The sequence below is a fragment of the Nerophis ophidion genome, linkage group LG23 (assembly GCF_033978795.1).
Source record: "Nerophis ophidion isolate RoL-2023_Sa linkage group LG23, RoL_Noph_v1.0, whole genome shotgun sequence".
NCBI lineage: Eukaryota > Metazoa > Chordata > Actinopteri > Syngnathiformes > Syngnathidae > Nerophis > Nerophis ophidion.
The window spans coordinates 5393940-5466028 of NC_084633.1; the positions used below are offsets into that span (position 1 = coordinate 5393940).

General features: G+C 38.3%; 2 protein-coding genes across 29 annotated transcripts; one reads left to right on the top strand and one right to left on the bottom strand.

The window, feature by feature from the left end:
* Positions 1-1058: 1058 nt before the first annotated feature.
* Positions 1059-25090, bottom strand: LOC133541847 (calcium-binding protein 5-like). Of its 26 annotated transcripts, none has more exons than XM_061885515.1 (10): positions 24976-25090; positions 24605-24728; positions 13344-13408; positions 10318-10383; positions 10165-10217; positions 6734-6761; positions 6504-6647; positions 5314-5423; positions 3887-4034; positions 1059-2918 (listed from the first exon to the last, which is right to left on the bottom strand). In XM_061885515.1, the coding sequence occupies exons 2-10, from the start codon at positions 24649-24651 to the stop codon at positions 2890-2892; spliced, it is 690 nt and encodes a 229-aa protein (XP_061741499.1). In that variant the 5' UTR covers positions 24652-24728; positions 24976-25090; the 3' UTR covers positions 1059-2889. The 26 variants fall into 26 exon arrangements, with proteins under 26 accessions (XP_061741499.1, XP_061741498.1, XP_061741504.1 ...); XM_061885514.1 differs by having other exon boundaries at positions 10165-10220; XM_061885520.1 differs by lacking the exon at positions 24605-24728 and adding an exon at positions 10514-10587 and having other exon boundaries at positions 10322-10383; positions 11509-13408; positions 24976-25074.
* LOC133541832 (immunoglobulin mu heavy chain-like) lies at positions 17120-53421 on the top strand. 3 transcript variants are annotated; one of them, XM_061885473.1, is made up of 15 exons: positions 17120-17182; positions 17253-17558; positions 37972-38022; positions 38755-39035; positions 43602-43610; positions 45928-45933; positions 47026-47338; positions 47415-47708; positions 48658-48969; positions 49035-49319; positions 50481-50807; positions 52329-52640; positions 52709-52996; positions 53063-53211; positions 53320-53421. In XM_061885473.1, exons 1-15 carry the CDS (start codon positions 17140-17142, stop codon positions 53326-53328), a joined length of 2985 nt encoding a protein of 994 aa, XP_061741457.1. In that variant the 5' UTR covers positions 17120-17139; the 3' UTR covers positions 53329-53421. The 3 variants fall into 3 exon arrangements, with proteins under 3 accessions (XP_061741457.1, XP_061741455.1, XP_061741456.1); XM_061885471.1 differs by lacking the exons at positions 17120-17182; positions 17253-17558; positions 37972-38022; positions 43602-43610; positions 45928-45933 and adding an exon at positions 37760-37883 and having other exon boundaries at positions 38755-39054; positions 47015-47338; XM_061885472.1 differs by lacking the exons at positions 17120-17182; positions 17253-17558; positions 43602-43610; positions 45928-45933 and having other exon boundaries at positions 37947-38022; positions 38755-39054; positions 47015-47338.
* The last annotated feature ends 18668 nt before the right edge of the window (positions 53422-72089 follow it).

Here is a 72089-nt window from a genome sequence, read left to right on the forward strand (position 1 = left end):
TTGTAACGTTAACTTTAAACATATTTGCCATTTTAGCTTCAGCTTTAAACATTTACATGTGCTTTAAACAACTTGCTTTTAACTGCTCAAACACGGTATGTCAGCAATGGTCAACGGTAAATGCAATGATGCAGTGCTTCAATTTCAACCCAGCAGTTCAAACAAACTAATGAAGAGAGTTCAGAAAGAAAATGAACAAGCTTGCAGGTACAAGTTAAGCATATTAAACAAAGCATTTCGATCGTCATTAAATGAAGAAGCATATTGACCGACCATTGGTGTGTTTGGAGAAACTTGTTGAGATGATCTTGCGGTTGTGGCTGCTTGCTGTTCTTTCTTCCATGGAAGTTGTTTGGGGAATGAATGCCTTCAATTAATAATTTGGCGGCCATTTTACCTTGGCATTCTGGGAATTGTAGTTTTTTATATGATTTTGACCATGTTGTTATGTTTTTGTTTTAAATAACACATCGTTGGATGTCTTGTAGAACTGTCTTTTAATAACGATAACATATAACCAACGCTTCTTCAACCCTCGTGCGAACAAGGTGTGTCTACCTCAAATGAGTCCTGCTAGACACATACTATAATTGGTTCCTAGTCATTTGTAGACTATTACTACCACCATGTGGTCAAACACTATCATTACATCCCCCTTTCTAAGCTAAGCACACATTGCTAAAAGAATGTCATGTATTAAACGAATAACTTAGTTAACTAAGTTAGTTTTATTTGCAGACGACACAACTGCTTTCTGTTCAGGAGAGAACACAGAAAATAATACAAATAATAACGGAAGAAATGAAAAAATTAAAAAAATGGTTTGATAAAAACAGACTAACTTTGAATCTCAGTAAAACTAAAATAATGCTATTTGGTAACAGTAGAAAAGAGCATCTGACACGAATACAAATAGACGGAGTAGATATTAAAAGGGTAAAAGAAACTAGATTTTTGGGAGTATTAATAGATGATTAAATGAACTGTAAATCTCATATACAAAACATACAACATAAGGTAGTAAAAACACATTTCAATAATGAATAAAGCAAAATACGTCCTGGGCCAAAAATCACTTTATATTCTTTACTGCTCGCTAGTGTTACCATATCTGAGTTATTGTGCAGAAATATGGGGAAACAACTACAAATGGGCGCTACATTCGTTAACTGTGTTACAAAAAAGATCAATTAGAAGAGTACATAATGTTGGATATAGAGGACATAAAAACCCTTTATTTATTGTGTCAAAAATATTAAAGTTTGGTGATTTGGTAAAATTGCAAACAGCTAAATTGATGTACGAAGCAAATTATAACCTGCTACCAAAGAATTTACAACAATTCTTCTCAACTAAAGAGGAGAAATATAACCTTAGAGGAAAATCTAATTTAAAACATTTGTATGCACCTACAACACTTAAAACCTTTAGCATATCAGTATGTGGAATTAAATTATGGAATTGATTAAGTGAAGAAGTTTATACATTGGACTGATATGATCCAGTTTAAGAGGCTGTTCAAATTAATAGTGCTTACAAAGTACAAAGAAGAGAATTATGAGAAACACTTTCAACCTTATTGAAAATAAGATATTCTTCATCTCAGTATGTTAATAATGACTGAACTAATTAAGTACATATAACAAAACTGTTGTGTTACTCATTCATGGATGTCATTTTGTGGTAAAGAAGGTCAGTGAATGAATGTATATATTTGTGGGCGCTCTGAAGTGGGAAAGGGGTAGGATTAAATAAGCTTTGCTTCTTCCTACTCCTTTTCGGACATGATGTATTGTGAATTGTGAAATGATGAAATTGCCTGATGTATAATGTTGTAGGTATGTCATGTTCGAAATAAACTAAGGAAAGAAAGAAAAGAAAAAAGAACTTGTTTTTCTTTCTTGACCACATGAATATGCAATCTTTTCAAAAATGATCCATGTCCAACAGTATTAGAAAACATTAACTCTTTTGCTTGTCAATCAGTTTGAAATTAAAAGAGTTCAATAATACACATAGTCATCATCCACAGGTTTCTTGATCTGCCTTGTGGATCTTCTCAACACAGGTTCAGGATCGTCAGTTACATCTTCATTCATGTGCTGCATTGGCATTGTTTCAAAATCAGTAGGTGTTGATGAAACCTCGGACTCAGCTGCTGCTTGGTTTGAAACAGTCTTTGGAACCTTCAGCAAACTGTGACGATTTCGATGTAGTATTTGTCCTTCTTCAGTCTTCCCAGTTTACGATCGTGGTGATGTTTCTTGGAGAACAGTAGCTTTTGTTTTCCAACCATCAGGACTTTCAATTCTCACTGTGTCCCTTGATGATAGTGGTGGGAGCGATTTGGCTGCTTTGTCATAAAACGACTTCTGCTTTAGCATTTGTTGCTTTAGCTTTCGTTGTACCTTTTGACTCTGCGTTGGTCTTGACATACCTGGTAGTGTTGTACGAAGCTTTCAGTTCATCAGTAGTTCAGAGGGTGACAAGCCACACTCAAGAGGTGTTGCTCTGTAACTAAGTAGTGCTAGGTATGGATCAGAGTTACTATCCACTGTTTCTTTCAAAAGTTGCTTGAGAATATGTACTCCTTTCTCAGCCTTTCCATTTGACTGTGCGTACAGACAAATAGTGAAGTGAAATTACTTTTATGAAGACGTATCTGAGGAGAGGATTGTCCGTGTTACCCATCATCATACAAAAACAAAACTCTGAAGGGATTCATGGAAAACTAGGTGACATGAAATTCAATTCTTGAGAAATATAACTGCATTAAATGTAGCGCATGCATTTGTAACAAAAATAATTGTTGCAGTAAAAATGACCGATCTGATGAGAGCAAAGGAAGCGTCAAGTTGATTCAAAGACATCCATAGTCCTTTGTTGCCCTCATTTTTGTGACTTCATTCTCACAAACTCTGCAAAGACATTGAGCACAATTTGAATTAGTCTTATTTGTTGCAAATTTCTGTCAATTTGTTTTCATATTATGTACAGTCGTCCCCCGTATACCACGATTAATTGGGACTGGACAATAAACAAGTGTACTCAAAGTAGGTTTGTTAATAATGAATCAAATATTTTCATTGTTGGAGCATAATGAACTGTTTACAACCTCCTAAATATTTATTTTAACATCATTAGAGCCTTCTAAACATGAAATAACATCAATATAGACATCTTTCACCAATCTACAAGCTTTGAGTGTGCTCTACTGTAGATTAATTATAATACTCATCCTCCAAGCGCCATTGTCGTCACCCGGCCACTACAACACAGCCACGGCATTAAAATACTTGGTCACATTCATCTAAGTTAGAACTTGGATTCCATCTGTTGAAACCACAGGTGAAAGTTTTTCTGCAAAATCTTGGGGCAACTTGACAGTCACAGCTATGATCATTAGCTGTGTTGTTAGCATTCCGTGTTATCAGCATTGCGTACGCTGCGTTGTCATTCTACACCGCTAAAGCCACAGCTGATGATAAAGTCTATCAAAAAGTTATTCTGCCAAAATTTGGTCAATTTGAGATGTTTGACTGATTGAATTGATTGAAACTTTTATTAGTAGATTTCATAGTATAGTACATATTCCGTACAATTGACCTCTAAATGGTAACACCCGAATAACTTTGTCAACTTGTTTAAGTCGGGGTCCACGTAAATCAATTCATGGTGACAATAGATTAGCGCCAAGATTAGCCAAAGTGTTGTTGGCATTATTTACCTTTAACCCGGAAACAAAAGTCCTGATTGGTGAATTGATCGCCGCAACATAATAGAACAAATTACATAAATAAAACATGGAGATTATGCTTTTTTTAAGTTTTAAAAAATGATGTAGCGAGGGACGACGGTATTTCTCATGTTGCTGTTTGTTTCTCACCCTCAAAGTCGACAGTTCCATCCCCATTGCGGTCAGCTTCCCTCACCACCGCGTCAATTTCCTTCTTGCTGGTTTGCGCGCCCAGCAACTTCACCATGGCGTGCCTCAGCTCATCGGAAGTGATGCAGCCATCGCCGTCAATGTCAAACTGCGAGACAGAAACCTACAGTTATTACAAAAACTCTGCCGCACAGGTGCTTTTGACGACGAGAGAGCGAGTGACCGCATCGCAACAATTTTTTAAAGTCACTGTATTGGCTCCTAGTCCGTTTCAGGGTGGCTTTTAATGTTTCGTTTGGTTTTTAAATGTCTTAATGGCGTTGTGTTTTCGTATCTATCTGACCAAGCCGTCAACATCCTGAGGACCTTTTATTTTTATCAACTACCAGAACAAAGACTCATCTGCGGAACACTGCTGGAGAGCTTCAGGACCGGGGCCAGGCTAAATTGGGGCCCTAAGCATCATTGGTCACACTTTCATTCATGTCAAACAGTTTTTATACGTTTTCAATGAAATTTCAATTGATTGCTTTGTACAGAAACATATTCACGGGAAATAAATTGTTCAATAATTTATGTTTTAGTGCAAAACAACACATAACAAAATGAAAACACGTGTTCTTTGGACAACCTTGACTGAGATTGGATCACTGTAAATTAAAATTAGCAGGCCAGCAATAATATTATGTGCCACAGGAGACAAAAAAGAACATCTGGAGAAATGTGCCATTTCATTCTTATCTATGACGAGACGGTAAAATTTGATAAGAAGCGCCCTGTTAGTCATTAATTGACATTTTACATGTACTTCTTCAGGCCCCCACAGATTGTGGGGCCCTATGCACAGCGCATGTTTTGTTTATAGGGATTGGTGGCCCTGCTCAGACTGTTGATACTTTTAGGTTAATGTGTAAGGCAAACCTTTTTATTTATTTTACTGATCTTTTAAAACTTTTTTGGTTCTTGATTTTTTTCCAATTGTTATTTTCCAATTAATCATCATATCTAGTGTTCTTACTATTACAATATTTTAATTTATATTTTTATTTATCTTTACATAACATTTTAAGATATTTTCCATATTTTTTCAATTAAAAATATATATATATTTTTAATTATCAAACCACGCAGCCTATCAGGAGGCTTCTAAATGTTGCTTTGTATCTAAACATGCTGCATAGCTTTTCCTATGCTTTTTGTGCACGTCGCTGCTGTACTGTTTTTTTTTTTGTGTTTTCCCTAATCAAGGGGTTTTTACCTGCACTTCGCTGGCTCTCTCTGCATCCTGGAGACCAGGTCAACACTGACCGTAACAGCTAAACAAATAATGTTTTGATTGAATGTAGACAGGGTAACGCTGCCACTCACGATCACAATCATTTAAACCGTTAATCACCAACAACAGGAAACGTGGAGACAAAGCTCACCTCTCTGAAAGCTTCTTTGAGTTCTTTTAGACCAATCATGCCTGCCGTTTCAGCCAAGAGTTTGGGGGTCATCAGTTCCAGAAAGTCCTCAAAGTCCACTCGTCCTCCCACTGTCATGATAAATGTTTAGGATGGATAAGTTACCAGCTAGTAATTAAAATACTCAGAAAATAATGTGAAAGATATTATGTTTGCTCGTAAAGCTCCATTTAACACCTCTATTGCAAATAACCAATCCCCAATTAGATTTGGATTAAACAGCTGTGGCTGTAGACAACCTCCTGGTGTAGTTTTTATTACCACTACGGGATGGAAGTATAGTAGCTGCATTAAAGTATGATGACTGTTCGACATCCATCAGCTTTATTTACCTCTTCATGCGGTTTAAAACTGTTACATTTGCCAAACTTTTGTTCACAATCAACTCATCAGCGCTGTTAATGCTAGCCAATAAAACATTGGTTCTGTTGTTGCTGCTGTAAAATATGAAAATGTGGTCAAGGCCTTCACTTTCCCTTGCAATCCAAATGTATTATTTGCGTAAAAATAATACATTGGTATTAACACCCGCTCTTCACTTGTTGCCTGCTTCCAAAAGCCAATTACAGCATTTATGTTGGGTACTCTTGTTATGTCAGTTGGTGGCAACATACAGAAGAAAAAAAAAAAAATCACAATATAAGCTTTTCCTAATCACGTTACTTCTGTATATTATGAACAGTTATTAGGAACTTCAAAAATATTATTGTATTTCAGTATATGATCGCAAAATGTAAAATAAGTCAATCATAAAACCTTAATCTTTGGTTATGCCTGACAATATTAAATCAAATATAAAGTATTTATTCCTTTATACCGACAATTTTCAGCACTGTTTCACATACAAATATTGTCTCACTCCGACAAAAAGCAATTTATAATCTAATCTTTTTTTGTGCGTAACGGATGAGCGATCATATGCAAACGAGAGCATCAAAACGTGTAAAACACACTTCCTGCAAACATCACTTTACATAAACTTAGTTTTAGTCATGCATCCATTTTTAGTTATATGTCATCAGAAAAAAAATAAGTTTTTTCCTACTACACCCATAAAACATAAGTAAATATTCCAACATTTAACAAAATAATACACAAGTAATGATATTAGCAATTGCATTAGATGTATTACTCCAGTCGACATTACTTACAGTTCATGTTGATGTTTTGGCTGAGTTGTATCAGTTCCATTTCGGTTGGCATGTAACCCATGGTCCTCATCAGGTTACCCAAGTCTTTACAGGTTATGAAGCCATCTTTGTCTTTATCAAACTCCACAAATGCCTCACGTAACTCTAGAGGGCATGCAGACATAAGGCCAGAGTATAAAAACTGCCCATTTTTCTTAATCATGGGAGACAGCAAATGAAAAATGGATTACCTTCTACCTCCTCGTGGGTGAGGGTTCTCTGCAAAACATTAAAGGTGGATGTTGAAAATGAAAAGCAAGGTTTAAGGCGTTTTCATAGTAAAGGTAAACTTTTAAATAGTTCAGGACATGACTTAAAAGCGTTATGAAACATTATTGAACAGGAAATGATTAAACTTAAGAGATAGTTTGATGTCAATAAATTATCATTAAATGTAAAAAAATAATAAATTAATGATTTTTTTTTATAAGAGGAAAAGGGAGGAAGCGATCAAACTGTCAGTAGATGGAATTGCTATTGAAAATGTTTCTGTACTTAGATTTTTAGGAGTGATACTGGATCAAGGTCTGATATGGAAATCTCATATTGCACATGTACGGAAAAAGATGTCTAAAATTATTTTTATATTAAATAAGGTAAAATATGTGTTAGATAATAGGACAATGTGTATATTGTATTGTGCACTTATATTGCCAAATATCAGCTACTGTGTGGAAGTGTGGGGGAACACATAAGAGTAACATAAAGGCATTGTATCAACTACAGAAAAGAGCTATAAGGATTATTCAAAAATGTGATTATCTAAAACACACTAACATATTTATTAATTCTACTGTATTGAAACTACAGGAGCTAGTAAAGTTACAGACATTATGTGTTATGTTTAAGGCTAAAAGTAAAACATTACCAGCAAATTTACAAAAAATGTTTGTCATCACTTCTGAGAATGAAGAGCATAGAAAAAAAGGTCATTTCAAACATCAGTATTCAAGGACAACTTTAAAACAAATGTGTAAATCAGTGGTGGGGGTTCAACTATGGAATTCTCTTTACAATGAGATAAAAGACCATAAAAACGTATTCCAATTGAAAAAAATATATAAAGACAGAACAATAAGATCATATGGACAGCCATAAGTGTTTACATTTTGCTTTTTATTTAATATTTCAGTTATTTTTTTGTCTGGTTTTGTATCATCCTGTGAGGTGTATATTACTTTTTTTTGTTCCGTTTGTAGTCCATGAAGTTTTGCAGTTGTGTTTTTTTGTGTGTTTTGTTTGTTTTCATCATATTTGGATGTATTTGCTTGGTTTTCATGCAATCCATTAAGTAAGACTACGTATTATGTTGAAGGGGGCAGGAAAATATAAGATTTTCTTCATCCTGTTCCTTCTCAGGCATTGGTGTGTAAATGTGTGTTTAGTTCCTGAGGTTTAATGGTCTATTGATCAAAGATGCACATGATGAATGGCCTTCCCAAAGTCATGACTTAAACATGTGGGCAATGCTGAAGAAACAAGTCCATGTCAGAAAACCAACAAATTTAGCTGAACTGCACCAATTTTGTTAAGAGGAGTGGTAAAAAATTCAACCAGACGCTTGTGGATGGCTGCCAAAAGCGCCTTATTGCAACTTGCCAAGGGACATACCAAAGACTATGAAAATGGGACCAATTACCCCCCTGCTTTGCACTCGGCTTCAAGGGTTGGAATTGGGGTTTAAATCACCAAAATGATTACTGAGCGCGGCGCACGCTGCTGCTCACTGCTCTCCTTACCTCCCAGGGGGTGAAAATGGGGATGAGTCTAATGCAAATTTCACCACACCTCGTGTGTGTGACAATCATTGGAACTTTAACTTTATATCGTTGTCTTGTCAGGTGCCGCCCCGCATGGCTTTGTTAGCCGTGGGAGCCCTCTTTTTTTTTTGAGAAGAAACACACTTCAAATGTAAATTATTGAATGACAAGGCGCTTCACATTAAATTATACCCTGAAGCACTGTCACTGATTAGAACATGAAGACAAATTTTGCCTCATAACTCTTGGTGGCACGTGTCATTAGGACTAAAGCTACAGAGTAGAGACCTTGTGTTCAATTCCATGTCAAGGTATAAATGATGTTAAGTTTTCAAATTGATATTTTAATGATGTTTAAACTGTTTATTCCATTAAATGACAGCTTAGGAATTAAAAAAAGTGGATTGTTAATTGTGTTGCTCAAGGTAATATTGTTTATATGCTGCTGTATACCCATGATTTCAGCCTTTCAAAAGCTCCTCTTGGACCACCACATTTTTGACCTCAGTATTTGTCAAATCCTGGTTACGGCCCTGCACTAGACTAGTGATTGTCAAACTTTTTTCATCGAGTACCACCCCAGAAAAAACTTGACTCTGCAAGTACCACCATGACAATTGACACTGAACTACAGTAGCGTAGTAGGCCTACATATTCATTAAAAACAATACAGAGGCTTTTTTTAACAGGTATTTTTGGTCACTGTAACATTACACAGTTTGAACAGTAACACTGTTTAAAAATAAAAACAAAAAACACTGCACTTCAATCCAGTGTTTCTTTGGCGCACCACTGATGGAGCCCGTGTACCACTACTGGAACATGTACCACAGTTCACGAGAGTGCTGTCGGAAATGATCTTTGACTAGCTTTTTTGTGGTAGTTCTTTAAAAACAGCAGAGCACTCGTGTAACTCTGACAAACTAAATAGACCAAAATGTCTACTGTAGAGGATGTTAGTTCTCTGGAAAATACAAAATAAGAATAATACTGGATGGGCGGGTTCGGCTTTCTGGAAATGTGGCCCCAAAATCAATCTAGTTTGTCTATTCCTGCTGTACAGTATGTACCAACATATTATTTCTGGACACTTCTTGGTAAATGTTATATAAAACAGTACTGTATTGACATTTTGTTAAAAAAAAAATATATATATATTTATATATCTGTTGTATGGCCCTGCGATGAGGTGGCGACTTGTCCAGGGTGTACCCTGCCTTCCGCCCGATTGTAGCTGAGATAGGCGCCAGCGCCCCCCGCCACCCCGAAAGGGAATAAGCGGTAGAAAATGGATGGATGGATCTGTTGTATGATTAATAACAACGTATAACAACTCCTTATATCTGCGAGCTAACATCAATATGTAAGAAGAATCCACTATCATTTTTCTGTTCAACACTTCTGGATAATTTCAAAATTAGAAAAATAAATAACAAATACAAACAAACAAAAAAAAAATATATATATATATACACACACATATAAGTATACATATACACACAAGCATGTATATACATATGTTTCATAAATTAGATTTTTTTTTATCATGCCCCCATTTTCATATGCAAGTCTACCATTTGACTAATGTCAATACAGGTGAACAAGTAAATTGTACAGTAAGCCTACAGTATAAACAATTAGGGGTAACGGTGTCTGCATAAGATTACAATATACAAGTCATTTTTTTAATGTAATGTATGTGCATACCTAAAATAGCAATCCCAATTAACATTTGATATTATCAATATTGCACAAATTTAGCCATAAACACAACCCCACATTTCTGGCAAAAATGTATTAATTTGATCTTTCAGCTTGTCTCTTTGAATATTTTGCTTGGAATTCTTTGAAATATAACTTACTTGTCTCCTCGACGCCCCTTTGAGGAAGATGCAGGCTTGTTTCTGGCTCATGTCTGCTTTTGTAAAGAAAAATATATTTGAAAAAGCATGTATTTTATGTATGTATGTATGTCTTTATTGAGTGTGCGTATGTTGAGTGTCAAATGTGATCACTTGCTGATGTGTGTATGTCAGAGAGGAGGGATGAAGTCTCTGGTGGATTATCTCTGCAGCTTTGGTCTGGAAAATAAACATGGGCTTAATGATGTACATATACACATTTGCAATGTTGTGTGTATGATGCACATTCAGATAGGGACTTCATTTGACGTAAATCCAAGGAAAATGGGAATGGGATTGAACAACTTACATTGAAAATGGATTTTTGTTGTTGAAAGTTAAAGAAGCTGTTTGCAGCTTGCTCAAAGTTCAATTTTGTTAGGCCTAAAACGAGAACCAGAACAGAACATATGTATTTTTCAATATTTTTCATAAGTACTTATTACATTGAATAAAAGAAATGCGTGTTGGCCTGAGAAAATTGTCTGCTGTTCAGGCTTGTTACTCAAGAGACACAACTACTGCGATGAGGTGGCGACTTGTCCAGGGTGTACGCCGCCTTCCGCCCAATTGTAGCTGGGATAGGCACCACCTACTTCTAAATCACTAATCCTTGTCTCCATGGCAACAAATAAAGTATGTTTCTTACAAGTATCAAATATGTTTAATCTACCCGTAGATTGTTTGTTAAAATAAAGCAAATAATATATATATATTTTTTAATGCCATGATTTTACGGTCCAGGGCACAGATAATCCTCCATGCGGCCCCTGAGCTCAAATGAGTTGGACACCCCTGCATAAATGCATTAACATTGACATCTCTAAATATGACGCTTTTTCTAGCCGTATTTCATTTGGAGCTTCACCCCCATTAATATTTTTCCAACACAGAAGGTGATCAGAACGCCATTTGTTTACACCCGAATGGAATGCTTACGTGGGGGATTCGAACTATGCTAACAAGTGGAAATTGCTGTTTTGCATGGAAACAGTTTTTCTCACTATGATGGAGCGAAACTATCCTTGGTCAGGCACGCCCTTGTCGTTTTGAGTATAAATATTTGGGGTTTTGGCACTAGACTGGACTAGATCTGACCAAACTAAGTCTATGTGTGATGGACCCGAGTGGTAAACATATTAAAATCTAATACAGTTGTTGCTTAAAACCAATACAAATTGTTAATATAAATATTAAGAACCCAATGTAATGAGAGCAGCTGTCCAAAATAAGGAAAGATGATTAACAGGTTCACAATTTATTAAAATACAATAAAAACAGTCACGTTGTTGATGCGGGCTTCACCGTGGAAGAGGGGTTAGTGCGTCTGCCTCACAATACGAAGGTCCTGCAGTCCTGGGTTCAAATCCAGGCTCGGGATCTTTCTGTGTGGAGTTTGCATGTTCTCCCCGTGAATGCGTGGGTTCCCTCCGGGTACTCCGGCTTCCTCCCACTTCCAAAGACATGCACCTGGGGATAGGTTGATTGGCAACACTAAATTGACCCTAGTGTGTGAATGTGAGTGTGAATGTTGTCTGTCTATTTGTGTTGGCCCTGCGATGAGGTGGCGACTTGTCCAGGGTGTACTCCGCCTTCCGCCCGATTGTAGCTGAGATAGGCACCAGCACCCCCCGCGACCCCAAAAGGGAATAAGCGGTAGGACATGGATGGATGGACATTTTTGATGCTAAAATACCAGAGGTTGTTTTTTTGTTTTTTTTCAAGATGGCGCTGCTGTAGTGGCTGCTGTAGGCAGGAGCTCTGTGCTCTTGTAATAATAATAATAATGGATTAGATTTATATCGCGCTTCTCCTATTGTTAGATACTCAAAGCGCTCACAGAGTGGGAACCCATCATTCATTCACACCTGGTGGTGGTAAGCTACATTTGTAGCCACAGCTGCCCTGGGGTAGACTGACGGAAGCGTAGCTGCCAGTTTGCGCCTACGGCCCCTCCGACCACCACCAAACATTCACCGGTGTGAGCGGCACCGGGGGCAAGGGTGAAGTGTCCTGCCCAAGGACACAACGGCAGCGATTTTGGATGTTAATAGGTGGGAAGCGAACCTGCAACCCTCAGGTTTCTGGCACGGCCCCTCTACCCACTACGCCATGCCGCCCCTTGTGTCATCCTTTTGTGTTTCCCTCTTGTTTTCATGTGTCATATTTTTTTGCATTTTGGTCCAGGACCCTTTGGGACTGTGTGACAAGGGGTGGCACTTTCATGACCTCTGTGGTGCTTTTTTTGTGGACTTCTGGATCTACCTCCCGGGAGCCTTTTGGCCATGGAGACCAGCTGCTGGGTCTCTGCTACACCAGAGTCTGTTTGGAGGGACTGGAGGAGATGCGGATGAGGGGACAGGACTGCGGAGCTAGCACTGAGCGCTGGGACAGAGAGGTTTCGCGGTGTCTCGACTGGGTGAGCAGGTGTCGGACACCTCAGTCACCTTGGACGTATCCTCGCTCATCCATGCGGACTGGACATTGGCCGAGAGTGGAGTCGGCTCTCTAGGTTGCTTTGTTGGGTCTGCTTGTCTCTGGCCATGCTCCCTCCTCCCCAGCGGACAATGGCGTGGAACACCGCAGAGGCCACCACAGTGTATATGTTTATTTTACTTTTTATTCATAGCTGTATGTAGAAGTGTCTGGTTGTATCTGCTGCTTTAATGTCTTTAATGTCCTTTGTGTTCTTTGATGTTTCCCTCTTACACACATGTAAGAGGGATGTGTACTATGGCTATGAGTTGTTGTTTTTTTCTCCCTTGGCCTCAGTCTGCACCCCCACTCCAGGGCCCAGGCTAAGACCGATTTTTTATTTTTTTTATTTTATTTTAATCTTCTATTCTTTTCTCCCATCCAAAACATGCAATTAAACAAGACAAATTCTAAAATGTACAAACATGCAATTAAAAATTCAATCAACTTCTAAAATGTTAAAATGTGCAATTCAAAATACAATCAAATTCTAAAATATAAAAACATACAGTTCAAAATATAATCAAATCCTAAAATATAAAAGCATGCAATTTAAAATCCACAGCAATAAAACACTATAAAACTTGCATGGCAATGAAACAAACAAAAAATAAAATCCCCTACTTGTGTCCCATCACATATGTGCATGAACTGATGAAGCCTACTTGGATGAGAGGCGAAAAGTCTTCTCAGACAAACCAAACAGTCCAGTTGCAATCGATTGAACAACCTGAGATACAAAATACATGATAAACAGGGCCTTGATTAAAAAATAAAGAAACATTCTGTATCAATTCAATCTTTGGCAATTTTTTGTTTTCTGCAGGACTCCCCCTATTGTTGAAAAATATGAATTTATTTGATATTATTTTAATTATTTATTTATTCAAGTGTTCTATCTAAAACATATCAAAGCAAGAATACATATTTGGTAGGTCCTGTATATTAGACTTATAAACTATGTTATACAAACTTCATGTGACCTTCCAATTAGCCCACGTACAGTACGCAGAGAGCTTCATGGAATGGGTTTCCATGGCCAAGTAGCTTTATCTAAGCCATAAATCACCAAGTCCAAAGCTAAGCATCGGATGCAGTGGTGTAAAGCACGTCACCACTGGACTTTAGAGCAGTGGAAACGCGTTCTCCAGAGTGATGAATCACGCTTTTCCATCTGGCAATCTGATGGACCAGTCTGAGTTTGGAGGCTGCCAGGAGTACGCTTCATTTCGGACTGCATTGTGCCGAGTGTGAAATTTGGTAGAGGAAGAATTAAGGTGTGGGGTTGGTTTTTCAGGAGTTGGGCTTAGCCCCTTAGTTCCAGTGAAATTAACTTTAAAAGCTCCAGGAAACCAAAACATTTTGGACAATTCCATGGGATGGCACTTCAAGTTCATATGTGAGTAATATAGTATGTGAGTCATCTAGTAATATAATGTACCTAAATACAATTGGTCTTTACTTAGTTGAGCCGTTGCTTTTTTATTTTAAAAAAATAATAAAAATGGTGATTTAATGATTCAAAACCATAAGAGGTGTGAATGTATGCATAAAAAATATGTGGCAAATAAAATCGGTTGCAAAAAACACAAGGAAAAATATAGATGCATTGTTTTTACCAACATGAATATTTGAATATATATAAAGTATATATGTATATATATATATATATAAATATACATATATATACATATATATATATGGATACAAATAAAGTATATATACATATATATTTTTTTGCCCTTTAAGTGAAGATATATGCAAAAAAAAAAAAAAAACTAACAAAAAAAACTGTCGAACCAAAAAAAAAAAGTTCTGATCTGTTAAGCTCTTTCAGTTTCCAAACACATCCTGTGGCTGCACCCCTGGGACACCACCTGCTGCTTTGAAACTGGACCCATAAAAACATATTCTCAATTCTCGCCCTGTTTTCCACACAAAAATAATTTGCGTGTTGAATAAATATTGTGAAAGTGTACTATAGATGTGCAGAAAGGTAGTAGGAATGTAAAATGAGCATCTCTTAGAAACAAGGTGACCATCTGTTGTTGGACCAACCATGCTTGACACCGCTGTTTTGCATTTGGACTGAGAGAGTTAAGATGACTGACAGAAAAAAAAAAAAAAGATTCTCGGTTTTACTTTAGGTAAAACCAAGACTCACCTAACATTTGTGAGTGCAGAGGTCACCACATGAGATTATTATTTTAGTTGTCGTTCCTGCATAAAATGTTTTCAATTGAACTAACTCAATCACGTCTTTATGGATCCCATGTTGGAACAGAAAAGGATATTCTGACGTCCCCACAAAGTCGGAAACATTCAATTGTCTCAAAGAATAAAATGCCGTCAGATACAATTTATCCTGAATTCAATGTAATCATCAATCAAGTACACAGTAATACATTATTGCTTAATTTTTAACAGTTTATTTCTTCTGCATTTATCAATTATTTAATTTCAGCTGCAACAGACATCTAACTCATTTTATGAGACTGAGCCACACAAAGTATTCACTTCAGAATCATGTTTTAGCCACATGTCAACATTTTTTAACTACTTTTACCTGAGATATGGTCGGCTTAAATCTTATTATTTTAAAATTGCATGTACAAGTTGTATATTTTCAAAGTCTTGAGTCCCCCAGGAAATAGTTATTCCGCTTGCTTACAGGAAGTTGTTCGGTGTTTTGCCCAATGTGTTTTTTGGGCTGTCATTTTTGTGTTTGTGTATCACAACAAGTTATGCAACAATGTAATAAATGTTCAACTCATTATGTCATAATGCCACATTTGTAGCTGAGATAGGCTCCAGCACCCCCCGTGACCCCGAAAGGGATAAGCGGTAGAAAATAGATGGATGGATAACCCATTTTGTAAAAAACCTTAAAGCATTTTGTGATATATTTGTTAAATATGGTATAAGTTATTACAAAATGCTTCATGGTAATCTGCATATTTACATGATTATTGCAATATTTTTAGACCAAAAATGCACAAAAAAATATGCTAAACGTTTTGGAATGTGATTCTGGGAGTGAACGTTTTTCTTCTTTATTGTACCGTTTTTTTTTAAAATAAAAGTTTTAAGAGAGAATAAATATACATGAACACATTTTTGTGGAAGTGTACACCATTTTTTTTTTCACCCTAAGAGTGAAAGAGTTTTATTGTCATGAATGTATTTTTATTTTTTTTACTGCTGTGGGAAATTTGAATGTCTTAAACAATGTTTTTTAAACTTTTATTTTTTTTTTATACCCAAGTTCCACCTCAGAAAAAACTTTGCTCTCCAAGTACCACCATTATGGCTAACAGTAAAATACAGTTGCGTAGTAGGCCTAAATATACATTAAAAAACAACAAAGAGGTTTACTTTAACAAGTATATTTGCTTTTTTTGGCCATTGTAACATCAAGGACAGTTTGAACAGTAACACTGTTTGAATATAGGAAAATAAAACAAAACTATCTTTGTCCATCGATGTCAGATTGGGTGGCTGATACCCGAACATATGCAGGTCATCCAAGATAAGATAATTTATTATCGAAGACAGCACTTGTTACAATATTTTTTTGTGTAGTGTATAATACAGTATGTGCGGGGAAAAATGATGCTAATAGTGCTGAAATGTGATCTTAAGAGTGAAATTCATTCATTCATTTTCTACCGCTTATTCCCTTTCGGGGTCGCGGGGGGGCGCTGGCGCCTATCTCAGCTACAATCGGGCGGAAGGCAGGGTACACCCTGGACAAGTCTCCACCTCATCGCAGGACTAAGAGTGAAATTGTTAAATTTTTTAATTTAAGTTGTTTTTTTTTCAATTCTATCATTTGACTTGAGAAAGAAAAAAAAAAACAAATCTTAGTTGAACCTGAGAAAAACTTAGAAGAAATACATCCATTCATTTTTTTTCTACTGCTTTTCCCTTTCAATTGTAATACTTTAAAAGAACAGAACAAAAACCAAACTCCACATGGAGAGATCCTGAGCCTGGGATTGAACCCAGGACTACTCAGGACCTTCATATTGTGAGGCAGACGCACTAACCCCTCTACCACCGTGCTGCCCCAATAATAAGAATACATAAAATATATATAAGCTTGTGGGAGCAAACATACATTTTTTTTTACCTTGGGAGTGAATACAGTCCCATTTTTTTTTATTCCGGTGGGGATATCTAATATCCTAGAATAATACAAATATTGATAGTATTATTTTAATTCATAAGCACAAATCTAAGCAAAGTCACTGTATCAACAATGAAAGTAGTGCAATAGCAGTTTCAATAGAAAAATATAAATAGTAAACATGATTGTAAAATGTATTGCAGCTTACGTAATGAGCGGTCCCCTTGCAGCACACCTGTAGTGCCACTGCATGCAAAGTGACCCTCCCACCATGCAGCGTGCTATAAAAGCTGCACACATTCCATCCCATCAGAACAAGTTGAGTACCAACCATGTTCCGTGTAGTTGTGCTGCTGTTGCTGGCTGCAGGTTCCTGTGAGTGTCACTGAGGCACACATGACCATAGATCCCTTACATCCGATATCTAATAACTTTTCCTCCGCAGGTGTCGAGTGTGAAGAGTTGACCCAGCCACCGTCTGTCACTCTGCAGTCTGGTCAGAGTCTGAGGATCGACTGTGGGGTGTCTTATTCTGTGGCTAGCTACTACACAGCGTGGGTCAGGCATCCTGCTGGGAAAGGTCTGGAGTGGATTGGGATGGCGTTTACTGGCGCTTCTTACTACAAGGACTCACTGAAGAACCAGTTCAGTATTAATCTGAACACCTCCAGCAACACAGTGACTCTAAATGGACAGAATATGCAGCCTGGAGACACGGCTGTGTATTACTGTGCCAGACGACCACAACGACACAAAGCATCAGCAGACTAGAACAAAAACAACAACACTGTTCAGCGTGACAAACATGTTCTTGTCACTCTTCAAATGGAATCCATCCATCCATTTTTTACCGCTTGTCCCTTTTGGGGTCACGGGGGATGCTGGAGCCTATCTTAGCTCCATTCGGGCGGAAGGCGCGGTACACCCCGGACAAGTCGCTACCTCATCACAGGGCCAACACAGATAGACAGACAACATTCACACTCACATTCACACACTAAGACCCATTTTAGTGTTGCCAATCAGCCGATCCCCAGGTGCATGTTTTTGGCGGTGGGAGGAAGCCGGAGTACCCAGAGGGAAACCCGCGCAGAACATGCAAACTGCACACAGAAAGATCCCGAGCCCGGGATTGAATTTAAGACTGCTCAGGAACTTCGTATTGTGAGGCACATGCACTAACCCCTGTAGCACCGTGCTGCCCCAAAATGGAATCCAAAGAACTGTATTCACTTCTAAATCCCATTTTTTCGACGTGCCTAAATTTGTTAGCGACTGTTACCTGAGCAATGGTAGGCCTGGAGTTAATATATGTCTGCTTAGGCTGCTGCCCCCGCGACCTGACTTTGGATAAGCAGACAAATATGAATGGATGGATACTATTGCATGTACAAATTTTACATCTTCACACTGTTGAGTTTGTCAGGAAATGCCCCGCTAAAACTTCTGCTTGCTTACAGGAAGTTGCTCTTTGTTTTGCCCAATATTTGTTTGTTGTGCTGCATTTTTTATGTTTACAATGTTATTTCAATGTAATTTCAGAAAGCTGAGGACCGGGGGCCCTGACTTGTGCCTTCACACTTTTAGTCTTATTTTGTACAAACCCAGTTTCCATATGAGTTGGGAAATTGTGTTAGATGTAACAAGATATTTGATGTTCAAACTCATAAACTTTATTTTTTATTTTTTTGCAAATAATAATTAACTTAGAATTTCATGGCTGCAACACGTGCCAAAGTAGTTGGGAAAGGGCATGTTCACCACTGTGTTACATCACCTTTTTTTTTAACAACTCTCAATAAACATTTGGGAACTGAGGAAACTAATTGTTGAAGCTTTGAAAGTGGAATTCTTTCCCATTTTTGTTTTATGTAGAGCTTCAGTCGTTCAACAGTCCAGCATCTCCGCTGTCATATTTTACGCTTCGTAATGCCCCACACATTTTAGATGGGAGACAGGTCTGGACTGCAGGCGGGCCAGGAAAGTACCCACACTCTTTTTTTACGAAACCACGCTGTTGTAACACGTGCTAAATGTGGCTTGGCATTGGCTTGCTGAAATAAGCAGGGGCGTCCATGAAAAAGACGGCGCTTAGATGGCAGCATATGTTGTTCCAAAACCTTTATATACCTTTCAGTATTACTGGTGCCTTCACATATGTGTAAATTACCCATGCCTTGGGCACTAATGCACCCCCATATCGACACAGATGCTGGCTTTTGAACTTTGTGTCGATAACAGTCTGGATGGTTCGCTTCCCCTTTGGTCCGGAAGACACCATGTCAATAATTCCAAAAATAATTTGAAATGTGGACTCGTCAGACCACAGAACACTTTTCCACTTTGCATCAGTCCATCTTAGATGATCTCGAGCCCAAAGAAGCCGGTGAAGTTTCTGGATGTTGTTGATAAATGGCTTTCGCTTTGCATAGTAGAGCTTTAATTTGCACTCACAGATGTAGCGACAAACTGTATTTAGTGACAGTGGTTTTCTGAAGTGTTCCTGAGCCCATGTGGTGATATCCTTTAGAGATTGATGTCGGTTTTTGATACAGTGTTGCTAAGGGATCGAAGGTCACGGTCATTCAATGTTGGTTTCCGGCCATACCGCTTACGTGCCGCTATTTCTCCAGATTTTCTGAAACTTTTGATGATATTATTGTAACGTCTGTTTGGCATCGTGGTGCCGGGTTTGATTCCCTCGAGGATGCGTCAAAACAATGAACTCAACAAAGGTAAGGTGTAACAGATTTATTCTACAAAAAGGTGCTATGAAGAGAAACACTGGTGCTAATAAAAGGCAAACAAAAGACACTAGCGTGAGAGCTAGGAAGTGCACATAAACTAAACTTGGCACAAAGGCACAAAATGTGAAACAAAACACAATTAGCATGAGAGCTAAAATGGCAAGTGGCTTAGTGTATGAGCTAGCGAGAAAAACATACCAGTCGTACAGTTGCATGAGAGCAAACTAGAGTCCCAGAAAGAATAATGAAAAGGGGAAGGCTTATAAAGGGAGTAATCAAGGAGAAACAGGTGTGTGTCGAAAACAAGGAGCAGGTGAAACTAATGTGTAACCACGGTGACTGACTTAACAGGAAGTAAGCGGGTCAGACGGAGAATGAGACAACAATGGAACAATAAATAATATGTGAAGAAGAAGTTTTGAGTACGGATCTTAACAATTATGGACCATAGATGTTGAAATCCTTAAATTTCTTGCAATTGCACTTTGAGAATCGTTGTTCTTAAACTGTTTGACTATTTGCTCATGCAGTTGTGGACAAAGTGGTGTACCTCGCCCAATCCTTTCTTGTGAAGGACTGAGCATTTTTTGGGAAGCTGTTTTTATACCCAATCATGGCACCCACCTGTTCCCAATTAGCCTGCACACCTGTTGGATGTTCCAAACAAGTGTTTGATGAGCATTCCTCAACTTTATCAGTATTTATTGCCACCTTTCCCAACTTCTTTGTCACGTGTTGCCGGCATCAAATTCTAAAGTTAATGATTATTTGAAAAAAAAAAAGTTTATCAGTTTGAACATCAAATATGTTGTCTTTGTAGCATATTCAACTGAATATTGATTGAAAATGATTTGCAAATCATTGTATTCCGTTTATATTTACATCTAATACGATTTCCCCACTCATATGGAAACGGGGTTTGTATATTCTGGAGAACCACTGTCCTCTGCAGTAGATATTTGATTTTTGTCTATTTATTTGTCAGATTTACAGGAGCACTCTGTTGTTTTTAAGGACATTCTACAAAAAAAGCTAGTCAAAGATCATTTCTATGACAGCAATTTAGTGTTGGAAAGAATCTGCAAAAATGTGAGTTACTCACAAGGTTTTTTTTTTTTTTGAAACTACACTCGTGGTCCACCAGTTAAATAATCCAAATGATGAAAAAGTTATGTAAATCACAAGTTTGGACACCTGTGTTCTATGTTTGCTAGCAAGGTTAAAATGTCAATGCAAGGATCTGTCAATGTGTTTACGGTGGTTCGAGTTCCTCCATACAACAGGAGCACTCTACTGTTTTTAGGGATTTGCTGCAAAAATATTTTTTTTCTCCTAAGTTTTGAACTGAATTTGGAGGCCGGAATGGTGTTATTGGGGTTGATTGGAAAGTTGAATAGAACTGAATTACAGTATATTAAAGAAACCACACTTCTGCCAAACATGTTTTATCATCTGTGGTGTTTCAAAGTTTGTCTTTCAAAAGAGTGCTTTAAACGCCCTACACTTCGGACGCTGGAAGTTGCAGGTCAAACCACAGTTCATTTAACCTGAAGAGATTTGGTTACATTTAAATATTTACATTAATGCTGGATTTGAATTATTTCTATATTAGACAACAGTAAAAGTGGTTGGTAAATCTAGTGCAAATTCATCTTAAAATATATTTTGGTTGCACTTTTGATGTTACTGAAAATGAGAGCAGAAAAGGTTTACTCTTGTTAATTCAACTGAAAGTGATGGTGGCACCTAAATAAGATGTGAATACATTGACCATTAATTCTAGTTTACTTGCTTGTTTGTATCCATAATTCATTTAAATCTAATCCCCTTAAAAAACATTACAAGAATATAGGAAACTTCACCTGCAGTATCCAGTATTTATTTCACAGTCTCACTGCTTGAATTTTTGCCTAAAAACTTTGGCTTAAAGTTACCCTTAATCGTACCGGCAATTATTATTTGAATCAAATCGTTGTAAAATAAAATCATTACTCTCCTGATAAAATTAGTTTTTGTTATTGAGTTTATTATTAACACATCTTTGGACGTTGACAATAAAGTGAACCGCATGAAAATCTGTCAAAATTGGGCAAGTTGTGATTCTTTTTCAAATAAACAATACATTGAACATTAAGTAAGAAACCAAAGGGAAAAATGTGTGTTTAAACTGACAAAAAAAAAGATTAAATATATTAAAGTATGGCAGCACGATGGAACAGGGGTTAGTGTGTCTGTGTCACAATACGAAAGTCCTGAGTAGTCCTGGGTTCAATCCCGGGCTCAGGACCTTTCTGAGTGGAGTTTGCATGTTCTCCCCGTGACTGCGTGGGTTCCTTCCGGGTACTCCGGCATCCTCCCACTTCCAAAGACATGCACCTGGGGATAGGTTGATTGGCAACACTAAATTGGCGCTAGTGTGTGAATGTGAATGTTGTCTATCTGTGTTGGCCCTGCGATGAGGTGCCGACTTGTCCAGGGTGTACACCGCCTTCCGCCCGATTGTAGCTGAGATAGGCACCAGCGCCCCCCGCAACCCTCAAGGGATTAAGCGGTAGAAAATGGATGGATGGATAATAATCTATTTTCATCATACTGTGTACATGCATAGACACTTTTCTTTCTTTCTTTTCTTAGTTTATTTCGAACATTAATATTTACAACACAATACAATATAGACAATACAATATTACCTCACTTTACATCACGCCCGAAAAGGAGTAGGAAGAAGCCAAGCTTATTTAATCCTACCCCTTTCCCACTTCAGAGCGCCCACAAATACATACATCTACTGACCTTCTTTTTCAGCACGATAAATAATGAATAATTCCACTTGTAATCAAAATAACGTTCAAAATATAAAACATTCTCATGCATTTTTATGTTCAAGAAGTTGCGTTAATGGTAAGAAGTAAATTATTTATTATTGGTTAGTGTGGGACTTGCCCTCTTGGGGGTTCTTCAGACCACCAGGCACCGACATGAGAGCCTGTTCCGGGGTTACAATATTTTTTAATTTTTCAATAAGTCTCTTAGTTGCTTTTCAGCATTTGTCTTTTTCTCTTTCGTTCTCGCTCTCTCCTGGCTGCTGCTTATAAACAGAGTGACAAGTGATTAGAAAACAAGGCCAAGCTGGGCCATCTACGCACCTGTCGCTGATTTCGAGGTCGGCCCTGGCAACACCCCGCTTCGCTGCAGGCCCACAGGCCACGCCCCCTCCACAGTTAGCTTCAGAATAACAATGTTATTACAAAGAATAAGAGACCTATTATACTCTAGAAATGTTGGTCTTACTTGAAAATGCACACTTTGAGTTGAGTTCAGTGTTGAAAAAAATATATGGCTCTTACGGAAATACATTTTAAAAATATTTGGCTTCTTGGCTCTCTCTGCCAAAAAGGTTCCCGACCCCTGCTCTAAGGTTATATTTTTCCTCTTTAGTTGAGAAGAATTGTTGTACATTCTTTGGTAGCAGGTTATAATTTGCTTTGTACATCATTTTAGCTGTTTGCAATTTTATCAAGTCATTGAGCTTTAATATTTTTGACTTTTTATAGACAATGTCAGGCTGTTCTCCACCTGTGCTGACGTGTATAAGGTGTTCTGTCGTCTTTTGCGTCACAATTTGTACTTTATAAAGTTTTGTTTTATGACATGTTTATTGTTAGTTATTGTGTATTATTACCCGCACAGTAAATAAGTAGTTAGTGGGACTGTAAGTTTAGACAGCATGTTGTGTAGTCAAGTACTCTTAACCGTTAATGACAATTGAGATTGCAAAGGTCTTAAATACAAGATTGAGTGCACAATTGCGACAAGAAGAATTTTCACTTTATTGTCGCGTGTGATCTTTATTATTAGGTAGTGGTTGCTGGGACATGAATCAGCGAATATGCTGCAATGCAAATTTTTCATGTGGGCAAGATATTAAATCTGTAATTATATCGATTTTTGTGATCACAGCTGAGGACACATCTTCTCAAATCTTAGGAAGTAGTAATGCTTGAGTCCGGGTCAGTCAAGTCCAAGTCGAGTTGCAAGTCTTTGATATTTTCAAGTTGAGTCCTAAGTCATCAAAATTGTGACTCAAGGCCACAACTCTGATCACAATAGAGCAACACCATTCAAGCACCCCTGCTGTGTTACCTGTGCTATTATTTTGTGACAAATATACACACTTTTATCAAACTCCAAAGTTTGACCGCAAAAGGCAAACTGACTTGAAATTTCTCATGCAGTTCAATGTGCTCTACAGTGGGAAAAAACAACTGCAACTTTATGGTGTGAAGCCAAATTGCCCAAAAATTTGTTACAAATCTGCACGAGATGGACAAGGACATGTCTGTAAAATCTGACCAAGATTGGTTGAAAAAACATGTCAACCATTAAGCATAACGTCTTTGATGGGGCACACTGGTGTGACTTAGCAACTTATTGCCCATAAGTCAGTGACTATTGATTATATAACTTTGAGGATATCTGTGTTAAATGTATGGGCAACACAAATATTATTCACAGTCACCTGATGAGGGGGTTTTAATTATTTAATGTCAATGTATATATTATACAGTGACATTAGTTTCACTAACCTTAACAGATAAAATTAATGAGAGACAATGTTTAACCCAGGGATTCTCAAACTGTGGTACATGTACAACTCGTAGTACGCCAAAGATTCACTTAATTAAAGTACAGTGTTATATTTTGCTATATTCAAAAACAGTGTTACTGTTCAAACTGCTTGTTATGTTCAGTTATGTTAAGTCAGGGCGAAATTATTGAATATACTTGTTAAATAAAACCCCTGGCCTGTTTTTAATGAATACTTAGCCCTACCATGATCATTATGGTGGTACTTCAAGAGCCACGTTTTTTCTGAGGTGGTACTTCGTGAAAAAAGTACGAGAACCACTAGTTAAACCAATAAAACAACCTGTACAGGCAATGTTTTAGTCAAGTGTTTACATTTCAAACTGTCATACAAGAGAAAAGGCAATTTAACCAATGCAAAAGAAAGTTCTACATGAAACTGAAATAAAGTAAAACAACTTACTGCTTTGACTTTTCTCTCTGGACTTTTCCTTGATGACAGTTTGACATTCAAGACTTTGGTCAACGTTTTAGACATTCTTCGACTCTAAGTCCTGCTGAATTGTTGCTCTATGCCTTTGTTGTTTCTGTTTGAAAATATAGAGTATGCATAATATTTGTATTAAATAATATCAAAAGTGGTATTCATATATATATATATATATATATATATATATATATATATATATATATATATAAACCCTTACAGGCTTAGATGTTTCTACTATTTGCTGTTCCAAAGTCTCGAAAAAAAATATATATTGTACACATATACCCTGCTAAAAAAAATATTTAGTATATTCCAAGTCTTTGTTAAATATAAATATTTCCTACCTTTGTTTCCGTGTCCAAAAAAAAATCCTCTGCTACGTTCTGGACTGGGGAGGTTTTTGTATGGGCTTGTGTCACTGTGGTTATTACACGGAAAGGAGTGGCACAGTGTTACACATCATAACAAAAACCTCTCATTATTCAAGCGGTGTGCACGCCCTCTGATGCACATTGTTAGCTCTAAAAGGTTGATACATATTTTCCCCAACTAAATCATAGTCAACTAACTGACTGACTAAACTTTTAGCTCAATTAAAAACAAGTTTATTTGTTACAAAACATTAACACTGTAAACATTAGATTTGAAACAATTAATACCTTTGCTAAATTGTGAATTAAAACACACATGTAGTTGTTTAGTTTGCATCACATGGCTGAAAAAAGGTGAGTTAAAGATATGCATTTTGTGGATTATAGATTCTTAGTATCACTAATCTGTAAAGACAAATTTTTGAACCTATTCTAAAACATTTTGGTAACTATAAATTTACAAAAAACACCATAATCCTGTTTTAGTAAATACCTTGGTTTTAATGTCACGGTTTGGTTCATCTTGGGGGCAGGAAGGGAAAAGAAACGTAACAAAATTAAACAGCTTAAGCCTTGTGTAGAATGCTTTGTTTTTTAAAAACTTTTTTTTTTATCATAACTATTATTAATCTATATGCAAATTTACTGGTAAAATCTGGTTACTTTCTGTTGTAACATCATTGACTAATTACATTTTCATCACAATTATAAAAACAAAACACAGAACGGCTGTCTGAAAAAAGCTAACAATTAAATATTTAAATTATTGTATTATTTATTTTAGTACATACAATGTTTTTAAGCAATATTTGAGTAAAATAAATTTGGAGGTGCAAAATAACCAAACATAAGTGAAAACAACTATTGGCTTTGGTTTTAAATCCTGAAGTCCTGTACACAAAAACAAAACTGAAAAAAATATTTTGTGATGATAAAATATATTGATCTCATCACTGTAGTATTGACTATATAATGATACTGCAGTACACTTGGTATCAGTACAGTCAATATTTGTATCAATTGGCCGCCGGCCCTTGTGTACATTCAAGAGATCTACCTTAGCAAAGCTTCTTGTATGAAGTCCTAAACTCCTGGAAACAATAACAAAAGAATGACATAATTTTTTTTCATAATAGTAAAAAATATCCATCTAATCACTGTAGTATCGACCATATACAAATAATATACTTGGCATTGTTTCTGTCAAATAGTTTTATCAGTCTGCCCACCCCTGTTTACATTCAAAAGCTCTAGCTTAGTGATTAGCATGGCTTATTGTGTCCTCGTCTGGTGTTTAGTGCAGCATGTTTAGCTGTTCCTCATCCTCTAGTCCTTCAGTAATATCACTTTAAAGAATGTCAATGTTACTGTTGCTTATTTTCTTGCCATGGAGGCTAGGATTAGTTAGCCATCATCTCACTTGCAAAAACTTTGCCACGGCGTGGTCTCGAACCCACAATTTTCCTGCAGCAAGATCCATCAACACTCAGGCTGGCAGTATGCCAGAACAACCCCCCGCTTCACGCCCATGCAACGCTGCAGCTGCAGACTATTGGCTATCAGCGCACCTGGTAATAATCAGGGGGATAGCATAAAGACCAGTCGACCCTTGGAATGAACGCCGGAACGTCGTTAACTCATCGTAGTACGTAAGTCTCTGGCTTGCTTCCTGTTGTCCTCGCGTTCGTTCTCTTCGTCCTCCTTGTTCCCTCGTCTCATGTTCCTTGTTTCTCCCGCAGTACCCGTCTTGTGCCGTGTGCTCGAGCTCTCTGCCTCGACCAAACTCCGGACTTAGGACTGCCTTCCTCGATCTTTGACCCTCACTTGGACACGGATCTTGTCGCTTCTCTCCTGCCCTCGACCACTCTGCCTGCTTACGGACACCCTCTTTGCCTCGTTCTCTTGGTCTGCCGAAAGATTCATCCATCACGCACGTACAATATAGTCTGGTATTATTCACATGGTTAAAATCACACATAGTCCTGCATCAAACAGAGTAGCATACACATCCCACTCACTCATCAAAGGTTACAATAAACCGGGTAACCGGAGTTTCTTCGTGGTGTCGTCCCCCTTCACCCCCCCACGTACATAACAGACATTGAGTTGAGAAAACGGTCATTTGCTTATCTTTGTCAAATATGCGTCACGTGACTAGAATGTGTGATTTTAACAATAACACAATAGTATTAAAAACTCTATTGTCAACTAAATTTACATCATTTATATCATATATCTAAATAATATACCCAAAACTGCAAACACTAATTTTAAAAGATAAAATAAAACTGATATAATATACCATAGTTTGCAACATTTCTTTGTTTTAGTCAAATGACACAAAGCAATAACTGTTTAAAAAAATTCTGAATTACTGTCATTTCTTTTGATTTGCTTGTCTCTACCTGTTGAAATATTTCACAGACACATTAACGAAACTGCAGACCTTAAGTTTGAACAGCGCCGCAAAAATTCTGCAAAACTCCTACCCCGGGTTTAAGACCGACTTGTTGTGTTTTAGGCCTTTTTTAAAAAGGTGATGCTAATGATGCTAACAATGTAAACAGCCAACATGCTAACAACAGATGTGGTACATTGTAATATAATGGAAGCATATTTTGATTCAATCGATGGTTGCTAAATTGCAAAATGACCATGTGATATGCAAAATGCTAATTGGCTAAGGCTAGCATCAATAGAACGTACCAGAAGTGCAGTACCTGGACAAGTGGAAGGAGAGAGCTGATTGGAGGGGAGACAAGGATCACAGCAAAACACAGGTGTACTAATGATGGAAAAAGGTGTAGACCATGGAACAATGAGCACATGGAAAACAAAGACAGCAGAAAACAAGGTAAATAAGTGTTATATATAGTGTGACTTGAGTGAGCAAATAAATTATCAATATGCAAATAAATATCTCATAAAAGAAATGTTGAATTTCTTATAATGCTTTTTAAATGTACAACTAATATGAAAACCCTGATAAAATGTTTCCAACATTCTGGACATGTGCTTATCAACATCCTGTCTGGTTGATATTAATAAACCACAGGAAGCGACCGTTTCTTTCACAGGTGTTTTGTAATATAGCCAACAAACAAAGAAATATTGTAAGCCAAGAACACAACGGATAAAAGATACACGTTGTCACCAGGACACAGGCAGATGCCTGGGGCCCCCGGATTTCCACGGGCCCCCAAACGTTTGAAAAACGATGATTAAAGTTTCCTTCTATTTAAAACAAGTATTTACTTTTTCTGTCTTAATTTATGTATTTAAAAATACTTAATCAAAGATGACTGTTGCGACAGATCCCCTCTCCCTTCTCACGCAATGGAGTATTACACGTTATTTACTGCACATGTGCAGACTTGTTTGAGGAAGGCATTCTGAAACAAACTTGTTGGCGCGGTTGGGAAAAGCTTACCATAGTGGAGCAGAGAACAGAAAAAGGTGAGAAGAAAATAGTTTTAATTGATGATTCAATGACACTGAATGTACTGTAGAATTCAGGCGTCCCCAATCCCGGGTCCGGGGACCAGTATCGGTCCGTGACGCATTTGCTACCTGGCCGCACAGAAACATTAAATCATTTATAAACGATTGCATTTTCTCCAACTTAACTTTCGCCTGTCCCACGAGACACACCAATAAGATTGTTTATAGATGTACAATAAAACCCCGCATAGGAAGTTACAATTTGTTATATTTGTTTTAACTTGGCATCTGGTCAGGATGCCACCCGAACGCCTCCCTAGGGAGGTGTTTAGGGCACGTCCAACCGGTAGGAGGCCACGGGGAAGACCCAGGACACGTTGGGAAGACTATGTCTCCCGGCTGGCCTGGGAACGCCTCGGGATCCCCCGGGAAGAGCTAGACGAAGTGGCTGGGGAAAGGGAAGTCTGGGCTTCCCTGCTTAGGCTGCTGCCCCCGCGACCCGACCTCGGATAAGCGGAAGAAGATGGATGGATGGATGGATTTTTGACATGTTACAATGCACATTAATGAACATATCAAATATAAATGTGACACATTGTAGCCAAAGGCTGATTTCCATCTGCAGTCCCCAGCAGGTTACCATCAACCTGCTGGGGACCTCATTGCAAAGTAACCAGCCCCCCAGCATTATAATGAGTTGTATTTTTATTGCACTTATTTTTGCTGTAATTATCTGCCACAAATGGAAAGCCGGTCTCTAAAAATAATGCCTACATTAAATCGGTCCGTGGTGCAAAAAAGGTTGGGGACCCCTGTGCAGATGCTCTACAACAGCACCAGTCAGAGGGCGTTGCTGCCTGTCAGGATGCAGAGGTGAAGTGGAAAGTGGCGCTTTCATCACAAACATGTGAGTAATGGTGCGCTCAAAATGGTAACCTATTGTAACTCAGGGTATGGTATAATATAGCGCTAGCTCAGTTGAAAGGCACGCTACATCAGTGTTGTTCTCAGTGCTACCTTCAATACCGTTGATCAGAACATTCTTTTAGATTGCATCAAATCATGTATTGGTATGTCATGTTTATCATGTTTAGCTACTACTTCACTAAAACAATTACAAGGTAAAGAGCAATGGGAAATAATCAATAAAATGGTGCACGTAACACATTGAATGGTGAAGAGAAAAAAGGCCACCTGAAGAGAGTGCCTGGGTCCATCTATCCAGCCATCCATCTATTTCCACATATCCGAGGTCGGGTTGCGTTTACAGCAGCTGAAGCAGGGAAGCCCAGACTTTCCTTTACCCAGCCGTTTTGTCCAGCTCCTCCCGGGCGATCCCAAGGTGTTCCCAGACCAGCCGAAACGTTCCCTGGGTTTTCCCTGTGGCCTCCTACTGGTCGGACATGCCCTAATCACCTCCCCAGGGTGTCGTCCGGAGCGCATCCTGACCAGATTCCTGAACCACCTCATCTGGCTTTTCTCGATGTGCAGGAGCAGCGGCTTTACTTTGAGCTCCTCCCGAATTACAGAGCTTCTCACCTTATCTCTTAGAAAGAGCCCCGCCACCCGATGGAAGAAACTCATTTGGGCTGCTTGTACCCAGGATTTTGTCTTTTCGGTCATAACCCAAAGCTCATGACCATAAGTGACGAAGGGAACATAGATTGACTTGTAAATTGAAAGTTTCGTCTTCTGGCTCAGCTCTTTCTTGACCACGACGGACCGATGTCCGCATCACTGTAGACGCCACACTGATCCGCCTGTCGATCTCACGATCCACTCTTCCCTCACATGTGAACAAGACTCCCAGGTACTTGAACTCATCCACTTGGGGCAAGATCTCCTCCCCAACCTGGAGTTGACACTCCACTCTTTTCCGCGCGAGAACCATGGACTCGGATTTGGAGGTGTTGATTCTCATCCCAGTCGCTTCACACTTGGCTGCGAACCGATCTAGTGAGAGCTGAAGATCCTGGCCAGATGAAGCCATCAGGACTACATGATCTGAAAAAAGCAGAGACCTAATCCTACAATCACCAAACCGGAATCCCTCAATGCCCTGACTGCGCCTTGAAATTCTATCCATAAAAGTTATTTTGCGGACCAAGCTCTGACACCGAACATACAGGAAGGGGTCCATCACAATCAGACAGTCCAATACCCCATACTCTCAGAGCACTCCCCACAGGACTTCCCGAGGAACACGGTCAAATTCCTTCTCAAAGTCCACAAAGCACACGTGGACAGGTTGGACAAACTCCCATTCACCCTCAAGAACCCTACCGAGAGTAAAGAGATGGTCCACAATTCCATAACCAGGACAAAAACCATACTGCTGCTTTTGATCCCAGGTTTGACTATCCGGCGTAGCCTCCTCTCCAGTACAACCGGGAAGGCTGATTTGTGTGACCCCACGATATTTAGAACACACCTTCCGGTTCCCCTTGTTAACGAGAGGAACCACCTTGCAATCCAGAGGCACCGGCCCCGATGTCCACACAATGCTGCAGAGTCTTGTCAGCAAAGACAGCCCCACAGCACCCAGAGCCTTAACAAACTCCGGGCAGATCTCATCCACTCCTGGACCCCTGCCACCGAGGAGTTTATCAACCTCGGCAACCTCAGCCTCAGAAATACGAGAGCCCACCACAGATTCCCAAGGCACTGCTTCTTCATAGGAAGACGTGGAGGTGGGATTGAGGAGGTCTTCTAAGTATTCCCTCCACCGATCCACAGCGTCCTGAGTTCAGGTCAACAGCACACCATTCCCACCATATACGGTGTTGAAATTGCACTGATTCCCTCACCAGAGGCGGCAGATGATGGTTCAGAATCACTTTGAAGCTGTCCAGAAGTCATTTTCCATGGCTTTGCCAAACTCTTCCCATGTTGTACCTGTCCTCTGGGGTCCCATGAGCCATGAGCACTTTCTAGTACTCCGTCGAGGGAATCCAAAAGGAGTGGGTATTCTGAACTGCTATTTGGTGTATCAGCACAAACAACAGTCAGGACCCGTGCCCAAACCTGGGTTAAAATCCAACGTACGGGCTTTGAACCGAGGGACATCAAAAATTGCCACTGCGGCCTGTCTCCGCTCACTGCTCACAACACCAGAGTGAATGGTTAATCTAGCAAATTTAATTCCAAAGCCTTACACCAGCTCGTTACATTTTAAGGAGGTTTTATGTGAAAGAGGCAACACACCACGAAGAAAAATAGACTGAGTCTGCAGTATCACGTAAAATAGTAACTGGGACTTTTACATTGCTATCAGTCAGTGAGGCAGCACCCTTCATAATAAAAGGGGAATAAACAGCTTGATCCGCACACTCACTTTTGAAGGAATAGGGCACTGAAGGGGCCTTTACCAGAACTACTGGTTTTGATTTGGTTCACTTCAACAAGGGACAGCTGTTTATTAACTGCCTAGGTTTCTTGCAGTATTTTCACATGAGCCTTCAATCAATCAATGTTTATTTATATAGCCCTAATTCACCAGTGTCTCAAAGGGCTGCACAAACCACAACACAAACCACGACGACATCTTCGGTCAAGCCCACATAAGGGCAAGGAAAACTCACCCCAGTGGGACGTCGGTGACAGTGACAATGATAACTATTAGAAACCTTGGAGAGGACCGCATTTGTGGGCAACCCCCCTAGGGGACCGAAAGCAATGGATGTCGAGCGGATCTAACATGATACTGTAAAAGTTCAATCCATAGTGGATCCAACACAACCGTGAGAGTCCAGTCCAAAGTGGATCCAACACAGTAGCGAGAGTCCCGTCCATAGTGGAGCCAACAGGAAACCATCCCAAGCGGAAGCGGATCAGCAGCGCAGAGATGTCCCCAGCCGATGCACAGGCGAGCAGTCCATCCTGGGTCCCGACTCTGGACAAGCGGTCCATCCTGGGTCCTGACTCTGGACAGCCAGTACTACATCGGACCCCTCCACAAGGGAGAGTGGGACATAGGAGAAAAGGAAAAGAAACGGCAGATCAACTGGTCTAAAAAGGGGGTCTATTTAAAGGCTGGAGTATAAAAATGAGTTTTAAGGTGAGACTTAAATGCTTCTACTGAGGTAGCATCTCAAACTGTTAACGGGAGGGCATTCCAGAGTACTGGAGCCCGAACGGAAAACGCTCTACAGCCCGCAGACTTTTTTTGGGCTCTGGGAATCACTAATAAGCCGTAGTCCTTTGAACGCAGATTTCTTGCCGGGACATATGGTACAATACAATCGGCAAGATAGGCTGGAGCCAGACCGTGTAGTTTTTTTATACGTAAGTAGTAAAACCTTGAAGTCTCATCTTAAGTGCACAGAAAGCCAGTGCAGGTGAGCCAGTATAGGCGTAATGTGATCAAACTTTCTTGTTCTGGTCAAAAGTCTAGCAGCCGCATTTTGTACCACCCGTAATCTTTTAATGCTAGACATGGGGAGACCGGAAAATAATACGTTACAGTAATCGAGACGAGACGTAACAAACGCATGGATAATGATCCCAACGTCTTTAGTAGACAAAATGGAGCGAATTTGAGAGATATTACGGTGATGAAAGAAGGCTGTTTTAGTAACACTCTCAATGTGTTACTCAAACGAGAGAGTTGGGTCGAAGATAATACCCAGATTCTTTACCGAGTCGCCTTGTTTAATAGTCTGGTTGTCAAATGTTAAAGTTGTATTATTAAAGAGAAGTCGGTGTCTAGCAGGACCGATAATCAGCATTTCCGTTTTTTTGGCGTTGAGTTGCAAAAAGTTAGCAGACATCAATTTTTTTATTTCAATAATACACGCCTCCAGCTGACTACAATTCGGCGTGTTGGTCAGCTTTAGGGGCATGAAGAGTTGGGTGTCATCAGCATAACAGTGAAAGCTAACACCGTATTTGCGTATGATGTCACCTAGCGGCAGCATGTAGATGCTGAAGAGTGCAGGGCCAAGGACCGAACCCTGGAGAACTCCACACGTTACCCTAACATAGTCCGAGGTCACTGCATCCTGTCAGTAAGATAGGAGTTAAACCAAGACAGGGCTAAGTCTGACATACCAATTCTTGTTTTGATACGCTCTAATAAAATATTATGATCGACGGTATTGAAAGCAGAACTAAGATCGAGGAGAAGCAACATAGATGACGCATCAGAATCTATCGTTAGCAATAGATCATTAGTCATTTTTACGAGGGCTGTCTCCGTAGAGTTATTTACCCTGAAACCGGATTGAAAGGTTTCACATAGATTGTTAGACGCTAAGTGTTCATTTAGCTGCTCTGCAAAAAATTTTTCGAGGACTTTTGAAATAAAGGGAAGGTGAGACACCGGTCGGTAGTTTGCTATGAGGTCAGGATTGAGGTTAGGTCTTTTAAGAAGAGGATGAATAACCACTTTTTTGAATGCTAGGGGAACAGAGCCAGAGGAAAGTGATACGTTTATAATATTTGGCACTGATAAACCTAATAATACAAAGCGCTCCTTGATAAGTTTCCCAGGAAGTGGGTCATATAAACATGTTTGTTTTATTCCATTTACACGTTGTAACAATTCTTCTGTTATTTCATCAAAACGAGAGAAACTATTTTAGAGGGCAGTATCCGCCGTATACACAGTCGTATCTGTATTAGTAGAACCCGGTTGTAGCTGGGACGCATTGTCTTTAATCTCCTTTCTAATGAGTTAAATTTTCTTATTAAAGAATTTCATAAAGTCATCTGCCGAGTGGGTGGAGCTACTGGAAGGAGTCCCTTGTTGGGTTAGCGATGCTACTGTACTAAACAAAAATTTAGGATCGTTTTTATTAAGGTGGATGAGATTTGAGTAATATTTAGCTTTAGCTAAGATAAGCATGCGTTTATAGGTTATTAAACTATCACTTCATGGTTGATGGTAAACCTCAAGTTTAGTCGCGCGCCATTTGCGTTCCAGGTTTCTACATGATAATTTATGAGATCTAGTTTCTTCTGTAAACCATGGGGTACGCCTTGTTGGAGCCTTTTTTAACTTCAGCGGTGCTATACTATCAATGGTTTCGCGCAGGGTGTAGTGAAAGTTGTTAGTGAGGTTATCAATAAAGCCCACATACTTTGGGAATGGTGCCATTACCGAGGGCAGTAGGTCTGCAAGAGTTGTCGTTGTGGCAGCATTAATGTTGCGGCTGCTATAGCAGTTGTTATTCTTACAAGCTTGCCGAACATGAGTCCGAACCTCGTATTTTATAAGGTAATGATCTGCCATTACTTTAGTGTACGGGAGTATCATAACTTTGGAAACGGTGATACCCCTGACAAGCACTAGGTCTATCGTATTACCGTTGCGATGCGTGGGTTCATTTATTATTTGTGTAAGACCACAGCTATCAATTATAGTCTGGAGCGCCATGCACGGTGGGTACGATGGGGTATCCATATGGATATTAAAGTTCCCCATTATTATTATATTATCGGAATGCGTCACTAGATCAGCCACGAATTCTGAGAATTCATTGATAAATTATAGGGCTCTGGGGTGCGGTAGATAACAGCCAGGTATACAGGCAGCGGTGTGACAAACCTCATAGTAAGCACCTCAAACGATTTATATTTATTATTTAGATTAGGACTAAGGTTAAAGTTTTCGTTGTATATTAGTGCGAACCCCCCCCCCCCCCCCTTTTAAGGGGACGGGCAATATGCGCAGTCGTATAGTTAGGAGGAGATGTCTCATTTAGTGCAAAAAAGTTGTCTGCTTTAAGCCAGGTTTTGCTGAGACCGATGACGTTAAGATTGTTGTCTCTAATGACCTCATTAACTAATAACGTTTTGGGAGACAATGATCTTATGTTTAAAAAGCCCATATTATAGGTAGTGGGCTGTTTTAAGGAATTTTTGATCAAATAATATGTAGTAGCAATATTAATAATATTGCGTTTATTATGCGTAGTGCACTTAAAATAATTACGACCATATTTAGGAATTGATATGAAGGGAATTTTCCGATTGTTTGCTTGGTGCTGCGATAAACTGAACGCATCATAATTCGCCACCTCAGTAGAACACATGTCCAACTCTGACACAGTCATAGCAGAAAAAAACTTGTTTCTAACTTAACTGACTCCTCACCCAGACTAGCAGGCTCGCGTCTTTTATTTAAATCCAGCTTCAGGATGGAAAGAAGCGGTGTTCTGTGGGGATTAGCCTTTTGCTTTGTTGTTAGCCCCGCTAGGCATCCGCGCTTCTGCTTTCGATCACACCGCTTACGTGTCTTCCGTTGACGGTCCCCGCTGGTACTATACTCCGCTGCATTATGAGGCCGCTGGATGTAGCCGGCGAAGTATTCCCATGCTAGCGAGGTGGTCCAACGTAGTGAAGTGAAGTATATTTATATAGCGCTTTTCTCTAGTGACTCAAAGCGCTTTATATAGTGAAACCCAATATCTAAGTTACATTTAAACCAGTGTGGGTGGCACTGGGAGCAGGTGGGTAAAGTGTCTTGCCCAAGGACACAACGGCAGTGACTAGGATGGCGGAAGCGGGAATCGAACCTGCAACCCTCAAGTTGCTGGCACGGCCACTCTACCAACCGAGCTATACCGCCCCGCGCATCTTTCAGTCCTAAACGGCCCGATCTATCCACATCCAGAATCGTCTGTCGGTCGTAAGTGATCACGGAGCGTCCACGCTGTAAGCCAGCCATGAAATTTGCAGAATTGTCCGGTATTCTTTGCCAAATGTTTTCTTTCTCCCATGAGCGTCTATAGCCGTAGCCCGTCAAGGCGCCGCCATCTTGGCTTACTTTAACTGTGCCATCAGTAGGCTAAATGAACCTCTTCAACATGTGCCATAGTTAGATGGTGCCACATGTTGCCTACTTATGTGATGGTGCGTGATTGGACCATGCTGCAACGGAGAAAAGGCTTTATTGAAAATTCCTTTTTGGGTCAGAACATACTCGTCAGCTAAAATAGCAGCAGACATAGTATTAATTCTTTGTACCAAAATGGTTATTCTTTGTGCATCTTAACTCTAAGAAAACGGAAATGTTGATTATTGTCCTGCTAGAAACAAACACTTGTTTGCAATCACCATTTTGAATTTCGATAAAACAATTGTTCCAAGAAACTCAGCAAAAAAATCTCGGGATTATTTTTGACCCAACTTTCTCATTTCTGCATCACATTAGGAATGTCACTATAACACCCATAATATCATTAAAATCAGAGTCAGAATCAGTTTTACTGACCAAGTGTGTTTAACACACAATTAATCTGACTTGAAGACTGTGTACTTTATTGTAAGAAATGTGTCCCATTATGTCCACTTGTGACTTAGAGATCATTATACATGCATTTGTTACGTCTTGTATTAATCAATGTAACGTATTTTTCTAGGGTCTCCCCGTGTCCAGCTTTAAAATATTGCAGTTGGTACAAAATGTGGCTGTTAAACTTTTGACAAGGACAAGAAGGTTTGATCATATTACGTAGATACTGGCCCACCGGCACCGGCTACCAGTACACTTAAAGCGCGACATTAACGTTTTGTTACTGAGCTACAGAATACCAAACTATTTAGCACCATCACATCTTGCTGATTGTATTGTGCCGTATGTTCCGTCCTGAAATTTGTGTTTCAAGTACGCAGGCTTATTAGAGACCACAGAGCCCTAAAAATGTTTGCAGGCATTATCATCCCCACAGCATGATGCTACCACCACCATGCTTCAGTGTGGGGCAGGTATTGGGCTGGTAATGAGCGGATTCTGGTTTCCTCCGAACATGACACCTGGCATTCATGGTGAAGAATTTAATCTTTGTCTCATCAAACCAGAGAATTTTGTTTCTCATGGTCAGAGTCTTTCAGGTGCGTTTAAGCAGACTTTTTACGAATAAATGGCTTCCATCTGACCACTATACCATAAAGGCCTAAATGGTGGATTGTTGCAGAGATGGTTGTCCTTGGAGAAGGTTCCCTTCTCTCCACAGAGGAATGCTGTAGCTCTGACAGAGTGACCATCAGGTTCTTTGTCACCTCCCTCACCAGACCAACATGTAGCGATCAGAATTATTTTTCAGGTAGCGGAGTGGAAGTGGTGTTTCTTTCTTTACAAAAATACTCAAGTAAAAGTAAAGAGTATGTTGTGTTAAAACTACTCAGACAAGTACAATTATCCCAAAAGTTATTTGAGTAAATGTATAACAAAATAATGTAGCACAAAACTACCTATCTCTGGTTATGCATCCAAACACAATCAAGACATTAGAAAGCAAACCGGAAAAAATATCAAATCTCAAGGGAGTTGCCTGAGAAATAATTTTTGAGGAACAGCTTTTTCCTGTGTTCATTTTTTTTTTTTTTTATATAACAGTATTTTCATTGTAAACACATTATGTTCTATCACTGTGACAGCTATTACTACCGGTACTTGGACTTCTGGGGTAAAGGAACGCAAGTCACAGTTACATCTGGTAAGTAATTCTTACGTCCTTTTGAGAATTTTTTTATTCTATATTTGAAAAGTTTTTGTATTAGAATGCTCTTACTTTATGTCACTTTGGTACTACTTGGACTACTGGGGAAAAGGAACCCACGTAACAGTTACATCTGGTAAGTCAATATTTGTGGTAATTCTATTCTACTGGAAAGGACAAGTACATTACTTTAATATTTCTGATGTAGTGCAATAATTTGTTGATATCAAGTAGTTTCAGTATTCTAACAGTTGAATTAGACCTATTTGCCTATCTTAAGTAGCCAAATATATGCTAAAATCTCTGAGATATTACATAATTGAAAAAAAACCCCACCTAAAATGAGTATGGTGGCGCTTTGGCGACTCATATCTTCTTGGTTGTTTGACAGATTATTATAGCATATCGTTGCAAAATGATCTATCATCGACAGCAACAGAGTCTTATGAAATAAGACAATGATTATTTTGCTTGAATTTGAGTTTCTGCACTGTGATATCTTTAATAATCAAATAGGTTTCGTTTTTCTAAGCTTTTGAGTGAGCTAATCTATCTATATATATATATATATATATATATATATATATATATATTATAAAGATGTTTTCCAATGTTGAGAAAATGTTTACTCAAAATGTCAAATGAGAATTAAATAATTTGTGACATGTAAAATATAATAAGGTCTATTGTGCAATTTGATCTACAATTTAAATATGGTGTGTCATCTTTTCACCATTTTCATGGAATTGTATCATAACCGACTACTTATTTTCTGTTCATACAATTTAAATATGGTTTAATATGTGTCTTCCCTTTACTATTTTCATTTAATTTGATCTCAACTGACAACTTGCTTTTCTTTTCACAGGCACACCAGCCCCACCCACTGTCTTTCCTCTGATGCAATGTGGCTCCGTAGCGGGAGACATGGTCACTCTCGGCTGTCTGGCCACCGGCTTCAAACCCCTTCCACTGACGTTTGCGTGGAGCAAAGATGGGGCCGATTTGTCTGACTTCATTCAGTATCCTTCAGTGGAGAAGGACAACCTTTACACGGGAGTCAGTCAGATCCGAGTGAGGCAAGCCGACTGGGACAGCAGGGCCAAATTTCGATGTGTCGCCAAACATTCAACTAAAACTGTTGATGCCGTGATTACAAAAACAGAAGGTAAGAGATTTTTACAGCATATGTACTATGAATAGGTACAATGAATGTGACAGAGATAAAGGTAATCACAGTAATGTGCTGTCACGTTGGTAGTATATTTGGATTTGGTGTATTTGAAGTCGTTTAAAAAATATATATTGGTTTTCAGATTCCCCGGTTTTAGTATGATTCAAAGTGGGTTATTTTGTATTCTACACAAAATAACCCACTATTGAACCAAATTAAGTTTTAGTGTACAGTAAAAGTCAAACAAGAGCCCTAGAAGACGTATTTCTAGACTGTCACTGAATGCACCATGCTGCTTGTAGCTCATCCTTGTCAGTAGTCCTCCTAAAAAGTAAAAGTGATGTTAAAAACTATACATGTTTTTAAAAATATAATTAAGCTCTGCAAAAACTGTTTTGTGTAAATATCTGGAATGGGGTAATTAGAATTAGATGATTTGTTTATGTAAAACAATGTTTACACACAACACGTTTACCTGAAAATTTCACATTATTTCATACTATCCATACAAATGTTATTGTTGGTGCTAAAGCCAACAGTAAGGTGGAAAGAAAGGTCTGACTCTTCCTTGTGCAGCTGCTTACTCTGCCTTGTCAAATAATTGTTGCAGCAGTTTATTGCTTGCTTTTTGTTTAATCTACGCTTGCTTGTCTCACATGCAGGTTGTGTACGATCTAATCTTGCTGTTTTAGTAGTGTCGACCCTGCAGAAGCCATGAGAATTAGCATTCAAATGACGTTTTGTGTTGTGTATATATATGTGTTGTGCAGACATATACTTAATATGTTCGTGTTTCAGAGTCCTTTTACAAGTTGCCAACTCTGAAAGTGTTGGCCTCCTCTCATGGTCAAGATGAGGCTTCAATCGTCTGCTTTGCCAAAGATTTTTCCCCAAATGTTTATGACTTCAAATGGCTGCATAACGAAGAGGACATCTCCCACGAAATAGAGCAGGTCATAACTTTGTCTAAGGCCAGAAAGACTGCAAATGGGACAACGCTTTACAGCGCGGCGAGCCTCATCACGCTCAAGTCCAACGAGTGGTCATCTGGCACCACTGTAAGGTGCAAGTTTACGGGGAGGGACGCACATGGAGATGTGTATATCAACTCATCTGTGAGCAACATGCGCGCCGCAGATTCATCAAGTGAGTACTTTTCCATTTGTTTATTTTAGGCTGTGTTCACACTTTGGTTAAATCAAACTGATTGCAAACAAAGCATGCAAAACTTACAAATATGTAAATCTCTGTGTGTGACAACAGGGTGTCTGTAAAAATTAGTGAAGTCAAATGATTCATTATTCAAATCTAATTAATCCCACTTTTGAATTGGAATGAAATATAATTTTTTACCTGCTGCATTATTTAAAAGACCCTAAAAAGGCCACCGAAATTGGGCACAAATGTATTTTTTAACATGACAATGACAAACAGCAACATTTTAAAATGTTGCTGTATGTAGGGTGTATTTCTGAAATTAAAAATGCCAGAGAGCACACCAGTCGGAGTCCTCTCACTCATCTCTCTCCATGAATATACCAACCCACGCATCTTTCAGGTAAAAATTCACGGTAAAGGAGCATGTGCGGTCAAAATAAATTGCGTGATTAATCTGTGTATACGCATGATTAATGCAATTCTTTGGTTGATGATTCACATGACTTAACTTGTTACATTTAACAGCATTAGTTTAATTATATTTCAACGCCAAAAAATAATTTGCTAAAATTGGTGTGAATCAATCATCAGGAATCGGGTGCAATACGTTTGGGGTACAACAAAAAAAGTATGCCACCTTTCAGGTAACCATCTGCATTTAAAGTCAAGGAACATGTATGCTTAAAATAAAATGTGTAATTAACATGCATGCACCCATGCTTAATGCACTGTTGTGATTAATCACATGATTTAACTGCCCTAGTACAAATAAGCTGGTAAAAATAGCAAAGTCTAAAAAAAACCAACTATTTTTGGTTTGAAATAATTGAGTTAGGTCAATAAAAGTGTCCAATCAAGTCTTTCAATGCATATATTTTGGTCCGAACAACCAGTGTGAACGCGGGCTAAAATGCAACACACTCAATGTAAATCACACAACGACCTTGAAAAAGACTTCCTGTCCATTCAACAGGCGAAGGATGCCCGGAGGCGGATGTCGATATACAGATCAGCGGCCCCACAATGGAAGACATCTTTCTGAACAAAAAAGGCACCGTGATATGTCAGGTCAAAGCTAGCAGGCTATCTGTGCAGAGTATTTTGTGGGAGGACCAAGATGACAACGAGATGGCCGGGACCTTGAAAAGCACCCCGGAGAACGATTCGGGCCCATTTGAGACCCGGCTTGACATCACGTATGACGAATGGAGCACAGGGATAGCGCGCACCTGCGTGGTGAAGCATTCAAAGATTGCGAACCCAGTGAAGAAATCCTATAAAAGAACTGCTGGTAAGAAAACTGTAACTGTTTGATACTACTTCCTGTGGTCAAATGTTGTTCTGTCGCACTTGCAGGTAAATCAACTCAAAATCCTGCGGTGTTTATGATGCCTCCAGTGGAACAAACTGATAAAAATATGGTTACCCTGACTTGCTTAGTGAAAGACTTCTTCCCCCAAGAGGTTCTGGTGTCTTGGCTTGTCGATGACAACCCTGTAAACTCCACATACGTCACCAGGACCACCCAACCTGTACAAAACCAAGGCGTGTATTCAGTCTACGGCCAGTTAACGCTCAGCCTTGATCAGTGGAAAAGGAACGGTGTGGCGTACTGCTGTGCCATTTACCACCAATCTTTGGCCAACACACCCAATGTCCTTGTCAGGTCCATTTCATACAGAACCACCGACAACGTCAACATGGACGACCCCAAAGTGTGCAAGGCCCAGTAGATGTGTTCTGTGTCACTCTTGTCTTCTCTTCTTTGCTCTTGGTTGTTTGCTGCATGTTTAATGATATTGTGTGTCCATTTAAAATCAAAATAAAAAAAAAAAAAATCAAGTTGCAACTGTTGTATGTCGCAAGCTGTTCATGTTGTGGTTATTTTTAGCTACGTGTGACTTGCAGTGTCACTAATCATGCAACAAGGATTAATAGTATGTTGGGGTTTTGAAAGAGAGTATTAAAGTCCTTACTCGTACAGATAGGTGGTCTGTGTGACTTGTCTTAGTACACGTCTTCTGGGTCTTGCCCTAACAAACACAAACAAAAGAGAGATCATGTTTTAAAGACACATACTGAAATAATGGAGTCTTTCAAAAGGCAATTCAGGGTCTCCAGTTATATAGCACTAATTGTAATCATAAAATCAACATTATAGGACACATTTGTTTGTATAAACACATAATACAGTATGAGGCTTAATAATTACAGTATGTATTGAAGTACTACTGTACATCCACCAGACTTCCTGGTGGAGATGAGCCACCAGTGGAACAATGCGGTGGAAGCAGAGCAAGATAACATGGGGAACACGGCGCTCACCTTCATCATTCTCTTTCTCATCACGCTGCTGTTCAGCATTGGAACAACTGTCTTCAAGGTAATAATACAACTTTTGTTTTTGAGTTGAGCACTTAACTGCACCTTTACACATTGTAGGTTAAAATAAGTCTGCAATATTTCTAAAGAACATTGGTTGACGGTACACATTTTATACAGTATTGCACTTTTTGGGGAATTTGTCCATCAATCACAATCTTTCTGTGAGACCAAGACACACGTCATTCCCTTTTCTTTTCATACTAAATAGTAAAAGACTGCTCGTAAAAAGCGGCTAAAAATACAGGTAATTGTGATACGATCTATTTCACCATATACTGTTGGATAAGCTCAGAGCAATCGGATTCGATAAAACCTCATCAAGCTGGATGCAATCTTACTTGGAGAGGAGGAAACAGGTGGTAGAGGTGAACGGCACCGTGTCCCCCCCCCCCCCTCTCAGTAAGCTGTGGAGTCCCCCAAAGCAGTATATTAGGGCCTTTACTGTTCCTAATATACGTAAATGACATGCCATCAGCATGTGACTGAATTGTTCCTGTTTGCGGATGACTCGGCCCTGCTGGTATCCGGCAAAGACAAGTCACAGGTGGAACAAATCCTCAGTGCTGAACTCCTTAGTATTTACACCTGGCTCGCTGACAACAAGCTATCCATACACTTAGGTAAAACGAAATCCATCCTATTTGGGTCCCACATCAACCTTGTGAAAGTCAGTGACTTCACTATAAAAGTGGATGACATTGTTATCATCAGGAAAGATGAGATCACCTACATAGGTTCCATTCTAGAGATTGATCTTTCCTGTGATTAAATGGCAACTAAGGTAACCAAAAGTTCAACCAAAGAACGTGATTTCTCTACAAAATCTCCTCTCTGATCAACAAAAGCACCTTGTTGCTTTAGAGAGGGGGGGTTGCCCACATCTGAGGTCCTCTCCAAGGTTTCTCATAGTCAGCATTGTCACTGGCGTCCCACTGGATGTGAATTCTCTCTGCCCACTGGGTGTGAGTTTTCCTTGCCCTTTTGTGGGTTCTTCCGAGGATGTTGTAGTCGTAATGATTTGTGCAGTCCTTTGAGACATTTGTGATTTGGGGCTATATAAATAAACATTGATTGATTGATTGAAGATTCTAGCGGGAACTCTCGTTCAACTCTTTTTCGATTACGCTTGCACCTCCTGGCACCCCAGCACCTCTAAAACCCTCAAATCTAGACTCCAAACATCCCAGAACAAGCTAGTCAGGTTACTTCTAGACCTGCACCCCAGATCACACCTCACTCCAACCCACTTCTCCAAAGTGGGCTGGCTCAGAGTGGAGGACAGAGTAAAACAACTTGCACTGAGCCTAGTCTATACAATCCGCTACACCTCCCTGATACCAAAGTACATGTCAAACTACTTCCCTAACGTAAATGACCGCCAGGGGGAGCGCCACAAACCACGTTAAACCCAGATTCTGATCTAACAAAGGTCTTAATTCATTATTTTTCTATGCCACAATGTGGAATGCACTCCCAACAGGTGTAAAAGTAAGCGCATCTCTATCCTCCTTCAAAACCGCTCTAAAACATCACCTCCAGGCAACTTCAACCCTTTACTAACACCCTCCCCCCTTCACATCCCATCTCCCCGGATTGTAAATAACCAAATGTAAATATTCACATTTATTTCTAATGTATTTACTTGTTCTTATGCTATCTGAACTCACTATGTTCTCTGCTCGCTGTACATATCCTAAGTCAGACCTACACTGTTTCAATGTCCATTTCTCTGATGAGGAAATTGTTGATGACTGAAGTGCTGATATCAACCAAACCCTCCCCCCAGATTGTAAATAATTGAAATAATTAAATGTATATACTCTGATGATTAATCTGTGTGATGATGATAGTATACAATTGTACCATGAATTGATTTACGTGGACCCCGACTTAAACAAGTTGAAAAACTTATTCGGGTGTTACCATTTAGTGGTCAATTGTACGGAATATGTACTGTACTGTGCAATCTACTAATAAAAGTTTCAATCAATCAATCAAAAACCAAACAGACCTTTCAAAAAACCTCCAAAAACCTCCCACACTATTTTATATACATGCTGTAAGTACGTCATGTAGTAACATGCACATTCATGAAAACATAACTTGGTGCCACAAGCTTCTACTATAATTGTAATATAAATAATAATGTATCATATTTATATAGTGCTTTTCTAGACACTCAAAACACTAACAGTGAGAACTTAGAACCCATCATTTATTCAACAATTGATGGTGGTAAGCTACATTTGTAGCCACAGCTGCCCTGGGGTAAACTGACGGAAGCGTGGCCGCAATTTTGCGTCCATTGATCCCCCTGATCACAAACATTCACTCAAATTCATGCAGTGTGGGCGGCACTGGCAGCAAGGTGGGTGACATGTCTTGCCCAAGGACACGATGGCAGTAACTAAGATGGCGGAAGCTAGATTTGAAGCAGGAATCCTTCAATTTCTGTACGGCCGCGCTACCATCTGAACCCTACCTTAGAAGCAATGCAGCAGAAAAAACTAAAGCTCCTTCTTGTTTATTTTGTGGCGAGTTGCAGCCTACGTTATCATCTCAAGCCAGCTAGTAGCTGACAACTCACTATAGTGGTATTCCATTTTTCTACGCCATAAAAGTAGTTCCTCTGTGTTAGCTCCTATGATAACAATGTTGCTATAGGTCATGGCATGTAACTAGTGCATTGTTGGTGTTTTTTTAAGAGCACAGAGTGGATGTCCGCATTATTAGCCACCTCTTATTAGCAGTTTTTCACCATTTAAAACGCACATGCAAGATTGTCTCACATAAGGATTGTGGATAATGGGCAAAATTAAAAAAAAAAAATTCCCTTTAAATTCTATGGACGCCTTATAAAGAATAACTACACTTTATTTGTTGGTTAGCCCTTAAGCTGGAATTTAAATATAAATACGTATTTGTCCAAAAAGACAATCATACTGTAAAAAATTACACATTAAGATTCAAGCAGGTAAATATCTTAAAACTTCAGGCTGAAATATAAATTACATACCAAATAGGCAAATTGATTATGTCCACAAATGTCTGCTTTTCAAACAACTGCTCTAAAATATATTGTACATATTATAATATTAACCCTTTATAGCACAATAGGTTTTAGGTTGACAAAGTGACCACATTTTTGTCCAAACACACACATACAAGAGTCAAGACCAAAACTAATCAAACCATTGGCCAATTTTTGTCCAAAGTCAATCATAGTAAATTTTTTGTTCAAATGTGAATACAGTAAAAAGATTAAAAAACATTTTTTTCCCCACAACTCTTCCTCTTGTTTATCATCATATTATCTCCTGGTAGAAGCCTGTGTAATTTTCCAGAAAGAAAAACTTGATGATCAAATAAAAGTAATTTTAAGTTAAATTTGCATGGTTTACAGTAGACTTATGCATACTTTTTGGTTTGACTGTACACTTTGTTTGATAGACACACCATTATCCACCATCAATAGTGACACACACATATCTTTACAGTAGCAGGGCAGCCATGCAGAATTTTTGCTGCATGCTTTGAATGGGAAAAAGTAAGGGAAATAAAAGTCTGGTGGAAAAATATAAAAATTAAATTGAAGTAGAAAGCCACTAGTCCAAATTGACAATTATTACATGAGTTCATGACAGGATAGTGTGGAATCAAAAATGGTGTTTTTATCGGTTTTAGAAGGAAATTTGTGTTACTTTTGTTTAGCTTTAGCAATTTGGCTAATTTAAAGAAAACAGATCCTATAAATGGTTTGGAAAACAATTGAATTGTACAAAACATACCAAGCCTCTATTTTTGGATTTCCAATAGGATTAATGAGTCACTCTGTTGTGTGTATTATTTTAATATATTTTTGTTTTCTTTCAGGTCAAATGAATTTTTTTTCTTGAAATTGTAATATGTAAGTAATCATATTGATTTACAATTTAAAGAAAAATAAAAAAATTAAATGACGTCTGTGAGTGATGCTTTTCTTGCAGATTTTTCCTCAGAAATTCAAAATGACCTGAAAAAGCTGCAGCTGGAATCTACAAAAAAAGAAAATATATTTTTAGTGTGTTATAAAAAACAAAACTAAATCAACTTTAAAGATGTGTCCGTGTATGAAATGTATTTAAATATGTCATATCTTCTCACACCTGGCCTTTGTCATGCAATGTTGCGCCTCGCTGAGTTTCACTTCTGTGTTTTTTTCGTAACTTTCATCATCTTCTTTTTTTAAATGTTGCTAATGCTCGCTCAAGCGGAACCCTTTCCACCTGACTGTTAGTACTATAAAACTACTTAAAATTTAAGACACCTGCACCTTTACAATTGTGACAACAATCTGAAGGTATGTGCATGTAATTTGTTACATACAGAGAAATAGCCATACGTGTCATTTACGTATTTTCTATTTCAACAGAGAGGATGGAGAGGATTGTGTCTCCAAACATGACATTGTATCCGCTGTGGGAGGGCAACCTTACAGGAGACTCCTCTGTCAAACTTAGATGCGCCTTAAGTGGCTTCTTCCCGGACATGCTGAGTGTCGAGTGGCAGCAGGGCAACCAAATCATCGACGGCGTGCAAACCGTGAGCAAGTTTCAGAGTGTGACGGCCCCAAAGACCTTCAGTCTAATCAGTGAGATTGAACCTGATGTAAAAGAGTGGACAAACGGCTTAAGGTTTACCTGCAAGTCCACTCACAACAAGGTGGAAGAGAAAAAGTCAATCAGTATCTGTGAAAGTACGTATGTGTCTGCCGTCTCGCATTAACACACCTATTCTCATCGTCTTGTAACAACGGACGTGTCGCCTGGCAGCACATGCAAGCGTCCCACCTTCCGTTCATGTGGAGCTCCCCAGCTTCAAGGAAGTCATGACGGAAACATCCCAAGTGAAAGCAACATGTTCGGTGCGCACCGCATTGGATGCCGTTGTCACATGGCTGCTGGACGGCAAAGCAGCCGCCGACCAAGCGAGCGCGTACGCTAATGCGTCTCACGTCATCAGTACTCTGACAGTGATGCCTGATGTGTGGAGACAAATCAGGATTCTCAAATGTAATGTTGTGCATCGTTGCTTTCCTGACGTCGAGGAGACCATACGTATGTCAGGTAGGACGACTGAACAAAATCGAGTAAGTCCACTCCTCACAACTCAACAAGTAGTCAGTGTACAGCTTGTCCATTTACTACGTACTGAAAAATGAGTCAACACTCAGCCATTATTGTCCAAACAGCTGGGAACAAAAGTGACTATACTAAGATAACATCATGGCCTGAAGATGCATTACTGCCGACAATGGTGAGCTGCGGTTCTTTAAGGGACATCCAACTGTGACATTGTGAAGTAGCCCACTTCCTCCACTGTAAAGTCAAACTACTGGTTAATAATTGGATTACTTGATATATTTATTTACATTATGATGAAAAATAGAGGACCTAAAATAGAACCTTGAGGAACACCACTAGTATAACTAAAGAAGTTGAACAAATGACTATTGACTGCATCTGAAGAAAACAAGCAACAGCAACACCTTAATTACATAAAGTGCGTTACAAAAAAATGTGTAACTTCCAAAAATTACTTGAAAAGGTGCCTTGAGGAACACCTCAGTTATGTAAATCACAAGGGTTGACCCCAGTTTTCTACGTTTGCTATCAAGGTTGAAATGTCTGTGGAAAGATCTGCCAATGTGTTTACATTGGTCCAAGTTCCTCTATACTGTACAACAAGAGCATTTGTGTTTTTAGAAATTGGCTGCAAAAATGTTTATTTGAAGATTTGAACTGAACTCGGGTGACGGTAGGAAGTCATTTTAATTTTACTGAGGGAAGGAATCAAAAAAGTACTATCTATCTATTACCGGCAGCCGCCAGCTGAATAACCCTGCAGTACAAAATGTACACTGACTACTTTAAGTTTCATTTCCATCGTATTGTACTTTGAGACTATTAAATAAAATGTTAGCTGAAATGTGAGGGGTGTATTTACTGTACTCTGATGAGCTACTGTATCTTTGAGAGACTGAATTCCACCTTTTATCCTGTTATAATCACTTAGGTGTTGCAGTCACCGCTCCACTGGTGGAGATGAGGCGATCTCTTGCAGATTTACAGAATAAAAACAGCGGCGTGTTCGAGTGTGACGTCACGCAACTAGACGCCATCGACCTCTACGTCACATTTCAGGCCGACGGTGTGGATATTTCTAACAAACAGTATGTTGATCTCCCTGAAGGCCTGGGCCCACATTCCATCCGTCCACGTTTCAGTTTGCACGAGTCCTACAGGAAGAGTGACGCAAATTTAACCTGCAAAGTGAACCAAGGCTTCTCCGACAGCTTCCGCTCAAACCCCATTTACAGCCTTTTTGGTGAGAGTCTGACTCATCAGAGCTGGATTCATTTGGCACAATAATTTGAACCCATTTTCCAACAGAGAACCCATCAGTGGAACTCTTTCTGGCCCCCGTTGAGGAATCAAAACCTAAGAGGGTTCTGTGCTCTGGTCAGGGCTTTAACCCTGAAATTAAATGGTTCAGCGAGGCTAAGCAGAGAGCTCCATCAATTACTAGCATCAGCATGAGTGCGGATGGACGTGTGACTGTGACCAGTCAACTCCACGTCCCACCGATAGAGTGGCAAACTGGGAAGGTCTTCACCTGTCGAGTGTCTGACAAGTGGCTGAAAAAAAATGCCACAAAGACCATCAGCATTTGCTCCGGTAAATAATCATAAGTACCCTATTGGCATGTTGCATGAAAAAAAGACAACTCATAACATTGTCCTTCAAATATCTGCATTCGTTTGTCCCTCAAGAAAAATATCGGATTCCCAAAAACTGCTGTAAAAATATTATTCAATATTTTTTCCACTTTAACTGTGACAGTCTTTCAAAATCACTTAAAAGCATTAAAACAAATGTATACATACAGCATATATCACTTAACCCTTTGAAAGCAACTGTTTGCTGAACTATCCATCCATCCATCCATGTTTTACCGCTTATTGCCTTCCTCGACATGCACCTGGGATAGGTTGATTGGCAACACTAAATTGGCCCTCGTGTGTGAATGTTCTCCACCTATCTGTGTTGGCCCTGCGATGAGGTGGCGACCTGTCCAGGGTGTACCCCGCCTTCTGCCCGATTGTAGCTGAGATATATTGTTCCTAATTTCAAAACAAACAAAATAATGAATGTGTTTTATATTATCAAAAAATATTTACACAAATTATATTTTAAGGAATATATCTTTAATATTTTTATCATTGTGCTTTATTTCAATATCATCAGTATATGATGTTTATTTTATATTATCGTTGGGCCCTAAGATAGTTTAATGATTGACAACTTTATTGATATTTCATGCCTTGTTTTTCTATTTTTTCAAAATAAATATTAAATATTCATTATATTTTGGGGCTTCAACCCTTCAAAAGCCATTATGCTTAAACAACACTACTATTTATTATTAGGAATGAAATAAGACTAATAAAACACACACTTGCCATTACCAAAAGGCACAAGAATAGTTTTTCTGCTGGCTTTGAATAGGAAAAATTAGCGACATCTGGTGGACATTTACACAAATTTAAACTGAATGACCAGTAGGCCACGTTAAGATCTAAACATAAACGTTTGTAACTTCTGTTAAGATAAATGTAAAATCAAAAGGTTGCATTTTTATTTGTTTTCATACAAGCATCTTTTGTCTTTAAATTATAACAATACTGTAATAATAAAATAAATATCTTGCCAATTTTAGCTACTGTATGCTCATTCATCATAACCAAAATGGTTTGCAGATAAAACCGTGAATGGCAAAAAATGTTCCAAGTATCTTAATATTTCCTTCTAATCTCACATTTCATGTTATTTTTACAGTAACCCCAATATCATCCCAACAAGTTGGAGTGTTTGTTCACGGACCCCCACTCACAGAGTCTCAGCAGAGGGACAAGGTGACCATTACTTGTCTTTTGGTTGGCCCTCAACTTCATGATTTTGTCATCTCCTGGAAAGTAGATGGGAAGAAATACTCTCAGAATTCCCACACGGAGGAGCCAACTCGTCACAGCAATGGTACAGAGACCTTACGGAGCTTCCTCAGCGTGCCAGCAGATGACTGGGATGCATATAAACAAATGTCCTGTGAGGGAAAACACAAGTGTTCCAACCAGGGCCATGAGGATTACGTCAGCAAAAGCAGAGGTATTGTCTCAACATATATTAACATTTCCACCAGATGGCACTATCACACCATCGTTTTTCATCCTGGACAAGTATGTGTGTGTATTTGTATGAGTGTGTTTGCACAAACAAATTTGTGTGTGTGTGTGTGTGCGCCATTTTGACAGTTATAATTACACACTAAAAATAACATTGCATGTATACTGAAAATAGCATTTTTTTTTCTCTAAAACAACATAAGTAAAAAAAGTTTAAAAAAAAAATTCTTATGAAGGATATTTGAGGTTTATGACTTTAATTAGTGAAGTTTTAAAGCAAGTGGAAATAGTATTGCTGCAAAATTGTAAACATTAGGAAAGAAGTGCATTTTGATATTAACAGTATGAATGTAAGTATTTGACATTGCAATCTTAAAACCCAAAAAATTTGGCTATCAGCACAAAGAAACGCTGTTTAAGAAAGTTGGTCTTTCACATAAGTTTAAAAAAACTTTTCACATTGACCTTCCTTAGATTGCTCCTGTTTGCAGTTCAAACAGTGAATTTTCCAGGTTGTAATACTAACAAAAAACACACAAGCATGCACGCGCACACAAAAAAAACAAATGTAATTAAAAACAACAACTCAGTTCATATTTTTTACAATATCAAGAGTTTAAACATTACAAAAACTAAATAATATATATTTTTACATTTTGGACGAGTTTAGATTTATTTTAAAATGAAGTCTGAAAATAGTTGAAGATAATATTTTGTAATATTTTTTAGTGCCCTCCAGGACTTTGCCAAATCACGCAAATTTGCAGCGTCACCGCACATTTTGTCCTCCAGTGTAATTTTTGCCAATCGAATGTAATCATAATAATAATTTTATGATTATTATTATTATTATTGCCAATAAAACATGTTTCTGATCATCGCTCAAACGAGGACAGTAACTGTCGAAACCAAAACATATTTTCGGGTCTACAAAAGCAAGGACAGCAATGCGTAACAATGTATTAACACTTTATTACTCTAACTGCACAATTGTCGTCCTCCTGTGTGTAGCTCACACCTTCTTCTGGGTTCTGTCTACGGCGCTAAGCCTTCTGCGTATAAGCACATTTAGCAACAGACCAGCGTCCACACTTTCTAGTTGACTTGTTTTTAGTTAACCATTTTTTATCCAGGCTAAGACAATCAAGAACAGATGCTTATTTGGAATATGGACCTAGCAAAGTGACAGTATTTACATGTTAGAGATGTTGAAGTGTGATGATAATCTCTCAACATCGTTTATTCACCCAAAAAAATTACCGCAAGAGAAACTCTCAACAGTTCACAAATGCTTTTAATGTGCGGGATGAATGTGTTGGAATGTAAATGAATGTTTAAGAGAGATAAACTATTTTCAAATGTAAACTAAACATGGATAATCTCCAACTTCTGGCCAAAGCACAATTAAGAGGGTTTTGGTCCCTTTTTCTTTTTAGAATAAATTGTAATTGTTACTATTATTACTTTTAACTCATAAATGTGTGTTTGTGTTTTATCTTATCAGACTTGTATCCACCAACAGTGCACATAATACCACCGACCATCTCAGAACTGTCACTGTCTGATGACCTCACACTGACTTGCCTAGTTTCTGGATATTTCCCAGATAACGTTATAGTGTACTGGGAGAAAGATGGTCAAAGATTGCTTGACTACACCAACAGCCCTTCGTGGAAATACAGCAGCAGCAACACTTATTCAATGACCAGTAGAATTAATGTGTCTAAAATTGAGGACCACGAATCCAGCTATTCTTGCGCTGTCAGACATGAGTCATCTCAAAGTCCTTTTACGAGCACTATAGAGGACGTGTTTGGTGAGTGAAAGTTTCACCATGACTTGGTGTTTGCACTACATACTTCCTTACAACTTTCATCTCCACAGCCACAGTGACTCCTACCCAACCGTCAGCCATCTTGCTCCAGGGTCGTGGTGAACTGGTGTGTCTGGTGTTTGGCTTCAGTCCCGCGTCCGTTAACGTCTCCTGGTTTCTAGATGACACCAATGAGCTGTCGGACTTCAACACCAGTCAACCCAGCAGAAGCCCAGATGGGAAGTTCAGCATCCAAAGCCGCCTTCGTCTGTCTCAAGTCAACTTGTTACCTGGGGCGGTTCACACCTGCAGGGTGACACATGTGACTGTTACACTGACCTTGAATCTAACCAATCCAGGTACTAATGAGCTGATTTATGATTATCTTGCAGAAAAATGAACTCATTTAAAAAATAATTCCACAGTGATTTTGCCGGATTGCAACGTCTTGGATGACATTGCTCATGCAGTTGTTAACCAAGATATCAATGCGGAAAGCTGGTATATGTCTGCCACATTCCTTGTCCTCTTCCTCATCTCCACCATCTATGGTGTGGTGGCCACCCTGCTTAAGGTGAGAAATATATAATAATTCTATTTTTAACATATTTTTTATTTTATACAAATAATCACATTTAATGTGAAATTTGACCTCACTTTATCCCGCTTTTTTCTCCTTTAGACTAAATAATTCTGTCAGTGGAACAGACGAATGCTTCCAAGACAGTGGATGTTTTATTGAACTACTTTTGACATATAAATAAAGATTTGGTTTGAGTACTGTATCACTGGTCTAATTTTTGCTTTTTACAAAGCAGTATCACAACAACATAAAACATAGAATATTGTTTCTGCATTCAAACAGTAAAAACAAACAAAAGCTAAAATAACACACCCTGAGCTACTCACATTGACCACAAGAGTGCACCAAAGTTTAAACTGTAGTAACGCTTGCTTGCTTGCTTGAGTTTCGTTATACATGCTTGAAAATGTTAAGTATTGACAAAACTTAACTAAAGAACCATTTCTTTACAACAACAGATATGTTTTTTTATTTTTATTTTATTTTATTTCCATCCACAGTTTTTTTGAAAGTATGTACACACTCCCACTATACTGTCTTGCATGTGTTGTGTGTATATAGTGGGTTTATCGGAGGGATGACAACTCAGCAACATCAAGGAAAACTATTGGCTACCTCTGCTATGAATTGGCTTTGTCGATGTGTGATTGGCCGGGGACTTGAGTTAGTAAGCCCAAATCTGTGACGCTGTTGCTGGGATGTGGATGCAGCATACGGATGCCATCCTAACTGCCAAGGGGCCGGTAAGAGGGATGCATGGCATCAGGCCCACGGGACGGCCTGAGAGGGTGTCACTGTCTTTGATCACCGTCACATCCCATACTAAAAAAACAAGCTACAAAAAATAAACAGTCTTGACGCGTCTATAAGATGGTATTTTTTACTATATAAAAATTCTGAAAAGATGGGTGTCTTGGAAATGTATACATGCTAACCACAGGTGTCACCAAACGACTTTTGTCCCCTTGCACTTTACACTCACATCCATAACCAAGGTCGGCTAGTTTTTGTGGCACGAAATAAAATGTAGTTTGTGGCTCCGGTCTTCGATATTACAAGGATTTGATTTGTAAGTAGCTAAGTAGCTAATCAAAGTGAACACACCAAGGTTTGAAATGTCACTTGTTATTGAAAATATAAATAGTGTGCATCTAAATTTAGACAGCACCCTGCAACAGAAGTGTAGTTTTCTCTGTCAATGGTAATGATCCTGCCACATGTTAACATACAGAAACTTTGTTTAACTTCTACTTCCTCTGATTAAGTTTGATTTCTTCTCTACGATGCGCCAGAGCCGAGGACCTCACTAAATTATGCAATCGCAATTGTTTGTTTATCCAAGTGGTTGCAACTTTTTGTCCAAGGGGAAACAGTCGCAAATGTCATCTGTTTTGTCCACTTAAAAGAAACTCTGGATTTTTTTAATACGTTTTTTTAGTTCACTCTTTATACACCTTTTCGGACATGCTAGAATAAAAAACTGAAAATATAAGCTGTATTGCATTGTTCAAAATAAATTGATACCATTACTACTTTGAAGGAATCAACAGATAGTGGTTAGATTCATATTAATGTGGTGTTACTGACACCTAGTGATCCATCAGTATATTTACTACCATATTTCACAATCTGTTTATCATTGACTTTAAAAACAAAACAAAATGATTCGTCTGATCATAAACTGTGGGCGAAATTTAGCAAATCAGAATCAACTATAAGAATCCTTGATATTACAATTTAGCAATGCACAAGTTTATGTATATATACCATCCAAACATGTACGAAAAGGAGTAGGAAGTAGCATACGCCTACTTGCATCTTATCTTACCCCTTCGCCATACTTCAGTAAAACTACTTGATGTTTGAATGTTATCACTGATGTTCTCAATGTCCACAGAATTTGAAAATAAATAATTGTAAACTACTCAGAAAACATAAGCGATATGCAGCTTTTGAGTAAAATTTCAAGATGTACCTAACATTTATATTATGCAGTATAAATTTTAGAGGTGGACTTAATTCAAAACCCTTGCACATGTCCAACTGTTTCAGTATTTTTACACAACTTGCTATTCTCTAACAAGCAGGTTAACTGCAACATGTACAACAGGCGCATTTTATTAAAGTATTTTTACAGAAAAGCATACAGAACAGTATTTATTTTTGTCAATCGTCCCGACGCACAGTGGCCATTTATCTTTGGGAACATCCTGTTTGAAGTGTCGGACTGGCAAAGTACTGTTGATCAACTGTTAGACTTTGTCTCGGTCTCATGATGTCAATCAAGATACTAGCTGCCAATGAATTTGGCCAACTTTATTTGAACCAGGACAATTATTGGTCCATTAATGGATTGTCCGTATTAGAAAACAGCAAGTTGTGCAATACATACTGAAACATTGAACAGTTGTGCATTCAAAAGTTTAGAGACAGTCAAATTAAGCTCACCTATAAACTTTATATCTGACAATTCCTGCTTTCTTCAGGAAACTCCCCCATTTTGTCCTTCCTTCCCATGAGCGTCTTCCAATTCCTGTATTACCTTCCGTGAGAAAATAAAACTGTAAGGCATACTGCCGGCAGCGGGGGCCACACAGCTTCCTGGGCCACTAGGTAAACCTTGGTTAACATTGATTGATTGTAACACACATTTTGCAGCTTGTAAGAAGTCAGGCCAGCAACCTGCAACACTTGCTCGACGGTGATATTGTGCAAGTAACATCTCTGAAAAAGGGTCATATTGTGATGTTTTTTCTACATATAAAACACTTCCTTGTGGTTTAAATAACATGTAATGGTGGTTCTCTTGTCAAAATTTTGCATTGATTATGTTTTACAGACCGTTTTCAAGCAGCTTCCTGACTGTATCTTAAGGTTGCGCCGTTTTGGTCTAAGTTACGTGGCTCCACTTTGACTGCGTTTTCTCCCCGCCAGCAATGTTTTAGTTCTTAACGCTTCTTTCTATATACAGTCTATTGACAGATATAATTTGGAGATTTCCGTTAATTTGTATTAGAAATGGCAACAGCAGAAGATGCATGACCATGTACAAGCCAGTCTGAAGAAAAAAGAAGGAACTTATTGACTACAGCGTCAGATTACATTTGCAAATTCGTGCAAGGATCTTCGGGTAAATTTAAACCATACATGGAGATATCGTCTGACCTCACAGGGCAGAAAACGTGACCAGAACGAGTTAATTTCAAACGGCTTGTTTCGAGAAAGCATGAAAGAAGGTATGATAAATATCTCCGCAATGCTTCCACTGTTATATTACACATTTTCGAGACTTATGGGAATCCCAAATACACAAAAGCAAGTACCAATAGGTAAGAAAAGTTGGTTTTGCGTTATCGGTTCCCTTTCAGTACTGTAGTGTCCTGACAAAAGTACACAGAGTCTGAAGCTAGTTTTACACTTAATTACGAGCCTTAGCACGTTAACAGCAGCCATCATAACACCATTTGTATTGCAGCACTAAGCTAGCCACAGCAAAAACAGAGCACTCCCTTATTATGCACCAGGGTCGGTTATGGCTAGTGACTATTCAGGAACCCACGGATTTATGACCATCAATAATCGCAAGAGTCACTTTTGGCACTTTCTCTATGTTCTGCATTGCTGGAAAAATTGTTCTGTATTGCTGCAAAAATTATGACATTTTGTTGTGGATTTTATTACTCATTTTTGAAAGTATTACGTTTGATTTATACAAACAAAGTATTGAAATTGCTCGTTTATTCAGCTTGAATGTCACAAATTTCCAAAAAGGAGAACGACAATATTTTGGTATATTTTGCCTGTTATTCAGAACTCCTATGTAAAACAAACACATTGAAGTTAAAGTACCAACAATTTTCACACACAGACTAGGTGTGGTGAAATTTGTCCTCTGCATTTGACCATCCCCTTGATCACCCCCTGGGAAGTGAAGGGAGCAGTGGGCAGCAGCGGTGCCGCACCCGGGAATCATTTATGGTGATTTAACCCCCACTTCCAACCCTTGATGCTGAGTGCCAAGCAGGGAGGTAATGGGTCCCATTTTTATAGTCTTTGGTATGACTCGGCCGGGGTTTCAACTCACAACCTACCGATCTCAGGGAGGACACTCCAACCACTAGGCCACTGAGCATATTTACCATTTATATCGTGTGACCTGATTATTATTATTATTGTTAATCGAAATTTTGCGGAGCATGTATAACAGAGCTAAACAACAAATCGAGAAGTGGTCAACTTTGACAAAGACACGAATATATATATATATATATATATAATTTTTTTTTATTGTTTGCGGAAACTTTTATTTTTCAACCTTTTGTGGGGATTATAATTAATTTTTCATCTAAACGGGAAAATATGAACATTCCACCAGTTGGCATCCCAGTGAGAGCAGACACCCGTAGAGTGTTTGTTTGATAAAATGAAAAACATGTGTCCTTGTCTTACATAAGGACAGCAAATGATGGGCAAAGTTCCCCAAAATTCCAGTCCCCTCTTATAAATTAATAATTTTTTTATTTTTATTTTTACAAAAAAATGTACAACTTTTTAATGTTTCAAGTACCAGTTCAGGCACAGTTTATGCAACTGCAATGTTTTTCAAGTACCAATTTTATACTACTATCAATTAAAATATAAAACAATAGGGGTGAACAATTTGTTTATAATCATAATTTGATTTTTCCCATATAATTCAGGGACTATATTAGTTTACAAACCCCGTTTCCATGGGTTGGGAAATTGTGTTGGATGTAAATATAAACGGAATACAATGATTTGCAAATAATTTTCAACCCATATTCAGTTGAATATGCTACAAAAAGACAACATATTTGATGTTCAAACTGATAAACATTTTTTTTGTGCAAATAATCATTAACTTTAGAATTTGATGGCAGCAACACGTGACAAAGAAGTTGGGAAAGGTGGCAAAATATACTGATAAAGTTGAGGAATGCTCATAAAACACTTATTTGGAACATCCCACAGGTGTGCAGGCTAATTGGGAACAGGTGGGTGCTATGATTGGGTATAAAAGCAGCTTCCATGAAATGCTAAGTAATTCACAAACAAGGATGGGGCGAGGGTCACCACTTTGTAAGCAAATTGTCGAACAGTTTTAGAACAGCATGCAAGGAATTTAGGGATTTTACCATCTACGGTCTGTAAAATCATCAAAAAGTTCAGAGAATCTGGAGAAATCACTGCACGTAAGCGATGATATTACAGACTTTTGATCCCTCAGGCGGTACAGCATCAAAAACCGACAGTGTGTAAAGGATATCATCACATGGGCTCAGGAACACTTCATAAAACCACTGTCAGTAACTACAGTTGGTCGCTACATCTGTAAGTGCAAGTTAAAACTACTATGCAAACCCAAACCCATTTATCAACAATATCCTGAAACGCCACCGGCTTGGCTGGGCCCGAGTTCACCTAAGATGGACTGATGCAAAGTGGAAAGGTGTTTTGTGGTCTGACAAGTCCACATTTCAAATTATATTTGGAAACTGTGGATGTGGTGTCCTCCAGAACAAAGAGGAAGATAACGATTCGGATTGTTATAGGCGCAAAGTTCAAAAGCCAGCATCTGTGATGGTATGGGGGTGTATTAGTGCTGAAGGCATGGGTAACTTACACATCTGTGAGGGCACCATTAATGCTGAAAGGTCCATACAGCTTTTGGTGCAGCATATGTTGTCACCCAAGCAACGTTATCATGGACGCCCCTGCTTATTTCAGCAAGACAATTGTTACAACAGCGTGGCTTCGTAAAAAAAAGAGTGCGGGTACTTTCCTGGCCTGCCTGCACTCCAGAACTGTCTCCCATCGAAAATGTGTGGCGCATTATGAAGCGTAAAATACGACAGCGTAGACCCCGGACTGTTGAACGACTTAAGCGCTACATAAAACAAGAATGGGAAAGAATTCTACTTTCTAAGCTTCAACAATTAGTTTCCTCAGTTCCCAAATGTTTATTGAGTGTTGTTAAAAGAAAAGGTGATGTAACACAGTGGTGAACATGTCCTTTCCCAACTACTTTGGCATGTGTTGCAGCCATGAAATTCGAAGTTAATTATTATTTGCAAAAAAAAATAAAGTTTATGAGTTTGAACATCAAATATCTTGTCTTTGTAGTGCATTCAATTGAATATGGGTTGAAAATGATTTGCAAATAGCTGTATTCGGTTTATATTTACATCTAACCCAATTTCCAAACTCATATGGAAACAGGGTTTGTATTAAGAACAATAGGATCTGAAAGGATTCAGTGAGTTGAAATCAATTCAGTAACTTTTTAGAAATAAAAATTCCAACCAGTGTGACTTTGAAATAAATACTGGATACCGGACACTGCATGTGAAATGATCTATGTTCCTGTTATTTCTTCTAAGGGAATTTGGTGAATGAATTATCGATGCAAACAAGCAAGTAAACAACAACATGGCCAATGCATTAACATGTTATTTGAATAATGTGCAACCAACACTTCAGGTTGAATTAACAAGAAGAAAAGTTTTGTGCTTACATTTTTAATATTCAAGAAATTATATATTAAAGTACAGTAACTAACAATTTAACATTTTACTTGCTACTTTTGCTGTTGTTTTTCAACAAAAAATACAATCAACATCTCTTCAGGGTTGAATGAAAGGGAGGTGTGCGAGATAAATAAGTGCAACCAAATCTTTTCAGATCAAATGTTTTGACCTACTTATTTTAATAAGTTTTTTTTATTATTCAAACAGCTGCGGTAGCCGAGAAAAACAATTCAAATACAAATGCCACAACATAACTATAACACTAAACATTAAAAAACGATCAAACGCAGGTAACAGCGGACAAGTTTCGGTGACAGACTGGCTTCCTCAGACGTAAAGTTAAAACCATGTAATGATTGAGATTGGAAAAGTAAGTTAAGTGTGACCATTTTAAAGTCATAAATAACTGTTTTTTCTATTTTAATAATACCAATAATTATGTTCATTACACTTCTGCCTCTCTAGGTCCGTCAGCTAAACCTGCTCCGCTGTCACTTTTGTTGTGTCTGTTGCTTCCTTTGTGGCTTAAAGTTGTGTTGTGGCTTTTTGATTGATTGATTGAAACTTTTATTAATAGATTGCACAGTACAGTACATACTCCGTACAATTGACCACTAAATGGTAACACCAAAATAAGTTTTTCAACTTGTTTAAGTTAGGGTCCACGTTAATCAATTCATACTATTGTGTTGTAGTGTTTGTATTTGTTGTGGCTTTTGCAAACGTGCCGTAGCAAAAAGTTGTTGCATTGTGTCTTTGTTATTGTTTCCTTTTGATGTGAACTTTCTCAGGCACCGTATGTATCCACCATTCTTGCTTTGATGACTGAGCTATCTTATTCACACAGCTTCACACACGTTTACCATCTTTATCATCAGCTGCATTCGGGCGGAAACGGGCGTACACCCTAGACAAGTCGCCACCTAATGAAAATATCGATTTTTAAATTCAAAGTTTAAATGATGACTTTTTATCTCATTATTTATGACTTACCATTGAGATATTTTTTTGTTTTTGAGGCGGAAACGGCCTTCTATTGTGTGCCCTTCTAAGAGGGAGCGAAAGCCATCCTCCGCCGGGGTCGTCTCAGGATCCAGCGGCGGCGACTGCTGCGGAGGAGTAGGAGGAGTAGGAGGAAAGGAGGGAGGGCCAGTCTGCGCCTCTACACCGTGATGATGAGGACGATGAAGAATCCGGCTGATACGGGACATTTAAAGTTTGCAAGAAAGTAGGGGATGATACCACATTGGATTCACTTCCCCCTGTAGGTCCAAGCTCACAGCAAATGTGCTATAGCCACAAAATATCCCCCCAAAAAACGCAGAGTTGCTCAGGTGTGCGTGAATTTTAGCGCCGCTCGTGAATAATCGCGCCTTGTTGTGAGCCTTTAATAAATCAGAAACTGATGACATAGTGCTGTATTTTACTTCATTTCTTTTTTTCCAACCAAAAATGCTTTCCTCTGATTAGGGGGTACTTGAATTAAAAAAAATTTCACAGGGGGTACATCACTGAAAAAAGGTTGAGAACCACTGCTCTATTGGCTAAGTCTTATATTCATAAATGTAAGTTTCTCAATTCCCGACCTGCTAGCGGGGTGTATAAAATAGTCAGGAATTGTCATGGATACAAAGGATTCTGAGTATTTGTTGTGTTGCGTTTATGTTGTGTAACTGGGAGGATGTCCTCCCGAAATGTGTTTGTCAATCTTGTTTGGTGTGGCTTCACAGCGTGGCGCATATTACTAAGAGTGTTAAAATTGTTTATATCACAACCATTAGTGTACTCTGCGTCACCCAGTATGCCTTGCAGTCATGTGCGTGTTGCTGCGGAAGCCACACACAACATGATGCTGGACTGACAAGCAGATCGTACATGCTGTAGAGGGCGACAAAGTCCATGACTTCATAGCACGCCCTAATACTTATCATCTGGGTGACTGCCGGCCGTCATTGTAGAGAATATTAGCGTCTCCCTTTGTCTTCTTCGCTTTGTGACACGGGTCTTAAATGGCTCTTTGAATGGCAAAGGATACCGATCCCAGAACCATGTATATCAAATATTTCCGGATGGTTCCACCGCCACCCGCACGAATCTAATTAAAATCTATTTTTTCGTCATGTCACCCGCCCGACCCGTGGTTTATCCGCGGACTCCGCGGATGAGACCGCAAACTGCGCATCTCCAATATATATATATATATATATATATATATATATTTATATATATACATGAAGAATTGTTGGTTTCTTTTTAGTTGATCTTCAAAATAATCAGTAAGTTATAAACCTTCAAACCACATAAACCTACATGTTGATGTGATTACACAGGTTATTTTCAAACAACTTTTTACAAATGCTTTTAAACCTCTTAATAATTTTTAAAACTTTCTACATAATGTTTCAACTTTTAGCAAAACATGACTATCCTTTAAACTTTACATTCATCTCTTGTACTTTTAACTTTAAACATTTGCCATTTTAGCTTCAGCTTTAAACATTTACATGTGCTTTAAACAACTTGCTTTTAACTGCTCAAACACGGTATGTCAGCAATGGTCAAAGGTAAATGCAATGATGCAGTGCTTCAATTTCAACCCAGCAGTTCAAACAAACTAATGAAGAGAGTTCAGAAAGAAAATGAACAAGCTTGCAGGTACAAGTTAAGCATATTAAACAAAGCATTTCGATCGTCATTAAATGAAGAAGCATATTGACCGACCATTGGTGTGTTTGGAGAAACTTGTTGAGAGGATCTTGCGGTTGTGGCTGCTTGCTGTTCTTTCATCCATGGAAGTTGTTTGGGGAATGAATGCCTTCAATTAATAATTTGGCGGCCATTTTACCTTGGCATTCTGGGAATTGTAGTTTTTTATATGATTTTGACCATGTTATGTTTTTGTTTTAAATAACACATCGTTGGATGTCTTGTAGAACTGTCTTTTAATAACGATAACATATAACCAACGCTTCTTCACCCCTCGTGCGTACAAGGTGTGTCTACTTCTAATGAGTCCTGCTAGACACATACTATAATTGGTTCCTAGTCATTTGTAGACTATTACTACCACCATGTGGTCAAACACTATCATTACATCCCACTTTCTAAGCTAAGCACACATTGCTAAAACAATGTCATGTATTAAACGAATAACTTAGTTAACTAAGTTAGTTTTATTTGCAGACGACACAACTGCTTTCTGTTCAGGAGAGAACACACAGAAAATAATACAAATAATAACGGAAGAAATGAACAAATTAAAAAAATGGTTTGATAAAAACAGACTAACTTTGAATCTCAGTAAAACTAAAATAATGCTATTTGGTAACAGTAGAAAAGAGCATCTGACACGAATACAAATAGACGGAGTAGATATTAAAAGGGTAAAAGAAACTAGATTTTTGGGAGTATTAATAGATGATAAAATGAACTGTAAATCTCATATACAAAACATACAACATAAGGTAGTAAAAACACATTTCAATAATGAATAAAGCAAAATACGTCCTGGGCCAAAAATCACTTTATATTCTTTACTGCTCGCTAGTGTTACCATATCTGAGTTATTGTGCAGAAATATGGGGAAACAACTACAAATGGGCGCTACATTCGTTAACTGTGTTACAAAAAACATCAATTAGAATAGTACATAATGTTGGATATAGAGGACATACAAACCCTTTATTTATTGTGTCAAAAATATTAAAGTTTGGTGATTTGGTAAAATTGCAAACAGCTAAATTGATGTACGAAGCAAATTATAACCTGCTACCAAAGAATTTACAACAATTCTTCTCAACTAAAGAGGAGAAATATAACCTTAGAGGAAAATCTAATTTAAAACATTTGTATGCACGTACAACACTTAAAACCTTTAGCATATCAGTATGTGGAATTAAATTATGGAATTGATTAAGTGAAGAAGTTATACATTGGACTGATATGATCCAGTTTAAGAGGCTGTTCAAATTAATAGTGCTTACAAAGTACAAAGAAGAGAATTATGAGAAACACTTTCAACCTTATTGAAAATAAGATATTCTTCATCTCAGTATGTTAATAATGACTGAACTAATTAAGTACATATTACAAAACTGTTGTGTTACTCATTCATGAATGTCATTTTGTGGTAAAGAAGGTCAGTGAATGAATGTATATATTTGTGGGCGCTCTGACGTGGGAAAGGGGTAGGATTAAATAAGCTTTGCTTCTTCCTACTCCTTTTCGGACATGATGTATTGTGAATTGTGAAATGATGAAATTGCCTGATGTATAATGTTGTGGGTATGTCATGTTCGAAATAAACTAAGGAAAGAAAGAAAAGAAAAAAGAACTTGTTTTTCTTTCTTGACCACATGAATATGCAATCTTTTCAAAAATGATCCATGTCCAACAGTATTAGAAAACATTAACTCTTTTGCTTGTCAATCAGTTTGAAATTAAAAGAGTTCAATAATACACATAGTCATCATCCACAGGTTTCTTGGTCTGCCTTGTGGATCTTCTCAACACAGGTTCAGGATCGTCAGTTACATCTTCATTCATGTGCTGCATTGGCATTGTTTCAAAATCAGTAGGTGTTGATGAAACCTCGGACTCAGCTGTTGCTTGGTTTGAAACAGTCTTTGGAACCTTCAGCAAACTGTGACGATTTCGATGTAGTATTTGTCCTTCTTCAGTCTTCCCAGTTTACGATCGTGGTGATGTTTCTTGGAGAACAGTAGCTTTTGTTTTCCAACCATCAGGACTTTCAATTCTCACTGTGTCCCTTGATGATAGTGGTGGGAGCGATTTGGCTGCTTTGTCATAAAACGACTTCTGCTTTAGCATTTGTTGCTTTAGCTTTCGTTGTACCTTTTGACTCTGCGTTGGTCTTGACATACCTGGTAGTGTTGTACGAAGCTTTCAGTTCATCAGTAGTTCAGAGGGTGACAAGCCACACTCAAGAGGTGTTGCTCTGTAACTAAGTAGTGCTAGGTATGGATCAGAGTTAATATCCACTGTTTCTTTCAAAAGTTGCTTGAGAATATGTACTCCTTTCTCAGCCTTTCCATTTGACTGTGCGTACAGACAAATGGTGAAGTGAAATTACTTTTATGAAGACGTATCTGAGGAGAGGATTGTCCGTGTTACCCATCATCATACAAAAACAAAACTCTGAAGGGATTCATGGAAAACTAGGTGACATGAAATTCAATTCTTGAGAAATATAACTGCATTAAATGTAGCGCATGCATTTGTAACAAAAATAATTGTTGCAGTAAAAATGACCGATCTGATGAGAGCAAAGGAAGGGTCAAGTTGATTCAAAGACATCCATAGTCCTTTGTTGCCCTCATTTTTGTGACTTCATTCTCACAAACTCTGTAAAGACATTGAGCACAATTTGAATTAGTCTTATTTGTTGCAAATTTCTGTCAATTTGTTTTCATATTATGTACAGTCGTCCCCCGTATACCACGATTAATTGGGACTGGACAATAAACAAGTGTACTCAAAGTAGGTTTGTTAATAATGAATCCAATATTTTCATTGTTGGAGCATAATGAACTGTTTACAACCTCCTAAATATTTATTTTAACATCATTAGAGCCTTCTAAACATGAAATAACATCAATATAGTCATCTTTCACCAATCTACAAGCTTTGAGTGTGCTCTACTGTAGATTAATTATAATAGTCATCCTCCAAGCGCCATTGTCGTCACCCGGCCACTACAACACAGCCACGGCATTAAAATACTTGGTCACATTCATCTAAGTTAGAACTTGGATTCCATCTGTTGAAACCACAGGTGAAAGTTTTTCTGCAAAATCTTGGGGCAACTTGACAGTCACAGCTATGATCATTAGCGGTGTTGTTAGCATTCCGTGTTATCAGCATTGCGTACGCTGCGTTGTCATTCTACACCGCTAAAGCCACAGCTGATGATAAAGTCCATCAAAAAGTTATTCTGCCAAAATTTGGTCAATTTGAGATGTTTGACTGATTGAATTGATTGAAACTTTTATTAGTAGACTGCACAGTACAGTACATATTCCGTACAATTGACCACTAAATGGTAACACCCGAATAACTTTTTCAACTTGTTTAAGTCGGGGTCCACGTAAATCAATTCATGGTGACAATAGATTAGCGCCAAGATTAGCCAAAGTGTTGTTGACATTATTTACCTTTAACCCGGAAACAAAAGTCCTGATTGGTGAATTGATCGCCGCAACATAATAGAACAAATTACATAAATAAAACATGGAGATTATGCTTTTTTTAAGTTTTAAAAATGATGTAGCGAGGGACGACCGTATTTCTCGTGTTGCTGTTTGTTTCTCACCCTCAAAGTCGACAGTTCCATCCCCATTGCGGTCAGCTTCCCTCACCACCGCGTCAATTTCCTTCTTGCTGGTTTGCGCGCCCAGCAACTTCACCATGGCGTGCCTCAGCTCATCGGAAGTGATGCAGCCATCGCCGTCAATGTCAAACTGTGAGACAGAAACCTACAGTTATTACAAAAACTCTGCCGCACAGGTGCTTTGGACGACGAGAGAGCGAGTGACCGCATCGCAACAATTTTTAAAAGTCACTGTATTGGCTCCCAGTCCGTTTCAGGGTGGCTTTTAATGTTTCGTTTGGTTTTTAAATGTCTTAATGGCGTTGTGTCTTCGTATCTACCTGACCAAGCCGTCAACATCCTGAGGACCTTTTATTTTTATCAACTACCAGAACAAAGACTCATCTGCGGAACACTGCTGGAGAGCTTCAGGACCGGGGCCAGGCTAAATTGGGGCCCTAAGCATCATTGGTCACACTTTCATTCATGCCAAACAGTTTTTATACGTTTTCAATGAAATTTCAATTGATTGCTTTGTACTGAAACATATTCACGGGAAATAAATTGTTCAATAATTTATGTTTTAGTGCAAAACAACACATAACAGAATGAAAATAGGTGTTCTTTGGACAACCTCGACTGAGATTGGATCACTGTAAATTAAAATTAGCAGGCCAGCAATAATATTACGTGCCACAGGAGACAAAAAAGAACATCTGGAGAAATGTGCCATTTCATTCTTATCCATGACGAGACGGTAAAATTTGATAAGAAGCGCCCTGTTAGTCATTAATTGACATTTTACATGTACTTCTTCAGGCCCCCACAGATTGTGGGGCCCTATGCACAGCACATGTTTTGCTTATAGGGATTGGTGGCCCTGCTCAGACTGTTGATACTTTTAGGTTAATGTGTAAGGCAAACCTTTTTATTTATTTTACTGATCTTTTAAAACTTTTTTGGTTCTTGATTTTTTTCCAATTGTTATTTTCCAATTTATCCTCATATCTAGTGTTCTTACTATTACAATATTTTAATTTATATTTTTATTTATCTTTACATAACATTTTAAGATATTTTCCATATTTTTTCAATAAAAAATATATATATTTTTTTAATTATCAAACCACGCAGCCTATCAGGAGGCTTCTTAATGTTGCTTTGTATCTAAACATGCTGCATAGCTTTTCCTATGCTTTTTGTGCACGTCGCTGCTGTACTGTTTTTTTTGGGTGTTTTCCCTAATCAAGGGGTTTTTACCTGCACTTCGCCGGCTCTCTCTGCATCCTGGAGACCAGGTCAACACTGACCGTAACAGCTAAACAAATAATGTTTTGATTGAATGTAGACAGGGTAACGCTGCCACTCACGATCACAATCATTTAAACCGTCAATCACCAACAACCGGAAACGTGGAGACAAAGCTCACCTCTCTGAAAGCTTCTTTGAGTTCTTTTAGACCAATCATGCCTGCCGTTTCAGCCAAGAGTTTGGGGGTCATCAGTTCCAGAAAGTCCTCAAAGTCCACTCGTCCTCCCACTGTCATGATAAATGTTTGGGATGGATAAGCTACCAGCTAGTAATTAAAATACTCAGAAAATAATGTGAAAGATATTACGTTTGCTCGTAAAGCTCCATTTAACACCTCTATTGCAAATAACCAATCCCCAATTAGATTTGGATTAAACAGCTGTGGCTGTAGACAACCTCCTGGTGTAGTTTTTATTACCACTACGGGATGGAAGTATAGTAGCTGCATTAAAAGTATGATGACTGTTCGACATCCAGCAGCTTTATTTACCTCTTCATGCGCTTTAAAACTGTTACATTTGCCAAACTTTTGTTCACAATCAACTCATCAGCGCTGTTAATGCTAGCCAATAAAACATTGGTTCTGTTGTTGCTGCTGTAAAATATGAAAATGTGGTCAAAGCCTTCACTTTCCCTTGCACTCCAAATGTATTATTTGCGTAAAAATAATACATTGGAATTAACACCCTCTCTTCACTTGTTGCCTGCTTCCAAAAGCCAAATACAGCATTTATGTTGGGTACTCTTGTTATGTCAGTTGGTGGCAACATACAGAAGAAAAAAAAAATCACAATATAAGCTTTTCTTAATCACGTTACTTCTGTATATTATGAACAGTTATTAGGAACTTTGAAAATATTATTGTATTTCAGTATATGATCGCAAAATGTAAAATAAGTCAATCATAAAACCTTAATCTTTGGTTATGCCTGACAATATTAAATATAATATAAAGTATTTATTCCTTTATACCGACAATTTTCAGCACTGTTTCACATAAAAATATTGTCTCACTCTGACAAAAAGCGATTTATAATCTAATCTTTTTTTGTGCGTAACGGATGAGCGATCATATGCAAACGAGAGCATCAAAGTGTGTAAAACACACTTCCTGCAAACATCACTTTACATAAACTTAGTTTTAGTCATGCATCCATTTTTAGTTCTATGTCATCAGAAAAAAACTAAGCTTTTTCCTACTGCACCCATAAAACATAAGTAAATATTCCAACATTTAACAAAATAACACACAAGTAATGATATTAGCAATTACATTAGATGTATTACTCCAGTCGACATTACTTACAGTTCATGTTGATGTTTTGGCTGAGTTGTATCAGTTCCATTTCGGTTGGCATGTAACCCATGGTCCTCATCAGGTTACCCAAGTCTTTACAGGTTATGAACCCATCTTTGTCTTTATCAAACTCCACAAATGCCTCACGTAACTCTAGAGGGCATGCAGACATAAGGCCAGAGTATAAAAACTGCCCATTTTTGTTAATCATGGGAGACAGGAAATGAAAAATGGATTACCTTCTACCTCCTCGTGGGTGAGGGTTCTCTGCAAAACATTAAAGGTGGATGTTGAAAATGAAAAGCAAGGTTTAAGGCGTTTTCATAGTAAAGGTAAACTTTTAAATAGTTCAGGACATGACTTAAAAGCGTTATGAAACATTATTGAACAGGAAATGATTAAACTTAAGAGATAGTTTGATGTCAATAAATTATCATTAAATGTAAAAAAATAATAAATTAATGATTTTTTTTATAAGAGGAAAAGGGAGGAAGCGATCAAACTGTCAGTAGATGGAATTGATATTGAAAATGTTTCTGTACTTAGATTTTTAGGAGTGATACTGGATCAAGGTCTGATATGGAAATCTCATATTGCACATGTACGGAAAAAGATGTCTAAAATTATTTTTATATTAAATAAGGTCAAATATGTGTTGGATAATAGGACAATGTGTATATTGTATTGTGCACTTATATTGCCAAATATCAGCTACTGTGTGGAAGTGTGGGGGAACACATAAGAGTAACATAAAGGCATTGTATCAACTACAGAAAAGAGCTATAAAGGATTATTCAAAAATGTGATTATCTAAAACACACTAACATATTTATTAATTCTACTGTATTGAAACTACAGGAGCTAGCAAAGTTACAGACATTATGTGTTATGTTTAAGGCTAAAAGTAAAACATTACCAGCAAATTTACAAAAAATGTTTGTCATCACTTCTGAGAATGAAGAGCATAGAAAAAAAGGTCATTTCAAACATCAGTATTCAAGGACAACTTTAAAACAAATGTGTAAATCAGTGGTGGGGGTTCAACTATGGAATTCTCTTTACAATGAGATAAAAGACCATAAAAACGTATTCCAATTGAAAAAAATATATAAAGACAGAACAATAAGATCATATGGACAGCCATTAAGTGTTTACATTTTGCTTTTCATTTATTATTTTAGTTATTTTTTGGTCTGGTTTTGTATCATCCTGTGAGGTGTATATTACTTTTTTTTGTTCCGTTTGTAGTCCATGAAGTTTTGCAGTTGTGTTTTTTTGTGTGTTTTGTTTGTTTTCATCATATTTGGATGTATTTGCTTGGTTTTCATGCAATCCATTAAGTAAGACTACGTATTATGTTGAAGGGGGCAGGAAAATATAAGATTTTCTTCATCCTGTTCCTTCTCAGGCATTGGTGTGTAAATGTGTGTTTAGTTCCTGAGGTTTAATGGTCTATTGATCAAAGATGCACATGATGAATGGCCTTCCCAAAGTCATGACTTAAACATGTGGGCAATGCTGAAAAAACAAGTCCATGTCAGAAAACCAACAAATTTTGCTGAACTGCACCAATTTTGTTAAGAAGAGTGGTCAAAAATTCAACCAGACGCTTGTGGATGGCTGCTAAAAGCGCCTTATTGCAACTTGCCAAGGGACATACCAAAGACTATAAAAATGGGACCAATTACCCCCCTGCTTTGCACTCGGCTTCAAGGGTTGGAATTGGGGTTTAAATCACCAAAATGATTCCTGAGCGCGGCACACGCTGCTGCTCACTGCTCCCCTTACCTCCCAGGGGGTGAAAATGGGAATGAGTCAAATGCAAATTTCACCACACCTCGTGTGTGTGACAATCATTGGAACTTTAACTTTATATCGTTGTCTTGTCAGGTGCCGCCCCGCATGGCTTTGTTAGCTGTGGGAGCCCTCTTTTTTTTTTTGAGAAGAAACACACTTCAAATGTAAATTATTGAATGACAAGGCGCTTCACATTAAATTATACCCTGAAGCACTGTCACTGATTAGAACATGAAGACAAATTTTGCCTCATAACTCTTGGTGGCACGTGTCACTAGGACTAAAGCTACAGAGTAGAGACCTTGTGTTCAATTCCATGTCAAGGTATAAATGATGTTAAGTTTTCAAATTGATATTTTAATGATGTTTAAACTGTTTATTACATTAAATGACAGCTTAGGAATTAAAAAAAGTGGAATGTTAATTGTGTTGCTCAAGGTAATATTGTTTATATGCTGCTGTATACCCATGATTTCAGCCTTTCAAAAGCTCCTCTTGGACCACCACATTTTTGACCTCAGTATTTGTCAAATCCTGGTTACGGCCCTGCACTAGACTAGTGATTGTCAAACTTTTTTCATCGAGTACCACCCCAGAAAAAACTTGACTCTGCAAGTACCACCATGACAATTGACACTGAACTACAGTAGCGTAGTAGGCCTACATATTCATTAAAAACAATACAGAGGCTTTTTTTAACAGGTATTTTTGGTCACTGTAACATTACACAGTTTGAACAGTAACACTGTTTAAAAATAAAAACAAAAAACACTGCACTTCAATCCAGTGTTTCTTTGGCGCACCACTGATGGAGCCCGTGTACCACTACTGGAACATGTACCACAGTGCACGAGAGTGCTGTCGGAAATGATCTTTGACTAGCTTTTTTGTGGTAGTTCTTTAAAAACAGCAGAGCACTCGTGTAACTCTGACAAACTAAATAGACCAAAATGTCTACTGTAGAGGATGTTAGTTCCCTGGAAAATACAAAATAAGAATAATACTGGATGGGCGGGTTCGGCTTTCTGGAAATGTGGCCCCAAAATCAATCTAGTTTGTCTATTCCTGCTGTACAGTATGTACCAACATATTATTTCTGGACACTTCTTGGTAAATGTTATATAAAACAGTACTGTATTGACATTTTGTTAAAAAAAAAAAAAAAAAAAAATATGTATATATATATATCTGTTGTATGATTAATAACAACGTATAACAACTCCTTATATCTGCGAGCTAACGTCAATATGTAAGAAGAATCCACTATCATTTTTCTGTTCAACACTTCTGGATAATTTCAAAATTAGAAAAATAAATAACAAATACAAACAAACAAAAAATATATATATATACACACACACACATATAAGTATACATATACACACAAGCATGTATATACATATATGTTTCATAAATAAGATTTTTTTTTATCATGCCCCCATTTTCATATGCAAGTCTACCATTTGACTAATGTCAATACAGGTGAACAAGTAAATTGTACAGTAAGCCTACAGTATAAAAAATTAGGGGTAACGGTGTCTGCATAAGATTACAATATACAAGTAATTTTTTTAATGTAATGTATGTG

Coding starts and splice junctions, on each gene's coding strand:
- LOC133541832 (XM_061885473.1), top strand. CDS start 17,140: ATGTTCCGTGTAGTTGTGCTGCTGTTGCTGGCTGCAGGTTCCT. Junction 47,339..47,414: donor GTCAATCAGTATCTGTGAAA/GTACGTATGTGT, acceptor GTCGCCTGGCAG/CACATGCAAGCGTCCCACCT. Junction 48,970..49,034: donor CCCCATTTACAGCCTTTTTG/GTGAGAGTCTGA, acceptor ATTTTCCAACAG/AGAACCCATCAGTGGAACTC.
- LOC133541847 (XM_061885514.1), bottom strand. CDS start 24,651: ATGTCAAACTGTCATCAAGGAAAAGTCCAGAGAGAAAAGTCAAAGCA. Junction 13,409..24,604: donor CAGAGAGAAAAGTCAAAGCA/GTAAGTTGTTTT, acceptor TTTGTATCTCAG/GTTGTTCAATCGATTGCAAC. Junction 5,424..6,503: donor CCAAAACATCAACATGAACT/GTAAGTAATGTC, acceptor TTATCATGACAG/TGGGAGGACGAGTGGACTTT.